The sequence below is a fragment of the Polypterus senegalus genome, chromosome 3, assembly GCF_016835505.1.
Source record: "Polypterus senegalus isolate Bchr_013 chromosome 3, ASM1683550v1, whole genome shotgun sequence".
In the NCBI taxonomy this organism is placed as follows: domain Eukaryota; kingdom Metazoa; phylum Chordata; class Cladistia; order Polypteriformes; family Polypteridae; genus Polypterus; species Polypterus senegalus.
In genome coordinates this window covers 297,435,052-297,507,140 of record NC_053156.1, presented here as the reverse complement: position 1 = coordinate 297,507,140, position 72,089 = coordinate 297,435,052, and the positions used below count along the sequence as shown (strand labels likewise).

The following is a 72,089-nucleotide window of genomic DNA, read 5'->3' as shown; positions in this document are numbered from 1 at the left end:
CGTTAGCATATCGTAATCTCTTAGAGCAACAGCGTGAGTTTTACACATTCGACTTATATGACCGACATTATAAAATACCAGAAAGTATATGGTCAAGTCAAGCCCTGACTTCTCCGTGAGTATATACGGTAATCCTGTTTCTTCTATAAATAGTGCCCAAAGCACCACAGCCACAATATTACAGGCAAGTAAATCACCAAGCACAATTCTCTTTCTTTCTCTCTCTCTTTCTCTCTCTCTATCTATTTTCTCCTGAACACCTCCCGGGAGACTCTGGTTTGCCTGATGGGTTCTCAGTAGTCCTTTAAATAGTGTCCGACCTGGCAGTACTTCCAACCTTCCGATCACATGACTTGTCTGCACTTCCGGGTCGAATAGAGAACTTAAGTTTTTCTTCAGCCCGGAAGTACTTCTGGACCAGTTCCCGTGACCTTCTAGCACTGCCAGGCTATGTAGAAAATAAGAGTCCAAAGGTCTTCCTACAGTGTCTCCTGGCAGCACCCACGGTACCCAGCAGGGCTCTGAAGCCGAGCTCCAGATCCCAGGGTGCCCTATGCTGTGGGGAAATCGCTCTCTAGCGTCCTGGGGAAGGCAGTGTCTCAAAGTAGCTGCTTTCACCCCATCCTTTCACTCTTTGGGCGTCCCACAAGGGTTGAGCTGCCGACCGTCCATCACACTGGAAACTGAAACACAGGAACGCAAGTTTCCCTGATTTGGAACTAGTAGTGTGAAAATGTCTTTACTGTGCATTAACTCTGAACACATGAGCAGCCTGACCAGAGGGGGGCGCCAAAGCCTCCTGTGTTTAAGATGACACCCTTAAACCGTGAAATTTAAGCTAACAAAAGGAAATGAATGAACGTCATTGGATTGGATAATGAACCTGGAACACAAACGTGTTCAAATCAAAGTTTATTTTTATGAAGTGTGACTCACAGCACGTGTGCTAATCAGAAATGCAAATTCTTGGACCACATGAAAACAAAGTATCCATGATTGGTGAAGGACTCACCAAAAACAAAGAAAAGTTTTTGGTTTGTGGTTCTTACGTGTCCGTTGTAAACAAGCGTACCACTTATTTAAAACATGTTACCAGCAAAAACCACAGAAAGATGGCATCGTTTCAAAGTTGTGTAAATGAAGCCAGCTCCTCAGAGCTGCTTAAAATCTACAATTTTTTCTTGTGTATTTCTGGGCATAATGCCAGCTTTGAAAGAGCATTTTCCTTGGTCAATGCAGAGTGGACAAAATAAAGAAATAGACTGTCTGGTGACTCTATTAGAGGAACACTTCTTACAAAGTACAATTTTAAAGAACTATTCCATCCCTGAATGCCGTATTAGCGAGGCTTCTCTCCCAAGACGCCAGTCCGTACAGAGTGTGCGTTGCCCCGTTGGTTGTAGCGAAGGTGGACAGATAGATTTATTCACCAAGAAAGTCAAGGCTGAGAATCCATATATTTTAATGTAGGTTTCTGGCAAGAAGTCATACAAAATATTAAAATGTGAAAACCAAAGCAGCGCCAATAGCAAAAAGGGGTGCTAAGACATACTGTGACGATGTGGGTTCTGGCTCCACACTCCCATTGCTGTTGGAAGCACTTGAACCCAACACCGTCGATAATGTTACCGAGTGAGCTAGTCAGTGGAGGCAAATAAACAGTTGAGCAAGGGGTGGTGCAAAAAGTGCAATAGTGCTTTTATTAAAAACTGTCCATCAAAACAAACAGTGTTCATAAATAAATAGTGCAGTTCTTTCTTCATCAAATAAATAATCCATTAAAAGAACGTGGAGGTTAAAACACTAGAAAAAACAATCCTTTAAAACGAGAGGTTAAAATCTTCTTTAGGAAGCAGTCTTAAAACAACAAACAAATCCGTGTAACGTTTCTGTTAGCGTCTCACCTGCTTATCCCGTTTGGGCCAAGCAGCAGGCAAGACGCTCTCTGCAGCTGCCCTCCTCTACACACACACACGAGACTGGAGACCTCCCGATCCCTGGCTCCGGTATGGCACTCATCCCAGTCCCGGAGAACTTGGTTTCCAACAACGGCCAGGTCGCCCACGTTGGGGATTCCAGCACCAAGTCTCCCGACTTCCGTTGCCTTTCCATGGCCTCTCTGCGGCCAGTCGCCTTCCCTTGGTCACTCCCGCTACCTGATCGCTCAGCGGGAGCGACATCAACACAAACACCTGGGTGTCGGCCTAACACCCAGCTTCCACGCAGCTGTCCACGGCTCATTCGCCGCCCGTCCGCTTCGCTCTCGGGCTCGCGCTCTCTCTTTCACCGACCTGCTTCCTCTCCTGCTCCCGGTAACCTCCGTCCTCTTTCCTTTCCTTTTTTCTCTCCGATCGTTTCTCTTTCACCTACCATAAAACCGACTCGCACTTCTTTTAAAACGTGAGGGGCCATCACAGCTGTAGCATTAGCCACGGGAACAATCACAGATGTGGGCAGTTCCTCACCTGTGCACTACGTGAGAAACGCCCACATCGCCGACTGCCCCGCGGCTCGCTACAACAACGCCCCCCTCACGAAGCCGCCTCGGGTGCGGTGATTATTTATTTAAAATGAATGGCCTTTTCTCAACGAGCTGTGGACCCATAACACAACACATACCAATATGTATTGATTAAACCTTGGGGTTAGGAATGGACCAAACAGTCTAGTAACAATATTAACACAGGCTGCTGTAGCAGCACAAGAACGTTTTTTGTCTGGATTTCCACACCTATGTTGCAGAGAATGATAAACTGCTGAGAAAAGTCGCCTCGTCTGAATAATATGAAACTGCATAGCTATACTATCAATTTTAATTTTGACGACTCGTTTTGCGACCTGTCAAATTAGTTGTTTTTAAAGTTTTCATTGTAACAGTTCACACCGTGTTTCGTGAATAGAATGGGACGCGTTCTCCTTTGTTCTCTTTTATCGTGGCTTTGTCCTCCTTTATGACCTTCGGTGTCCTCCTTTGGGTTGGCAGGTATCTGGTAACCCTATGAATGACTATATGCCTAAATGATAAATTCATCCAAGTAAAAATGTGTTTAATTTGCTTGTTCAGGTTAATTAAATATTGATGTTGTTTACAAAATGTAATGAACTTTTGATTCAAAAGAAGGAATACATGTCAGTTGGTTTAATGGCTAAATCTCTTGTGGACCATGGCAGCCAGTCATCCCTGCCAGCTGGAGCTCTCCCTGCAGCATGGAGGTGCCCCAAATGCCAGCAAGGGGTATCCTTCAATAAGGGCGCATAAATAAAGGTGAGCTACAAAAGGCCGACCTCAATTGGGCGCAGCGAATAAAGGCAAACGCAACAAAATTGTTACAGAAAATGTATTAGATAAAGGCAATGATTGAACGTATAAAAAGGCGAAAGCAAGAATATTAAAACATCCAATTAATTAATGCATGAACTTCTTGACGAATAATCCATTTTTGGTATGACAGCGAGACGAACATTTTCCAATCCTATATTCAGTGCATTTCCAGATGTGTTTCCCGTGGATAGTTTTCTCCTTTCTGAATGTGTAGCCTTCAACTACGAGTAGATCTGCACCTTTGTTGCTCTTCACATATTCCAGAGCCATTTGAACTAAATTATCTACGAACGCCTTTATTCGCCGCGCCCAATTGAGGTCGCCCTTTTGAAGCTCGCCATTTTGTGCGCGCCCTTATTGAGTAGAGCCCCAGCAGGGAATTATGGAGATTGTAGTTTTCATCCACAGACCTGCTGGATACCACAGGGGCCCCTAGAGGACAACAGTGCCCCCTATCTGTCACACTCTATATATATAAAATCCAACATCTGTCTGTCTGTTTGCTTTTCACGAGAGAACTACTTCACAGATTTAGATTGAGTTTTTTTCTATAATTTGCTTGAACATTCTGGTTGATTTTGCGACTTCTCTCATTGTGCTAAGAATCACTTGCGGTTCTGATTTATTTCTGCCAACCCGTGAGAGACACAGCGGGCCGAGGGGAGGAGGGCAAGGCCTGCATCGGGGTGTAACCTTACCTCCACTTAGCTAGCGAACGAGACGACTACTTAACGGATTTAGATCTGTTTTTACAAGAATTTGCTCAAACACTTAATATTGTGATTTCTCTCATCGCACTAAGTATCATAGTTCACTTGCAGGAGTGCTAATCTGAGATAGAGGCTGCGGGCCGAAGGAAGGGGGAAGCGTGTCGTTAGGAGTGGCGAGCGGGGCAGGACCCTCCTCCCTGTCCTATTTCACTGCTACGCAGGCAGAGCCATGGGGGTCAGCTAGGTAATAATAAAATGGTGCAAATTGAATATGGCGGATGTTTAAGCTTTGGAACTGAGTTAAGCAGGGATGCCATGTATTAAGTACTTTAAGTAATGCTGAAGTTTGGTTATTATGGGATGCTGATTTAGGCTAAGGAAAAATAAAGAAATAGTTTAAGAAGCCAAGTGTATGAGACTGATTCAACACAGAATACCTAATTCATGCATTACGGTCTATCCAACTCTATCCTTTCTGTCTGCTGCCTCTCGATTGCTTTGGGCTGGCGTGGATGTGGCTGTGGGTTGCTGGCTGGTGCACATTCCTGTGTCTCTAGGGGGTTTTGTTGATATTTTTTTCTTGTTGTATAAAAATTAGTAGTGCCATCTATCATTGTAATGCCAGCTCTGCCACAATGACCACACCACAGAGGACGTCACCCAGGTTACATTTTCAATCGGGGACTGGACTACCACAACTCCCCTATGTCCTCCAGCCAAGCTCAAGTGGAATAAAAGAGCCTTCAGGTCCTGTGAGGTGTACTTGAGTGAAGAGGGCATTGCAGAAGAAAACTGGGTGTAATGGGTAGAGAAAGTGCAGGCCAGACTAAAACACTGGAGCTGGCTTATATGGGACATTTCTTGTAGTGGTAGAGTTCTTATTCTTAATAATTTAATTGCCTCTATGTTATGACACAAACTAATGAGGTCTGACTCACCCATTTGTCTTATGAAGTCCATTTTAACTTTAATTTTACATTTTTTTTTTGGATGGCATGTATTTGGTACAGATGGGATGTTCTACCCTTGCCAGTGGCTGAAGGAGGCCAGGAGCTTGTAGATCTGAAAAAGTAAAATTGAGGCTTTCAGGCCCCAGACGTTACAAAGATTACTATATGGCCCACAGGTCCTACACGGAAGAGATTTAGATCTTGCTTTCTGTTCACTACCTCATTGGGTTCCATCACCTGATCCCTTGGTTTCTCTTATCAGTGTTATGTGGATGATACACAGCTGTTCTTGTCATTCTGTTCTGAATCTTACTGATATCTCCACCTTGATGAAGAACCCCCATCTACAGCTCAACCTGGAAAAAACTGAGCTTCTTGTGATCCGGGTCAGCTAGTCGGTTCAACTCCCCATCTTTGCACAGCTTGACATCCTTTAACAGAACCTCTGTGTTCTCTCTCTGCTTTTTCTTCACAGAAATTTTTTAGAAGGTTATTTTTTTCTGTGTTTCTTGATGTTCTGTAAAGTGTTTCCCCTTGGGGAAAAATAAAACTTATTTATTCATCTATTTATCTATTTACAGTCAGTGTAGATTCTGGCCATCTTGATGATAACACCTTACAGATTTTTCTCTTTGCTTTATTGTATCTATATTACTTTGTTCTAAAAAGAAAAGGAAGGACCCAAACTGAGAGAGAAAGTCCAGGATGGACAGGAGTGTGGCACTCAGACTGATTAAATCATTATAGATTTAAAAACACACCACCATTTGGCTTCTGCTATGGTGCTGTTGGAGTTAATGTATGGAAGCTACATTTAGCTAGGAAACAGCCACCTAAGGACACAATGACTTTGCTAGGAATGTGACTGGCATGTCATCGTGCCGATTGTCTGTGACTACCTATCTGGGACTCCTGCCCTGCCCACCTGGGCCTGAACGTCCACTGATTCCAGGGACACCCTGAGCACCATCTGCTCCTGAGAACAAAGATTTAAAAAATTTACATGAGCACTTGTGACCCCATCATCTAAACATTACAGTATGTGCAAAAATCCAGCTTCTCTACCTTTCTTTTTCAATGATTTTTTTCCCTGTGTAAGACAAAGGAGTGCATTTGTGGTGAACCCCCAAGCAGATAAAAAGTTTAATTAAATGAAAAATGTCTCCTTTATTAACACATAAAGCTTACAGATAGATAGATGTGAAAGGCACTATATACAGTGTCAGGGATGCCAGGGGCAACGAATCGGCCGGGACGCCATGAGGGAACGGATGTGGGTTTGCGCCCACCCTAGATTTGCTGCCGCCCTGGTTGCTATGGGGGCCACGGGTTGAGGGCATGGAAGCCCCAACCTGCAGGCACCCCAATGCCTAGGGGACCTGTTACCGGGTGTGGCGGAAGTGCTGGGGGAAAGATTGAAGAGGACACCCGGTGAGCTGCCGGGAAAACAGCCGGCACTTCCGCCACGCTGGGGCGTGACCAGGGAGGAATGCCGAGAAGCACCTGTAGCTCATCCAGGACATGTATAAAAGGGGCCGTCTCCCTTCATTCAGGGCTGGAGTCGGGTGGAAGAAGGACGAGGCAGAGAGAGTGGAGGCGGCCCGAAGAAAGGCATTGAGTGGCCAGGACTGAGTTGGGGTTTGTCTGGGTGCACTTTTGAACTTGTAAATAATATTTATAGTGTAAATAAGCGTGTGGTGGTGGAATTGCAACATGTCTGCCTGTCTGTGTCCGGACCGCGTCCACAACAGTAGCAGATAGCTAGATAGATAGATAGATAGATAGATAGATAGATAGATAGATAGATAGTGAATGGCATTATTAGATAGATAGATAGATAGATAGATAGATAGATAGATAGATAGATAGATTGGTGAAAACTCCTTTTCTTCATCCCGGAAGTACGTCATTTCCTCTGTCGCTGTGACTAAGCCGTACTTCCGGGTTATAGGGCAAATAGCAGTCCCTGGGCTTCCCTACAGCAACCCCTGGCAGCCCCCGTGGTATCCAGCAGGGCTGTGCATTAAAACTCCAATGTCCATGAAGCCCAGATGGAATTCAGGGCATCTCCATGTTGTAGGGAGGGCTCCATCTGGCGGCCTAGGGGTATCGGCAGGGATGATATATATCTATATCCCACAATAGATAGATAGATAGATTTTTATAGAAGCTCTTTAAATAAATAACTAAGAAGATAGATAAATAGATATACACACAGATACACACACATTATGGTCTGAACACACACTGGAATAACTATAAAGGAAGAAGATTCAAAAGAAATAATTCTTCTGCTTTGGCATTCAGAGTCCCATTGAGGTGCTATACAGGCGTCTTGTTGTTGATATAAAGGACCTCCTGTCATTTCTGGACCCACTTCTGCTGAAAAATTCATTGGCAGACATTCCTCCTCAGTGTTGTTGTGTCACAGAGAAAGGATGTGCAGCATTGTTCATAATGACGCTATATTTTTGTTTCATTCTTTCCTTTCTCCAACCTTTGGGGGTCCAGAGTGTGTCCTATAACTAAGCCTGTCTGTTTAATTAGCTTGTTGATTCAGTGGACCTCTCTTGAAGTGATGTTATCAGCCCAGCACACCACCATAATAGAATTGTAGAAGATGTGACGGATGTCACTTCCCACAAAAAACGATACAGTGTTAGGATCTGCCCACCAATTCATTATGGAATACATTTTATCGATTTCAGGGTTTCTGAGGGTGATTCCTGTTCTCACAATAGCAGGAACAAAGTTAGGAAAGAACACTTAACTAGGCACCCAGCTATCTGAGGGCACATTCATATACACATCAAAATGTCCCTAAATGTAGTCAAATCAGAATTATCAATTAACTTAACCCTCATAATATTATTATTTTATGTTTAAAGACCTGAAAGAAGTCTGATGATGCCCCAAAATGTCTAGATAGTAAATTAATTAGTTTATTGTTGTAAAGATGGTCAGCTTGCAAAAATTGAAAACACAAGCCTTTTTATATTTTCAAAAACTATAAAAGCCTTCAGATACTTCCTAGAAGCAAAATACATCTGGCTCCAAACTGAAGAATCAGGCTATCGACCTACATGAGCTCAACAGAAAATGGGAAACTCAGAAATAGAGAAGAGAACCTCAAAATGTCTGATACAAACAACAAATCAAATTGTATAACAGCACAATATGTAATGAAATGCTTAGTTGCTCAATATAAAAGGATAATTATCCATATGCAAAATCATTAACAGAATTTTATATATGTTATAAATAATGACTAAATAAACAACTTAATAATTTAATTATCTTAAAGTAAGAGAATAGGGCATCACGTAGTTCTTGGCACTTTCCTTATTCAAGATGCAGTATGCTCTGTGGGTCAGGAGCTCCTCCTCAGTCTCTCTGAAGTGGACTTTGTGCAGCCGTAGTGCTTACCAGACTGCAGTGCAGAGAAGAGACCGTCGTTGGGATGGCTGGTATCGCTAAGAACCGCCTTTGCCCTGCTCTGACATTGCTTGATGTAGATGTCCTGAAGTTAGTGAGTGCACACCCTGTGATATATTCAGCTGACTGCACCACTTTCTGCAGACACTTGTGGTCCTGCTGCACGTTGTTTCTAAAACAGGTGGTAATACTTCCTGTCAGAATAGCTTCAATGGAGGATGTGCAGAAGATATTTAGTAATTGGGAGAGCAGGAAGAAATCACTGGGGTGTCTGAGGTAGTAAAGATGTTGTGGTGCCTTCTTCACTAAGGTGTTGATTTGCTCAGACCTGGTTAGGTCCTCTGTGATGTGAACACTGAGATATCTGAAACTGCCCACACTTTCTGCCTGAGCTCTGTTAATGCTCAGGGGGTAGTAGTGGGCCTGCTGTTTTCTCCCGAAGTCCACAATTAGCTCCTCTTTCTGGATGACATTCAGTAGAGGACTGTTGGCCTGACACCAGTGTGACAGATGCTCCACTTCATTAAGATAAACCTGCTTATTGTTTTTGGATATCAAGCCCACCACAGCTGTGTCATCAGCAAGCTTGACATTGATGTCAGAGTCATGTGCAGTTGTGTATCCAGATGTGTACAGCAGAGGACTCAGCACACAGCCCTGTGGAGCACCTGTGTTGATTGTTAGGGATGATGAGGTGTGCCCACCCACCTGGGGTGGTCTGCCTGTCAGGAAGCTAAAAACCCAACAGACGCAGCTCCCTGAGCTTGGTAATGAGCTCACAGGGGGTTATTGTTTTTAGTTCAGAACTAAATAGCACTTACTCAATTCCCACTCTTGTTGTCCAGGCTACTGCAGTGATAAGCAAACTGTAATGGATCCATGTCCTTTGCCAAAGAAGAACATATGTGATTTTTGACTAGCCTTTTGAAGCACTTCATTGGTATAGGTGTTAGAGTGATTGGCTGATGATCATTCAGTCTTTTGTTATAATAATAATAATAATCATCATCATCATCATAACAAAAAGACCAAATTCCAGCAACCCTTGAAAAACTGAAATAACTACAAGCAAAATGAAAGGTTTGCTAAGAGACAAAAGTTCTTTCACCAGAATGAAACTTAGAGAAACTATAGACAACTAGCCAACCTGCGGCGTACCATACGCCGCATAATCAGGTCGGTTTTTTAATGATTTTTAAGCACAGGGAAAAAATTAACATTTGAAAATGTAATGTAATAAATCAGCAAGAAAAGCAACATTGTAACAATGCACGGAACGAACCAGCACACAATCGTCCGTGCGGCGCTCAGGCGCATAGGGTGGAACGGGAGGAGAGGAGAAGGACATCCACTCGGCTCCCTCCGTCATGCTAGTCTGCTGATTTCTTGTTCAGTATGCACTGCCTGCTCATGTGCCCACCTCCAACTCGTCACTCGAGACGTTGTCGTCTTTACACAGTCCAGATGCACCTGTGACTCACGTAGACTTTTCATTGCTCTGTGCGGTTTTGGCTGCCTCTCTATATATAATCAACCAAGACAGCCGACCACGGTGGTAGCGAGGTGGGAGGGCGGTGTGTACAAAGTGCAGGAGTATCTAAGAAGACGCATGTTTGTCGCGGATGCGAATTGCTGTATGTAGCGTGTAAAACAGTTTGCTATGGTAAATGCGGTCGTGCGTCGTAACCGAAAACTTGGTTTTTAAAGATTGCTTACTTCATTGTGTATATGACTGTAGGTGAATGAAAAGATGTAACTCTGGAGAGGGCAACATACAATACAGCGTTTTACATGCTGCATATTCACATCCGCGACAAATATGAATCTTCTTAGATGGTGCTGGTCTCGAATCACACACACTGCCTGGTCATGTGCCCTCTCGCAAGAGCAACCAATAGAGACCTGCCCACCAACTGTAAGACCATAGGATACCCCTCACAAACTGCTCTACACGCCACATACAGAGATTCACATCTGCGACAAACAAACTGTATTACACGCTGCATACAGCGATTCACATCCGCGACATGATTTTTTTTAGATGGTCATGTCGCGTCCACTCTCGTACTCGAAGCATACACACTGCCTGGTCATGTGCCTGGTTGCAAGAGCAACTGACAGAGACCTGGCCACTAAGTCTAAGACCATGGGAAACCCCTCAGAAACTGTTTTACATGCTGCATACAGCGATTTACATCCGTGACAAACATGCCTCTACTTAGATAGTCCTGCCACGTCGTGCGGTGCCTCTGTGTGAACTGGTCAGGCACAGAGAAGGTCAGCCGCTAAAAGAGAGCGTCTCGACTATTGCAGGGCATGCATTGGTGAAGCAGGTGAGACAGTAATGAAACAGAGGCACAGGGCTTATTGGTTTTTAAAGACTGCTTCCTTCATTGTGTTTTAACCTCAGTTTTAAAGGATTGTTTTAAGGATCCCATGGGATACCCCTCGCAAACTGTTTTACACTCTGCATATGGCGAATCACTTCATGCCTCTATGAACAGTCAACGTGGCTCAGAGCTGCATGTGGCCTCTACAACAGACGAATATAAATGACATCGTTTTTCCTGTGTCGTCACGTCCGAGTTGGTGGGAGTGGTTCTGCGAGTTGTCGTCGTAACCAATGGTCTTGGAGTTAGTGGGCGTGGCTCCTTCCTGCGTGCGCCATGGGCATCTTACTTGTCGGCGGCTTAGTGAATCCATGCCGCTTCCGGCGTGCTTTCCATGGGTGTCTTTCCTTAGTGAATTATATATATTGATTAGGGAAAAAGTCCATTGAGATCAAAGAACCCCCCCTAAAATTTATGAAGTACAGAAATTCTGGAGCAACATTTGGGAAAAAGAATAGAGATACAACAAAAATGCTGCATGGTTCAGGCAAATAGAAACAGAGAACATCCAAACCAACCAACAAGAATGACCACAAAGAAGAAGAATCAAAAACAGCAACACAAAAGTCCAGTATCTGGAGAGCCCCTGGGAATGATGGGATAGCGAACTTCTGGGTCAAGAACTTACCATCCTTACATCACTATCTGACACATGTCTACAATGGGTGCATCAGCAACCCAGAAACCTGCCCAGAATGGCTCACAGCTGGTAACACCTACCTTCTTCATCAAAACAGAAGACACCAAAGACCCTAAAAACTATCGCCCTATCACATGTCTCCCTACAACCTATAAGATCTTAACATCCATCGTCACCTGGAAGAAAATAACCTAATTCCCATAAAACAAATAAGGTGTCAAAAACGAAACAATGGCTGCAAAGACTAGTTTTTAATAAACAAGGCCCCTTACTGAGCAAGAAAGAAAATCCTGACAACAACCTGGATAGCCTACAAAAATGCGTTCGACTCTACGTCCCATGACTGGATTTTAAAATGCCGTGACATCTACAAAATATCACCAATACTCACCCAGTTTTTAACAGTAAATATGAACCAGTGGAAATCAACCCTTACTCTGAACCACACAGATGGAGCGCTACACTCGAGACAGATCAAATTTCAAGGACATTCTCTCTCTCCCCTTCTTTTCTACATAGCTCTTGCTCCACTGTCCTCTCTCTATAAATCTTGTTTCACTTCTTTCACTTTGCTTACAGTTGATCCATTTCTAAATGTTAGAAATTTCTAGATGTTATAAAATAAGACTGTTGGATTATCCCATTTTCATACTGTAAATGGGTCTTTCAGTCCCTGCTAGCACTGGGACCTGTTCTAAACAACAACTGACTCAATTAACACACTGTATCTCAGATATAGCAAGAAAGTTCTATCTCTTATTAACTTCTTCTTCTTCTTCCTTTGGCTGCTCCCGTTAGGGGTTGCCACAGCAGATCATCTTCTTCCATATCTTTCTGTCCTCTCCATCTTGTTCTGTCACCCCCATCACCTGCATGTCCTTTCTCATCACATCCATAAACCTTCTTTTAGGCCTTCCTCTGTTCCTGTTGCATGGCAATCTATCCTTAGAATCCATAGCTACCAGTATACCCAGCATCGATAGCAAGGGTCCATAAGTCCAGTCCTGGAGGTGCGCAGTGGCTGCATGTTTTCATTCTCACCCTTTTCTTTATTAGTGACCTGTTTTTGTTGCTAATTAACTTCTTTTGAGTTCATTTTAATTGACCTGATCGTGCTGACTCAGACCCCTTAATTGTTTCCCTCCATCCATCCATCCATTATGCAACCTGCTATATCCTAACACTGGGTTACAGGGTCACGAGGGACTGCTGAAGCCAATCCCATGCAACACAGGGCGCAAGGCAGGAAACAAACCCCGGGCAAGGTGCCAGCCCCTTAATTGTTTCTTTTTCCTTAATTAGCAGCCAAACCATAATGAGATACAAAATTAATCAAAATATGACCAGCAAGCTGTGTCCATCAAACAATATCTGAAAATAAAGAAAGGTAAAGGGCTCAGGAATGTCAATCTGCTCAGGTCCCCAAAACATTTGAACAGTGCAATTAGAAAAGAGAAAATCCACAACTTGTGAAAAGTATGCAATTGCACAATAAGAGCAGGAAAAAGCCATGGAATTAATGAACTGGTTTAATTAATGACAAGACTCGGCACCTAATTAAGCAACTGGTGGGAGTGAAATTGGTTGGAATTTGAGGCCCTGATTTAGTCTTCTGTTGGCTCACTCAGTTCACATTTCATTTCTGTTTTGGCGCCATTTAAGGAAACAAATGAAGCAGAGGAATGATGAAGAAATTCAGGGGAACAAATCTTAAAAAACAAGTCAATTAAAATGAATAGATCCATCCATCCATCCATCCATCCATTATCTAACCCGCTATATCCTAACTACAGAGTCACAGGGGTCTGCAGGAGCCAATCCTAGCCAACACAGGGAGGCAAGGCAGGAAACAAACCCCAGGCAGGGCGCCAGCCCACCGCAGTTGAAATTAATGCAAAAGAAGTTAATTAATGGGTAAAAAAACAGGTCACTAATTAAGAAAAGGGTTAGAATGAAAATCTGATGATTAGTGAGCAGCAGGATGGTTTCATGCCAAAAAACAGCACCACAGATGTGATGTTTGCTCTGAGGGTGTTGATGAAGAAGTTTAGAGAAGGCCAGGAGGAGTTGCATTGTGTCTTTATGGACCTGGAGAAAGAAAATGACAGGGTGACCAGAGAGGAGCTGTGGTATTGTATGAGGAAGTTGGGAATGGCAGAAAAGGCTCTGAGCTCTTTCTTATTTGTAATGGTGATGGACAGGTTGACAGATGAGATTAGACAGGAGTCCCCGTGGACTGTGATGTTTGCTGATGACATTGTGATCTGTAGCGATAGTAGGGAGCAGGCTGAGGAGACACTGGAGAGGTGGAGATCTGATCTGGAGAGGAGAGGACTGAAGGTCAGTAGGACCACCAAGAATACATGTGTGTAAATGAGAGGGAGGTCAGTGGAATGGTGAGGATGAGGGGAATAGAGTTGGTGAAGGTGGAGGAGTTTAAATACTTGGGATCAACAGTACAGAGTAATTGGGATTGAGGAAGAGAGGTGAAAAAGAGATTGCAGGCAGGGTGGGGTGGGTGGCCAAGAGTGTCAGGAGTGATTTGTGACAGACGGATATCAGCAACAGTGAAAGGGAAGGTCTACAGCATGGTAGTGAGACCAGCTATGTTATATGGGTTGGAGACGGTGGCACTGACCAGAAAGCAGGAGACAGAGCTGGAGGTGTCAGAGTTAAAGATGCTAAGATTTGCATTGAGTGTGACGAGGATGGACAGGATTAGAAATGAGGACTTTAGAGGGTCAGTTCAGGTGTGACGGTTGGAGACAAAGTCAGAGAGGTGAGATTGTGTTGGTTTGGACATGTGCAGAGGAGAGATGAGGGGTATATTGGGAGAAGGATGTTAAGGATAGAGCTACCAGCCAAGAGAAAAAGAGGAAGGCCTAAGAGGAGGTTTATGGATGTGGTGAGAGAGGACATGCAGGTGATGAGTGTAACAGAAAAAGATGTAGAAGACAGGAAGATATGGAAGAAGATGATCCACTGTGGCAACCCCTTAATGGGAGCAGCCGAAAGAAGTTAGAATGAAAATCTGCAGCCACTGCGGCACTCCGGAACCGGAGTTGGGGACCCCTGATCTATAGCACCTATCTACAGTTGTGATCAAAAGTTTTGAGAATGACTCAAGTGTTGGTTTTCACAAAGTTTGCTGCTTCAGTGTTTTTAGATCTTTTTGTCAGATGTTTCTATGGTGTACTGAAGTAGAATTACAAGCAGTAAGGCTTTTATTGACAATGACAATACGTTTATGCAAAGAGTTAATATTTGCAGTGTTGGCCCTTCTTTCTTTTTCAAGACCTCTGAAATTCGCCCTGGCTGGCTGTCAATCAACTTCTGGGCCCAATCTTGACTGATGGCAGCTGCCCAGTTTTGGGTTTTTTTTGTTTGCCCAACCGCCTCTTGAGGAATCTCAATGGGATTAAGATCTGAGGAGTTTCCTGGCCATGGACCCAAAATGTCGATGTTTTGTTCCCCAAGCCACTTAGTTGTGACTTTTGCCTTATGGCCCAGTGCTCCATCATGTTGCTCACCAATCTGTTTTTGGAGGGTTGGGAGAAGTTGCTCTCGGAGGATGTTTTGATCCCATTCTTTATTCATAGAGCTGGATTAGGAATGGCAGCAGGCAGGTGTGAGTGAGGTGAAGACTTTTGGAGGATGCCCTGGTGGGTGTCAAGAAGGGCAGCAAAGAAACCAAGAAAAACATCAGGGACAGACTGATATTCTAGGACTGGACTGCTGAGGACTGCTGGGGGAAAGTCATTTTCTCTGATGAATCCCCTTTCCCATTGTTTGGGGCATCCATAATAAAGGCTTGTATTGTGTTGGACTTCGGTCTGTGCCTGTATCATCGTCCCTTTTTACTTAAAATATATAGCAAATTTTAGACCCCTTATAACTTTGCAAGATGCTGAAAAATGAGTTTACGCTTTTATTTTTCATCAACTAGATTACTAAGACGCACTCCTCTCAGGACCACCCTAAAAAGACATCAATCAGTTACAACGAGTGCAGAATGCAGCTGCCATAGTCTTAACTAGGAAATGAAAATCTGAGCACATCACACCAGTCTGATGTCACTACACTGGTTACCTGTGCCATTTAGAACTGATCTGCGCTACCACCACCTGATCAGGGCACCGTGCAGTCCCTATGTTGATGGATTGAAGGCCAAAGGTCCACATGACCATCATCATCTAATTCTTCCTCGTGAACCCTGAATACCATGAGGACTGATTGTGATCATTGATATTAGGTAGGGGCAGGGTGGTCTCGAAGCCTTGGAGCCCCTACAGATTCAGTTTTTTTTTTCTCCAGCCTTCTGGAGTTTTTTTTTTGTTGTTGTTTTTTCTGTCTTCCCGGTGATCAGACCTTACTTTATTCTTTGTTAATTAGTATTGCCTAATTTTTAAATTTAAATTTTTTTCCTTCATCATCTTGTAAAGCACTTTGACCTACATCAATTACATGAAAACGTGCTAGAGAAATAAATGTGGTTGTTTTTGTGACATGACAGTCACCGTTCATTACTGCCCGGGTCATAATGGCTTTTCACCCCTTTTTAGCACTCTTGGCACTCTTCATATTTATGAACCAAGACCTCTCAAGCCAGGCATGAGTCTCATTATATTATTACAGGATACTGTAAGTCCACATACAGTCATATGAAAAAGTCTGGGAACCCATCTCAGCCAGCATAATAATTGACTCTCCTTTCAACAAAAAAGATACCAGTGGTATGTCTTTCATTTCCTAGGAACATCTGAGTACTGCAGTGTTTTCAGAACAAAGATTTTTAATGAAGCAGTTTTTAGTTGTATGAAATTAAATCAAATATGAAAAACTGGCTGTGCAAAAATGTGGGTCCTCCTGTCATTTTGGTTGGATTTGCTCGTTAAGCCTTGAACTTCATAGACAGGAGTGTCCAATCATTAGAAAAAGGTATTTAAGGTGGTCAATTGCAAGTTATGCTTCCTTCCCTTTGACTCTCCTCTGAAGAGTGACAGACAGCATGGGATCCTCAAAGCAACTCTCAAAAGATCTGAAAACAAAGATTGTTGAGTCTCCTGGTTTAGGGGAAGGTGACAAAAAGCCATCTCAGAGGTTTACACTGTCAGTTTCAACTGTAATTAAAGGAATCAGAAAACGGAAGCCCACAGGCACAGTTGCTGTTAAACCAACTCAGGTCTGGCAGGCCAAGAAAAATACAGGAGCGACATATGACAGGATTGTGAGAATGGTGACAGACAACCCACAGATCACCTCCACAGAACATCTCGCTGCAGATGGTGTATCTGTACATCATTCTACAATTCAGCACATCTGTATGGCAGGGTGATGAGAAAGAAGCCCTTTCTGCACTCACACCACAAACAGAGTCGCTTGTTGTATGCCAATGCTCATTTAGACGAGCCAGATTCATTTTGGAACAAAATGCTTTGGAGTGATGAGCCAAAAATTGAGTTATTTGGTCAGAACAAAAAGCGCTTTGCATGGCGGAAGAAGAACACCGCACTCCAAGAAAAACACCTGCTACCTCCTGTCACATGTGGTGGAGGTCCCATCATGCTGTGGGGCTGTGTGGCGAGTTCAGGGACTGTGGCCCTTGTTAAAGTCGAGAGTCGGATGAATTCAACCCAATATCAACAAATTCTTCAGGATAATGTTCAAGCATCAGTCACTGAGTTAAAGTTACGCAGGGGTTGGATATTCCAACAAGACAATGACCCAAAACACAGTTCAAAATTTACAAAGGCATTCATGAAGAGGGAGAAGTACAATGTTCTGGAATGGCCGTCACAGTCCCCTGACTTGAATATCCTCAAAAATCTATGGGGTGATTTGATGCAGGCTGTCTATGCTCGGCAGCCATCAAATTTAACTGGACTGGAGATATTTTGAATGAAGAATGGTCTGAAATACCTCCATCCAGAATCCAGACACTCATCACAGGCTACAGGAGGACAGCGTCTAGAGGCTCAAAGGAGCAAAAGGAGGCTCGGCTAAGTATTGATGTCATATCTCTGTTGGGTGCCCACATTTATGCACCTGACTAATTTTGTTATGATGCATATTGCATATTTTCTGTTAATCCAATAACTTTATGTCACTGCTGAAATACTCCTGTTTCCATAAGGCATCTCATATATTAAAAGGAAGTTGCTACTTTGAAAGCTCAGCCAATGATAAAAGGAAAATCCAAAGAATTAAGAGAGGTTCCCAAACATTTTCATATGACTGTATAAGACTATATGAGGAGCCCTGACCTGAAGTGAACAAGAAGGAACAATGAGCAAACAATCAAAGACACATGTAAAGGGAAACTTGCTAGCCAGAGTGTATGATGGATGGCAGGCTTGGGTAGGCGTTTCGGCTGGGACGGCACATGATTTATTAATTGGCCGGGAGGCTGCTGTTCTGAATGGCTGGAGAACCAGAGGGTAGCATTCCTGGGCTAGGATTCCTACACGCACACCCACAGGGCATGCTGGGACCTGTAGTCCTGTAGGAGAGCACTTTTGGGTTCGTTGGGGGCCACCAGAAGGAACATTTGTGGTTTTTGTTTGACCCTAGAGTGCTTATACTGGGCAATGACCTGGCACTGCAACTCTTTTTAGGTCCAAGATAAAAGAAGCCACTTCATTCAGGTGAGTTGCAGTTGGGTGTGCAGGATGGACAAAGCTCATCGGGATGAGGTGTGAAGGAGAAGAAAGAATTGTATTACGCTTGTGCCACTATCAGAAGGAAGTCTTTGTAAGGTATTTGTTTATGAACCTTGCATCTGCACCTGGGACTTGTGTCTGTGTGGTTGAGTCTGGAGTTTGGGCTGCTGCAACACCCCCTAGTGGTCACAAGTGATAACATTTTGTTTTGCTATTTTCGTTTCTTTTTCTGGTGTTTCGTGGTTGCTGTCATTTTGTTAATACAATGCTGCTTGTTGCTAGGCATGTGAATCGCACACGGTGTAAAGTCAATTTCAAATTCAAACTCCAAATCCAAATGGTGTGAAAACAAAGAAACTCTTTCACTTACAAAATACACACTGAATAGTAAAAGTAAAACAAAAATAAGGATTTATTCTGGTTACGATCAAGAATTTATTAACAAATTTGAACTTGTTTTAAACCCCAAAGATAAAGTTTAACAATCTCTGCTTTGGTGTTTGACCTCAGCTTCTGTTGAATGATTCTCTTGATTTGTCCTTTAATCGGCTGATTTCGTTTACATGGCCGTCTCGCAAAAACAAAATTTGTTGAAAAATTTGAAAAAAGTCTAAAAGGATCACAAGTGTGGACTTGAAAGTGTCAAAGACGAATGAAGGAAAACCAGATGAAGCAGGCGTAGCCACAGACACAGTGACGTGCGAGAATGTAGAAGAGGGTGCGACACGCTGTAGGTATAAACACAATTAAGAGCAGCCATAGCTCTGTGTGAAATAAGACATTGAATACTCATGACACACTGTACAGAGAGTGTGCTGAACAAATATCTGAACAAACGTGCAGACATCTTACGTCTACATCTGACTTCCTTCCATCCCATTTTACCGAAACTGACAAATTATGGTATAACTTTGACTACACAGAACGTCATTCCAAGTCCCATCAGATGTTATTATAGCGCAGTCCTCATTCCCTCTGTAATTATTGGGCTCCCCTGACTTCCAATTTGTGAATGTCACGTCATTCCCACTGACGTCTTCAAACCTGCCTTCTGTCACTCTGTCGTTCAGGCCGAGGTATACGCCCCCAGAAGATGGCATGATCCTCATTAAGGCCGCGTTCTCTCCTTCATTTGCTGGCATTGCAATTTCTCCACTGGCTTCCTTGCAGAAATTCACTCCCTCGTCAAATGTTAGCTGGTCGTTTTTGGTGCCAAATCTCTTATGACCGTAATTGCTCCAGCCGGTAAACTGCATACCTGTGAAAATATTAAATGTTACAATTACACAGCTGAATGAAAATTCATTAATTTGTAAAAGTCATGCCACACTCTGCTCAATTTAGAGGTTAATGACAAAAAAAAAGAAAATTAAACAGAAAGGCGCACGAGGAGGGCACCAACCTGAAATACTACAAAATGGACTTCTGATTGGTTTGAAATTTCTTCTTTAGCTGGTCAATCTTTCAAAATTTCCATTAGTGATGCTTGATTGTCCTTCTGATTTGTCCCCCCTAAGCAGTTTCAAGCCGCTCATTTTAATGACGAGTGATCGTCCTTCCAGGTGTGTGTAAAACAAGCGGCTCGTATCATCATATGATTCTGGGTTAATGCAGGAAGAGCTCAGCAGACCGGTGACTTTACATTTTGCGCTTTGGGGGACTTTCGCATTTATAGCACTCATATAATGTCATGACCTGCCATTTCGCGGATTGACAAAAATTTTCTACAAACTGATGCCAGCGGTGGGAAACACTGATTTAAAGGATACATTTGGTATTTTTGAAGTCAGTTATTTCTTCTGTCGTCAGCCGAGGTGAGGACAGGACTCAAAAGAAATACTGTATATACTTGCGGATAAGTTCTCCCGCGGATAAGTTGGGACTTCATTTTACAGTATAATTCCTGGTTTTTTATAATGTCCGTCATATAAGTCGAATGTGGAAAACTCACGTTATTGGTACAAGGGATTATGATATGCTAAAGCCCACCTGAGAGAGTAACCACGGTGAACACGGCCTTTTTTCTTTGTGGGTGTGGCAATGCACTGTATACAGTGCATCAGGAGAGTATTCACAGCGCATCACTTTTTATTGTGTTACAGCCTTATTCCAAAATGGCTTAAATTCATTTTTTCCTCAGAATTCTACACACAACACCCCATAATGACAACGTGAAAAAAGTTTACTCGAGGTTTTTGCAAATTTATTAAAAATAAAAAACTGAGAAATCACATGTACATAAGTATTCACAGCCTCTGTTCAATACTTTATCAATGTACCTTTGGCAGCAATTCCAGCCTCAAGTCTTTTTGAATACGATGCCACAAGCTTGGCACACCTATCCTTGGCCAGTTTCGCCCATTCCTCTTTGCAGCACCTCTCAAGCTCCATCAGGTTGGATGGGAAGCGTCGGAGCACAGCCATTTTAAGATCTCTCCAGAGATGTTCAATTGGATTCAAGTCTGGGCTCTGACTGGGCCACTCAAGGACATTCACAGAGTTGTCCTGAAGCCACTCACTTTGATATCTTGGCTGTGTGCTTAGGGTCGTTGTCCTGCTGAAAGATGAACCATCGCCCCAGTCTGAGGTCAAGAGCGCTCTGGAGCAGGTTTTCATCCAGGATGTCTCTGTACGTTGCTGCAGTCATCTTTCCCTTTATCCTGACTAGTCTCCCAGTTCCATCCCCACAGCATGATGCTGCCACCACCATGCTTCACTGTAGGGATGCTATTGGCCTGGTGATGAGCGGTGCCTGGTTTCCTCCAAACGTGACGCCTGGCATTCACACCAAAGAGTTCAGTCTTTGTCTCATCAGACCAGAGAATTTTGTTTCTCATGGTGTGAGAGTCCTTCAGGTGCCTTCTGGGAAACTCCAGGCGGGCTGCCATGTGCCTTTTACTAAGGAGTGGCTTCCGTCTGGCCACTCTACCATACAGGCCTGATTGGTGGATTGCTGCAGAGATGGTTGTCCTTCTGGAAGATTCTCCTCTCGCCACAGAGGACCTCTGGAGCTCTGACAGAGTGATCATCGGGTTCTTGGTCACCTCCCTGACTAAGGCCCTTCTCCCCCGACCGCTCAGTTTAGATGGCCGGCCAGCTCTAGGAAGAGTCCTGGTGGTTTCAAACTTCTCCCACTTACAGATGATGGAGGCCACTGTGCTCATTGGGACCTTTTAAGCAGCAGAAATTTTTCTGCAACCTTCCCCAGATTTGTGCCTCGAGACCATCCTGTCTCGGAGGTCTACAGACAATTCCTTTGACTTCATGCTTGGTTTGTGCTCTGACATGAACTGTCAACTGTGGGACCTTCTGTAGACAGGTGTGTGCCTTTTCAAATCATGTCCAGTCAACTGAATTGACCACAGGTGGACTCCAATGAAGCTGCAGAAACATCTCAAGGATGATCAGGGGAACCAGGATGCACCTGAGCTCAATTTGGAGCTTCATGGCAAAGGCTGTGAATACTTATGTACATGTGCTTTCTCAGTTTTTTTATTTTTAATTAATTTGCAAAAACCTCAAGTAAACTTTTTCACGTTGTTATTATGGGGTGTTGTGTGTAGAATTCTGAGGAAAAAAATGAATTTAATCCATTTTGGAATAAGGCTGTAACATAAGAAAATGTGGAACAAGTGATGCGCTGTGAATGGTTTCTGGATGCACTGTAAGTGTGTGCTCCTAATTTCTCTCACTCTCTATTACGTGACCAGACGGTAATACCTGAACTATTCTGAAATGATGCTTGCACTGATTTCTGTTTTTTGTATCTCACACCTTCATACACGTTTATTGTAAGAGCATCCCTTATCTACGATGGAACATTCGATCAGAAGAAAATATGAAGCTGGTTTAAATTAAATGCTGTTGAAGTAGCAAAAGAAATTGGTAACAGTGCTGCCGCAACAAAATTTGATCCGTCTGAGAAACTGATGTGAGATTGGAGGAGAGTTTTACTCTTGGAGGTGTTAGTTCCCTGGTTGGAATAAGTTCTTTTGTAATTGCGTAGTTTTAAGTAACCTGAACCTAAATAGATACTGTATATTATAAAGAGGCAAGATCCCTCCCATAGTGATACGGTGGTAAGAAATCACATAATAGAAAATAACTTAGCTTTCTTAATTGACAGTTTACACGGCAAAACAGATGAGGAAGCCATGACAAGCCCATGTGTAGAATCTCCCAGTTTCATCACTACACTGGAAGGATTTTTAGGATCGGATGACGTTACCTTCCATCCATTCATCGGCTTCAAAGGTGTGCCGGCAATGATCCAAGGCTTCATACTTTTTCTCCATGTGCAGGCCCTCACTTAGGTAAATCATGCCATTCCAAACAAGGCAAAGAGAGGATACAATTTCATGCTGACTCTGTCACACAGAAATAGTGCAATGCCCATTTTCGTAGTTGTTCTTTTCTTGTCTCCTAATGCTTGCCTAGCAGTTGTAAATGATGAGCCCCTATGTGTTAAATCTGGCCTTGTGTAAGCTGTACATATGAGAAGAAGCAGATCTATACTAATAAAAGGTAAAGCCCTCACTGACTGACTGACTCACTGACTCATCACTAATTCTCCAACTTCCCGTGTAGGTAGAAGGCTGAAATTTGGCAGACTCATTCCTTACAGCTTACTTACAAAAGTTAGCCAGGTTTCATTTCGAAATTCTACACGTAACGGTCATAACTGGAACCTTCTTTTGTACATATATACGGCCATAGCCTGCAGCTCGGTTGTCGTGTGAGGTGGAGTTGCGTCCCACATAATCACACCTCCCACGTAATTGAGTGCCTGCCCATATAAGGCCGTCCGTCGGCAGCAATCCAATAGACACGCTGCCGCAGGTGAAGGACTGTGCTTATGCAAACGAAGATGAGATAGTCATGGATGGACTAGTCATGGTTTGGCACAAACTCAGCGAAAATACGAGAGAAACTTTTAAGTGCCTGGTCTTAGCTAACATTAAATAAAGCCGTGGACATCGCACGAGATAGCACAAGCACAGCTGAGAACCTTTGATGCATGTACTCCGAGCGGCTCACGTGAACTGACTGTGAATGCAGTATGCAGAGAACAAGGAAGAGCTAAAAAGAGCGCTGAACAAAAAACACATTACACAATTGAGAAGACAGCAAATGGATATGAAGCAAGTGACACATACAAGCATATTCATAAGTGCAGCTACTGCGGAAACAAAGCACGGTGTAAACCGTAAGTTTAAATTAAGTTTATAGACATGCTGCCACTGGCATTTGCCATGCCTATGACGAATACGATATTCGCGAGATACAAGTTTAATGAGAAGATGCAGAGTATAAACAAGACTTTGGATCACTTTGTAACGGAGTTAAAATTGCTGGTGAAGGACTGTGCTTATGCAAACGAAGATGAGATGGTCAGAGATAGACTAGTGTTTGGCACAAACTCAGCAAAAGTGCGAGAGAAACTTTTAAGTGCCGGGTCTGAGCTAACATTAAATAATTGCTGGTGAAGGACTGTGCTTATGCAAATGAATAGAAAGCAAATGTTACGTTATTTTTAAAATGCTTCCTTTTCTTTTTCATAACTTCTTTAACACACTTCTTCTCTGCTGCGAAGTGCGGGTATTTTGCTCGTTTATAAAATTTGCACAGAGCACTGTGACATTAAACTTATATTCCGATTACAAGGAGGCAAGAAGATGTAAAAAAAAAAATAAAAATTAAGTGTCACATTTTTGAATGGGTGTATAAATCGGGGTCTGATTTTGTGATCGATTTTTTGGGTTTCATGACCCGACTTATACGTGAGTGTATACGGTACTTGTACTGTCTTAAGACTGCTGTAGTTAAACCCTTACTCAAGAAAAATAATCTTGACCCCTCTACTTTTGAAAATTTTAGACCCATCTCTAATCTGCCTTTCTGATGTAAAATTCTAGAGAAGGCAGTCATTATGCAGTTAATTGACCATCTCAATAAACCTGCTATTCTTGATAATTTTCAGTTGGGTTTCAGAACAAATCACAGCACAGAAACTGCACTTGTTAAAGTAGTAAATGACTTGCTAGTGAATGCAGACAGAGGCCATTCATCTGTTCTCATCCTCTTAGATCTGAGTGCTGCATTTGACACCATTGATCACAACATTCTTAAAAATTGCCTTAGTCAGTGGGTGGGCCTCTCTGGCAGGGTCTTAAATTGGTTTGAATCCTACCTGGCAGGTAGAAAATTCTTTGTTAGTTGTGGTAGTTATAACTCAAAGACACATGATCTATACTAGTAAAAGGCAAAGCCCTCACTGACTCACTCACTGACTCACTCACTCACTCACTGACTCATCACTAATTCTCCAACTTCCCGTGTAGGTAGAAGGCTGAAATTTGGCAGGCTCATTCCTTATAGCTTACTTACAAAAGTTGGGCAGGTTTCATTTTGAAATTCTACGCATAACAGTCATAACGGAAACCTATTTTTCTCCATATACTGTAATGGACTTTAGCTCGATGGCCGTGGGGGCCGGAGCTGCGTGTCACATCATCACGCCTCCCACATAATCACGTTAACTGACTGTGAACACAGAACATAGAAAAGAAGGAAGATCTCCCAAAGAGCGCTGAAGAAAAAATAAGTGCAGCTACTGCGGAAACAAAGCACGGTGTAAACCGTAAGTTTAAATGAAATTTATGGACACGCTCCCGCTGCCGTTTGTCATGACTTCATCGAATACTTTATTCACGAGATACAAGTTTAATGAGAAGACATAAGGTATGAACGAGATTTTGTATCACTTTGTAACGGAGTTAAAATTGCTGTAGTGAGAAACTTTTAAGTGCCGGGTCTTAGCTAACATTAAATAAAGCCGTGGACATGGCAACATCACACAAGAGAGCAGCTCACGTGAACTGACTGAACGCAGTACAAGTGATCACTTCCATGCATCAAACCTGTTCAAAAAATGCATTACACAATTGGCAAGGTAGGAAAAGAATATGCTCCAAGCTGAGCTCCTCAGCTAACGCGGTCTTGCGGAAGCAACTTTGTCACGCTGCCAAAAAATACTCACAGAAAAATCCACAAGTTAATACACAGAGTTTCTCCACACTCTGAATGTATTCCTCGCATCCCTGTTATACCCTCTGATCTCCCATTTCAATTCAGATGCCTCCAATTTCCAGTAAGGCTCTGCTTCGCGATGACAAGTAATAAGTCTCAGGGACAGACCGTACAAAACGTTGCCATTGATTTCAGGCAAGATTGCTTTTCTCCTGGACAAAACTATACGTTGCATTCTCAAGAGTGAGCTCGCGCAGCTTCGTCATATTACAACCAGAGTGCTGAACTGACAACGTGCTATATAAAGAGAACTATAACAACCGTAATAAACGAACAATAAAACAGTGGAGAACCCGTGGATTAAATAAAAAGGCAGCTTCCTTGGTGAAGCAAGGAAAAAGGATGGCCTTATATGTTGTTCGTTTATAAAAGAGCGGAGAAGCTGTGTAAAGGCTGCTTCAGAAAAAACCAGCGGAGCGCCTTATTTGAGCAGGCAGTCAGCTAAAGAAGGGAATCAATAAATATCTATAGCCGTAATAAACGAACAAAAAATAACGTACAAGCCGTGGATTAAATAAAGGAAATGGGTACCTGAACAGTAAAGTAAGTCTCGAATAGCTACATAATAACTATAGCAATCGTAATAAACAAACAATAAAACAGTACAGAACTGCGAAGCAAGGAGAAACGACGGGCTTATATGGCATTCATTTATAAAGCAGCAGAGAAGCTGTGTGAAGGCGGCTACACAAAAAAACAGCAGACCGCCACACGCTGAATGTATTCCTCGCATCCCCGTTATACCCTCTGATCTCCCATTTCAATTCAAATGCCTCAAATTTCCAGTAAGGCTCTGCTTCGCGATGACAATTAATAAGTCTCAGGGACACACACTACAAAAGGTTGCCAAAACTATACATTGCATTGTCAAGAGTAGGCTCAGTGCACAACTTGGTCATATTACAACCGGAGTGCTGAACTGACAACGTGCTATACAAAGAGATCCTTAACAGATAGTTATTGGTATATTTTCCCTCAGTTTAAAAAGGTTTTCTTTTCTTCTTATTAAAAATTTAAAAGCAGTACTTCGTCGCTGCAAAGCGCGGGGATTTTGCTATATACAGTATATATATGTGTAGATATGTATATATATATATATATATATATATACTGTATGTATGTATGTATGTATGTATGTGTATATATATACAGTACAGGCCAAAAGTTTGGACACACCTCCTCATTCAATGTGTTTTCTTTATTTTCATGACCATTTACATTGGTAGATTCTCACTGAAGGCGTCAAAACTATGAATGGTTTTATTTCAGGTGACTACCTGTTGAAGCTCATCGAGAGAATGCCAAGAGTGTGCAAAGCAGTAATCAGAGCAAAGGGTGGCTATTTTAAAGAAACTAGAATATAAAACAGGTTTTCAGTTATTTCACCTTTTTTTGTTAAGTACATAACTCCACATGTGTTCATTCATAGTTTTGATGCCTTCAGTGAGAATCTACCAATGTAAATGGTCATGAAAATAAAGAAAACACATTGAATGAGGAGGAGGTGTGTCCAAACTTTTGGCCTGTACTGTATGTAGATATGTATATATATATATATATATATATATATATATGTGTGTGTATATATGTAGATATGTATATATATGTAGATCTGTATATACACTGCTCACAAAAATTAAAGGAACACTTTAAAGAAACACATTAGATACATCAGATCTCAATATGAAGTTGGATATCTATACAAATAACGACAGGGCAATGTCTTAGGAACAAAAGGATGCCAAGTCTTTTAATGGAAATAAAAGTTTTCTGCCTACAGAGGGCTCAATTTTGTAGACACCCTAAAATCAGAGTGAAATGAAGATGTGGCAGGCTAGTCCATTTTTCAAAAACTTAATTTCTGCTACTCAAAATGCTTTTCAGTATCTTGTGTGGCCCCCACGAGCTTGTATGCATGCTTGACAACATCGGGGCATGCTCCTAATGAGACGACAGATGGTGTCTTGTGGCATTTCCTCCCAGATCTGTATGAGGGCATCCCTGAGCTGTTGTACAGTCTGAGGAGCAACCTGGCGGCGCCTAATGGACCGAAACATAATGTCCCACAGATGTTCTATTGGGTTTAAGTCAGGGGATCGTGAAGGCCATTCAATTGTTTCAATTCCTTCATCCTCCAGGTACTGCCTGCATACTCTTGCCACATGAGGCCGGGCATTGTCATGCATTAGGAGGAAACCAGGACCTACTGCACCAGCGTAGGGTCTGACAATGGGTCCAAGGATTTCATCCTGATACCTAATGGCAGTCAAGATGCCGTTGTCTAGCCTGTAGAGGTCTGTGAGCCGCTCCATGGATATGCCTCCAAGATCATCACTGACCCACCACCAAACCAGTCATGCTAAGCGATGTTACAGGCAGCATAATATTCTCCACGGCTTCTCCTGACCCTTTCACGTCTTTCACATATACTCAGGGTGAACCTGCTCTCATCTGTGAAAAGCACAGGACGCCAGTGGTGGACCTGCCAATTCTGGTATTCTATGGCAAATGCCAATTGAGCTCCCGGTTCTGTGCAGTGAGCACAGGGCAGTAGACATTTGGGCCCTCAGGCAACCCTCATGAAGTCTGTTTCTGATTGTTTGGTCAGAGACAGTCACACCAGTGGCCTGCTGGAGGTCATTCTGTAGGGCTCTGGCAGTGCTCATCCTGTTCCTCCTTGCCCAAAGGAGCAGATACTGGTCCTGCTGATGGGTTATGGACCTTCTATGGCCCTCTCCAGCTCTCCTAGAGTAACTGCTTGTCTCCTAGAATCTCCTCCATGCCCTTGAGACTGTGCAGGAGACACAGCAAACCTTCTGGCAATGACACGTATTGATGTGCCATCCTGGAGAAGTTGGACTACCTGTGCAACCTCTGTAGGGTCCAGGTATCGCCTCATGGTACCAGTAGTGACACTGACTGTAGCCAAATGCAAAACTAGTGAAGAAACAGTCAGAAAAGATGAGGAGGAAAAATGTCAGTGGCCTCCACCTGTTAAACCATTCCTGTTTTGGGGGTCATCTCATTGTTGCCCCTCTAGTGCATCTGTTGTTAATTTCATTAACACCACAGCAGCTGAAACTGATTAACAACCCCCTCTGCTACTTAACTGACCAGATTAATATCCCATAAGTTTCATTGACTTTATGCTATACTCTGATTAAAAAGTGTTCCTTTAATTCTTTGGAGCAGTATATATGTGTCTGTGTGTATATATATATATATATATATATATATATATATATATATATATATATATATATATATATATATATATATATATAGATCATGTCACACATGTGCGATTAGGAGGCAGTTAAAGAGCCTAAAGGTGAGTGAAACATCGCGAGATAGAGGGTTGTCACGTGGTACTTACCTGAATCTCTTTTGCCCAACAGAAAACTGGAAGAAAAATAATTCCTCCACTTCCGGATTCCAAAATGGCCGCGACGACGTCAATTCCGGTCCACCATGATGACGTCACTTCCGGCTCATTCAATTCACCTCACTTCCGTCCCATCCTGATGACGTTGTTTCCGGTTCCTGTTTTCAACGTCACTTCCTGCCAACCATTTCCTTTCCCATAATCCTTTCCTCTATAAAGTCGCCATTTTGACTCAGGAAAATTGTTCATTGTTTTATTTTGAGACTTTGAATCGTGCTTTTCTTTGATTGTCTGGACGACAATATATGGGGACGGTCCCCAAAACTTTATTTTGTTTGTGTAACATTCTTTTAAAGAAGAATCCTCATCACAATATATATATATATATATATATATATATATATATATATATATATATATATATATATATATATATATATATATGGATATGTATATATATATATACTCAGCAAAAAAAGAAACGTCCCTTTTTCAGGACTGTGTATTTCAACAATAATGTTTTAAAAATCCAAATAACTTTACAGATCTTCATTGTAAAGGGTTTTAACAATGTTTTCCATGCATGTTCAATTAACCATAATCAATTAATTAACATGCACCTGTGGAATGGTCGTTAAGACCTTAACAGCTTACAGAAAGTAGGCATTTAAGGTCACAGTTCTAAAAGCATGGGACACTAAAGAGACTTGTCTACCGACTGTGAAAAACACCCAAAGAAAGATGCCCAGGGTCCCTGCTCATCTGCGTGAACGTGCATTAGGCATGCTGCAGGGAGGCATGAGGACTGCTGATGTGGCTAGGGCAATAAATTGCCATGTCCGCACTGTGAGACGCCTAAGACAGCGCTACAGGGAGACAGGAAGGACAGCTGATCATCCTCGCAGTGGAAGAGCCCAGATCTCAATCCCATTGAGCACGTCTGGGACCTGTTGGATCGCAGGGTGAGTGCTAGGGCCATTCCCTCCAGAAATGTCCAAGAACTTGCAGGTGCCTTGGTGGAAGAGTGGGGTAACATCTCACAGCAAGAACTGACAAATCTGGTCCAGTCCATGAGGAGGAGATGCACTGCAGTACTTCAAGCAGCTGGTGGCCACACCAGATACATACTGACTGGTACTTTTGATTTTGAGCCTCCCTTCATTCAGGGACACATTGTGAAACATTTTTAGTTTATGTCTTATGGTGTTGACTCTTTTAGTGTTCATACAAATATTTACACATTAAGTTTACTGAAAGTAAAAACAGTTGAAAGTCAGAGGACGTTTCTTTTTTTTCATATATATATATGTAGATATGTATATATATGTAGATCTGTATATATATGTGTCTGTGTGTATATATATATATATGTGTGTATGTATGTATGTGTTGTGAACTCGGACCCGGACACACACAGACAGACAACATAGTTTCACCCAACACATCGTTTATTTACAATATTTACAAATTTAACATGCACAAACCCCAGTGCCTCTTGCACCGATTCCCCCAATGTCCAGGCCACACAGTCCTGTGCCTCTTTTCCTCCTGGCCGTCTCCAGTCCTCACTCCAGCTCCGTCCTCTTCCACCCGACTTCCACTCATGACTGGAGGGAGACACCCTTTTTTATAGGAACCCGGATGGGCTCCAGCTGCTTCCCGGCAATCTCCCGCGGACACACCCCCGTGTGGCGGAAGTGCCGGCTGCGCCTCGGAAGCCGTTGGGTGTCCCCTGTCGTCTTCCCCAGGAAGTGCCGGGCTTCCGGGATAATAAGGCACTGGGGCGCCGCCTGCCGGTGGCCACGGGCCCCAAAAGGGCTACCCGAGGCCTCCAGTATAACCAGGACGGACGCTCCCTTTCGGTCTGGAGGAGGCACAAGCCCTCCTCTGGTCCTCCTGGGCGTCCCGGCCGGACTGGCATCGGGGCGCCGCCTGGCGGTGGCCACGGGTCCCTACAGGGCTGGGCTTCCAAGCCCTTTACCCGAGGCCCCCAACATAACCAGGACGGATGCCCCCTCGCGGTCTGGAGGAGGCACAAGCCCTCCTCTCGTCCTCCTGGGTGTCCCGGTCGGGGACCACAGTGTATATATATATATATATATATATATGTATGTGTATATATATGTATATTTATCTGTATGTATGTATGTGTATATGTATATATGTATATTTGTGTGTGTATGTATGTGTGTATATGTATGTGTATATATATGTTGTGTCACGCACACGTGCATGGGAGGCAGCTAAAGGGCTCGAGTGAAGGCAGTTCTGAGGCATGCCGGGATGTGGCAGAGTGCACTAACTCTTTTTCTCACTTCCCTGTAGACCAAACCCGGATGGCTTCACCTGGCTCTCTTGACATCACTTCTGGGACCGAACCAATGGATACAGACCTTACCAGCTCGGCCCCGCTGATGTCACATCCGGCCTGATCCAATGAATAATGAACACGTGCCCGATCCTTATGACCTCACTTCCTGTCTTCCCCTTTAAAAACCTACCCTTTTCACTTCTCCCGCAGTCTGGTTTTGGACTCCATTGTATGCACTTCAGTGCTAGTTGCTTTAAAAAAAACGACTTTTGCAGCCAGGATACCAAATTATATGGGTGACTGCCCCAAACCTTTATCTGTCTTTGTCTCGTTTTGTGACAGTTGATATGTGTATATATATGTATATATATGTAGATGTGTATATGTATATATATAGATATGTGTATGTGTAGATATGTGTATATGTAGATATGTATATATGTATATGTGTATATGTTTATATGTGTGTGTGTCTGTGTGTGTGTGTGTGTTCTGATAAAGGCGCTATATAGCGCCCGACCCGGCACAGACTACGCAGAGGCACGTGTTCACACTCAAAGGGCTTTTTATTTTTTTCTTCAGCTGTGTGACACGCCTTCCCCGTGCCACACAACCCAAACACAGTCCAAAGCACCAAATACACAAAAACCAAACACTTTCCTGCTCCACCACTCCTCCCAGGCAACCTCGTCCTCTTCCTCCCGATTCTGGCCTTGATTGCTGGGAGGCAGGCCCTTTTATACCCCACCCGCAAGTGTTCCAGGTGCCTGACCAGCTGGTCTTAATTGCACCTCCGGGTGGGGCTGATAAACCGTCCAGCGTGGTGGCTGGTTGTCCGCAGCACCCCCTAGCGGCCACCCCATCTCCTAACTGGGCTGCTGTGGTGGACTCCATGTCCCATGGAGCCACGGGGGAGATTGAGGAGGGATCCACGGCCAGGGAGACTGCCCCCAAGCGCCCCGGGGAAGGTACTGCAATGTCCATGATGGCTCCCCCAGGACGTATGCAGCAGAGGCGTCCCGGCCGGACATGGGACATGGCTGTCCGTCACATTGTATATATATGACAGCAACACTCATAACAGTGACAAAACAACTACATTGACAATCATGTTACGTTATTTTTAAAATGTTTCCTTTTCCTTTTCATAACTTCTTTAACACACTACTTCTCCGCTGTGAAGCGCGGGTATTTTGCTAGTATCCTATATGGTGTTCCACAAGGCTCTATCCTTGGTCCGCTGCTCTTCTCAATTTACATTCTTCCGTTAGGTCAGATTATCTTGGGGCACAATGTGACCTACCACAGCTATGCTGATGACACGCAGCTGTATTTATCAATAGCACCTGATTGTTGTTTCAATAGCACAATGTCTTACTTGTGTTTCTAAATGGATGAATAGTAATTTTCTCAAGCTAAATAAAGAGAAAACAGAATTTTTAGTGATTGGTAATAATGGATCTAATGAGGTTATTACAAAAAAACTTGATGCTTTAGGATTAAAAGTCAAGGGAATTTAAGGTAACTGTTGACTGTGACCTGAATTTTAAATCGCATATTAATCAGATCACTAGGACAACATTTTTCACATAAGAAACAACAGCAAAAGTTAGACCTCTTATATCATTGAAAGATGCTAAGAAATGAGTTCACGCTTTTTTTTACAGTCGACTAGATTACTGTAACGCACTCCTCTCAGGACTACCCAAAAAAGATATAAATCAGTTACAACGAGTGCAGAATGCAGCTGCTAGAATCCTAACTAAGAAAAGAAAATCTGAGCACATTTCTCCAGTTTTGATGTCACTACACTGGTTACCTGTGTCATTTAAAATTGACTTTAAAATACTGCTTATGGTTTATAAAGCCTTAAATAATCTGCTCCATCTTATATATTGGAATGTCTGACACCTTATATTCCAAATCGTAACCTCAGATCCTCAAATGAGTGTCTCCTTAGAATTCCAAGAACAAAACTTAAAAGAAGTGGTGAGGTGGACGGCCTTCTGCTGCTATGCACCTAAAATCTGGAATAGCCTGCCAATAGGAATTCACCAGGCTGATACAGTGGAGCAATTTAAAAAAACTGCTGAAAACACATTACTTTAACATGGCCTTTTCATAACTTCATTTTAGTTTAATCCTGATGCTCTGTATATTCAATTAATTATCATTATTATTCATGGTGGCTCCAAAATCCGCACTAACTCCTACTCTCTCTTCGGTTTCTTTTCCCGGTTTTCTGTGGTGGCGACCTGCACCACCACCACCTGATCAAAGCACCATGATGTTCCTACATTGATGGATTAAAGGCCAGAAGTCCACGTGACCATCATCATTAAGTCCTTTCATGAGAACCCTAAATACAAAGAGGACTGTTCATTGATGTTAGGTAGAATGCCCAGAGGGGTCTGGGTGGTCTCGTGGTCTGTAACCCCTTCAGATTTTATTTTTTCTCTCCAGCTGTCTGGAGTTTTTTTTGTTTTTTCTGTCCTCTCTGCCCATCGGACCTTACTTTTATTCTATGTTCTGCAAGAAGAAGGATGTCGGCTTCATCAACAATTGGAATCTCTTTTTGGAAAGGCCGCGTCTCTTCAAGCGTGATGGCCTGCATCCGAACAGTTTCGGTGCCCGGGTCCTCTCCGAAAACATATCGAAGGTAATTCGTTTTTCTTGACTATCTATCTCTGCTCTTAACCCCGTCCGAAATAATACTGTTGTGCCAGGACATGATGAATGTTTAATAGAGTCTTCCGTTAAAGTTCACACCATTAATACTGTAATAAGCAATCTCAATGCACGTAGAAAACCTAGGAAATACGGCATAAACTCCAATAATCTAATTAAAATCACTATTTTAGAGGAACAATGTATTAAAACTATAAAACAGATCACAGATTAAACAAAAATATACACAGAGCGGCGCTAATAATAATAATTTAGTTCCTATTCCAAATAACAATAACGCACATAGTACTCATCTCTGCACCTCCGAAACATTAAATATGGCACTATTAAATGTCAGAGCTTTAACTAACAAAACGTTTTTTATCAACGATCTTATTAGTGATAAAAATAGATCTTATTGCACTAAATGAAACATGGCTGAATTCAGATGCGCGTCAGTTTTAATCGAATCTGCCTCCGGATTACAGTTTTACTCATTCAAACCGCCAGGGAAAAAGGGGGGCGGATTGGCTAACATTTACTCGAGCCGATTAAAATGTAAAGATGTCAGTTTTGGTAAGTTCAAGTCCTTTGAGTATCTCGCCGTTGTTATTCATGGAGATTCTCAAGTTCTAATACTATCCGTGTATAGACCTCCTAAATATAACGTGTCGTTTTTTGAGGAATTCTCTGACTTAATGTCAATTTTAATTACTAATTATGACACACTCCTAATAGTTGGCGACTTTAATTTTCATATAGATAATCAGTGTGATCTAAAAGTAAAAGAATTTATGAACCTCCTGGATTCTTTTGATTTGAGACAACTCATAAATCAGCCTACACATAAAGCAGGTCATACATTAGACTTAGTGATTACTAAAGGACTGAAAGTTGATATAAAACAGATCATTGATATTGGTCTATCAGACCATTTTCTTCTACTTTTAATATAGAAATAATGATAAAAAACACTCATGAGAAGCATATTGTTAAAAAACGCTTCTTTGATTCGGCAGCAGCTTTAAAACTTACAAACATTTTAAGCAATCAGTCCGTTTATAGTGCCAGCTATAATAGCGAGGACAATGTAAATAGTAAGGTGGAAAGATTTAATTCTAAAGTGAGAGCTGCTGTTGACATAGTTGCACCTGAAAAGACAGTGAAAAAATCTTCTAGCATTGGTATACCATGGAAGACCCAAAGAGTGTCTGATTTAAAGAGAACATGCCGTAGAGCTGAGCGTCAATGGAGGAAGAGTAAACTTACTATCCACCACGAAATATTAAAAGTCAAAATAACAGAATACAATAACACTGTCCGTCTTGAGAGACGCTGCTATTTCTCTAATATTATAAATAACAATGCTAGTAATCCTAGAGTCTTATTTTCAACAATTGATCGCCTACTAAACCCAGGTAGCTCAAAGGAATGCCTCCTAAGTGCTTCCAGTGAAACCTGTGAGGCTGTCGCTGTATTCTTCAATCAAAAATTAATGATATTAGAAATAACATAGTATATCTCCCCAACACTAAGGATCCCCTAAACCCCAACATCCTGTTATAAACAAATTAAACTCTTTCACTAGGATAGATTTACCTGATTTACAAAAATAATATCTCAATTAAAACCCTCCACCTGCCCTTGACCCGATACCAACAAGGTTTTTCAAAGAAGTATCAGGCGTGCTAATTGATAATGTTCTTGACATAGTAAATTCGTCACTAGATACTGGGGTCTTCCCAGACTGTCTTAAGACTGCTGTAGTTAAACCCCTACTTAAGAAACATAATCTTGACCCTCGCTCTTGAAAATTTTAGACCCATCTCTAACTGCCCTTCTTAAGTAAAGTTCTAGAGAAGGCAGTCATTATGCAGTTAAATGACCACCTAAATAAACATGCTATTCTTGATAAATTTCAGTCAGGTTTTAGAACAAATCACAGCACAGAAACTGCACTCGTTAAAGTAGTAAATGACTTGGGTAAATGCAGACAGAGGCCATTTATCTGTTCTCATCCTCTTAGATCTGAGTGCTGCATTTGACACCATTGATCACAACATTCTTAGAAATCGCCTTAGTCAATGGGTGGGCCTCTCTGGCAGTGTCTTAAATTGGTTTGAATCCTACCTGACAGGGAGAAAATATTTTGTTAGTTGTGGGAATTACAACTCAAGACACATGATATCCAATATGGTGTTCCACAAGGCTCTATCCTGGGTCCGCTGTTATTCTCAATCTACATGCTTCCGTTAGGTCAGATTATCTCAGGGCACAACGTGAGCTACCACAGCTATGCTGATGACACACAGCTGTACTTATCAATAGCACCTGATGACCCGATTCTATTGATTCACTAACACAATGTCTGACTAGTATCTCAGAATGGATGAATAGTAATTTTCTCAAGTTAAATAAAGAGAAAACTGAAATTTTAGTGATCAGCAATAATGGATACAATGAGGCTATTAGAAATAAACTGGATACATTAGGATTAAAAGTCAAGACGGAGGTAAAAAGCTTAGGGGTGATTGTTGACTGTAATCTGAATTTTAAATCACATATTAATCAGATCATTAGGACAGCATTTTTCACTTAAGAAACATAAGTAAAGTTAGACCTCTTATATCACTGAAAGATGCTGAGAAATTAGTTCACGCGTTTGTTTTCAGTCGACTAGATTACTGTAACGCACTCCTCTCAGGACTACCCAAAAAAGATATAAATCGTTTGCAACTAGTGCAGAATGCAGCTGCTAGAATCCTAACTAGGAAAAGAAAATCAGAACACATTACTCCAGTTTTGATGTCACTACACTGGTTACCTGTGTCATTCAGAATTGACTTTAAAATTCTGCTTATGGTTTATAAAGCCTTAAATAATCTCGCCCCATCTTATATATCGGAATGTCTGACACCTTATATTCCAAATCGTAACCTCAGATCCTCAAATGAGTGTCTCCTTAGAATTCCAAGAACAAAACTTAAAAGAAGTGGTGAGGCGGCCTTCTGCTGTTATGCACCTAAAATCTGGAATAGCCTGCCAATAGGAATTCGCCAGGCTGATACAGTAGAGCACTTTAAAACACTGCTGAAAACACATTACTTTAACATGGCCTTTTTATAACTTCATTTTAATCGTAATTTAACTTAATCCTGATACTCTGTATGTTCAATTCATCATAACAACTATTCATGGTGGCTCTAAAATCGCTACTGACCCCTACTCTCTTTTCTGTTTCTTTTTCCGGTTTCTTTGTGGTGGTGGCCTGCGCCACCTCCACCTACTCAAAGCTTCATGATGCTCCAACAATGATGGACGGATTAAAAGGAAGAAGTCTACGTGACCATCATCATCATCAAGCCCTTCCGTGAGAACCCTAAATCCAAAGAGGACTGTTTCATTTATGTTAGGTAGAATGCCCAGAGGGGACTGGGCGGTCTCATGGTCTGGAATCCCTACAGATTTTATTTTTCTCCAGCCGTCTGGAGTTTTTTTGTTTTTCTGTCCCCCCTGGCCATTGAACCTTACTCTTATTCGATGTTAATGTTGATTTATTTTTTATAATTATGTCTTTCATTTTTCTATTCTTTAATATGTAAAGCACTTTGAGCTACTGTTTGTATGAAAATGTGCTATATAAATAAATGTTGTTGTTGTTGTTGTATGTTAATGAGTTTTGTCTTATTTTTCTTATTTATTTTGTCTTTTTTCTCTTTCCTCATCATGTAAAGCACTTTGAGCTCCATTATTTGTATGAAAATATGCTATAGAAATAAATGTTGTTGTTGTTGAAAAGAAAAAGAACTAATAATAACAAATGCCTGATAGCACAAAGGGTCAAGAGAAGAATCTGTTAGCCATTGGCTTTGAATCCATAGGCTCTGAAGAGTGGTCTTGGCACAGGGTGGGACCTTCAGAATTCGGGTACGTCACCTCCTGAATGAGACGCCACCTTTCGAGAGCGCCTTGTTATTTTAGCCTGACTCAAAGGGTGGTGGTCAATTGCCACTGAGCTGAGGGTAAGAGTGATAAGAGAGTTAGTGATTGCGCCCTCTTGTGTCCTGGAGTGGTACGAGTCTGGAAAGTGACCCTCGGACATGCATGCGTGACATTCACAAAATTGTGTTCTAAAGTCAAGTGTTTTCTATATATTTTTTTAAATACAGTATCTTGCCCGCAGTGGTGCTTTATAATGGAGGCTATTGGGCATAGGCCAACACCGTGAAATAAAAGCTTAAAAACCTACCAAGTATGTCCATTTTTCAACCCAAGAACAACAACAACAACATTTATTTACATAGCACATTTTCATACAAAAAAAATGTAGCTCAAAGTGCTTTACAAAATGAAGAATATAAAAATAGAAGACACAATAAAAAATAAAAATAAGTCAACATTAATTAACATAGAATAAGTAAGGTCCGATGGTCAGGGTGGCAAAAAAAACTCCAGAGGCTGGAGAAAAAATAAAATCTGTTGGGGTTCCAGACCACGAGACCACCCAGTCCCCTCTGGGCAAGAAAGTTATCAAGCATATAGTAAAATAGCGTATACAAGTCTTTTTCAAACAAAAACACACCAATATTATGAGATTCAGCCATTGTAAAAGAAGACCATTTGTGAGCGCTACCTCAGCAGTTGATTTCGTCTGGATTGAAATTTAACCGCCTGGGCCTCAGTTTCCTTTTGAAAGACCAAATCACAGCAAACATTTCCTACCACACGTGATTTACTTCAGTATTTGTGTGAGATCTCCTCCCACGAATTCACTGTTATCACACAAGCAAATAGAAAACACATTTTTACCTTGAGAAAAAGATAATACCAGGAATAGGAGCTACAATGATTATTTCCAGTTCCCTTTTGTTCTCACAAACGTGTGTCAGAAAAACAGAAGGCATGTTTTGCCACTTTAAATTAAACATACTTTGTAAGTTTTTAGGCTATTAGCTTCCAGTGGTGGTCCTTGCCTCATTGCCTCCATTTTAAAATTCCAGAACTGTATTCTTCTAGGATCTCCCTGTCCCTTTTACTTGAGCTCTTTTTATACTGAAATGGTCATAGTCATCTTAATTACAATCACAGGAGTGCCACAGATTACCGAATCTGCATGTGAGTAAGCACTCAGCCAGTTTTCTCATCAGCACCCCAGGGTCTGCTTGGCCAGAACATTATAACAATCTGGACGAGAACAGGCCATTCAGCCCAACAAAGCCTGCCAAGTCAAATCCATTTAATTTTTATGAAATAACATCAAGTTGAGTTTGAACTCCCTTAGTCCTACTGTCTACCACACTACTTGGTAGCTTATTCCAAGTGTCTATCGTTCTTTGTGTAAAGAAAGACTTCTTAATGTTTGTGTGAAATTTCCCCTTAACAAGTTTCCAACTGTGTCCCCATGTTCTTGATGAACTCATTTTAAAATCTCCGTCTGATCCGCTGGACTAATACCCTTCATAATGTTAAACACTTCAGTCAGGTCACCTCTTAATCTTCTTTTCCTTAAACTGTAAAGGCTCAGCTCTTTTAATCTTTCCTCATAACTCATCTCCTGTAGCCCCTGAATCAGCCCAGTTGCTCTTCTCAGGACCTTCTCTAGTGCTGTTATGTCCATTTTGTAGCCTGGAGACCAAAATTGCACCCAGGACTCCAGATGAGGCCTCACCAGTGTGTTATAAAGACTGAGCAGAACCTCCTGTGACTTGTACTCCACACGTCAAGGCACTATATAACCTGACATACTGTTTGCCTTCTTAATGTCTTCTAAACACTGTCTCGAGTCCACTATGACACCTAAATCTTTCTAATCAGGTGGACTTTTGATATTCCGACCACCCATTTGTACTTCCTACATATGATTCTTTACATTTACTGACATAAAATTTCATAGTCTAGAAATCTGCCCAGGCCTGTGTGCTGTCCAAGTGATAATTTAATGGATATGAGAACTTCATGCACCTACACCACCCACCTCCACAGCCTGAGCACACATTTTTTATTAAAAAACATGCATGCTGCCACGGACCCCTAAGTACACTTCACCACAGGTGCCACTGAAATTTCCTTTTGAATAATGACACATGTCTACACCATCAAAAGTGAGTGGATGGTGGTGACACTTACGTTTTTCAAGACTGGAAATCGTGGTCTTCATATCTTGAATTTCTGCTTCCAGTTGTGCAATGCGGTGCATGTCAGCAGACTGTCCTGAAATGAAAAAAGTGACATGGTGACCCGGGGGGCAAAGCAGACAAGGAGGCAGGTGTGTAACCTTGACTGGGGTCACGAAGGAGGAATGTGAGCACAAGAAGAAAGTGCTCGAAACACGGCCATTAATTGTGAAAAGAAACATCTGTAGCATCCCGAGTCTAAGAAGGTGCCTTTTTATATTGTAGGTGAGCGTCCATTGCTGTTGGAGATGAACACGTTATTAAACATCCTCCCACCCCACCCTCAGAAAGCACCTCTGAGGTATGTTACATTGTACTGTTGTTCTCATGGTGATTTATCTCCCCAGCATTTACTTCTGAGCCACAGACATGCAGACAAGTTCAGGGGATTTTCCAAAAGACTAGTCAGACAAGTGAGGGTCAGTGTTATGAGCCAGGTGGGAAAACATGGCCATTCCTATGGTGAAACAAGAGATAAACCTGAAAGCGTGTTAATTAACACATTGTTTGGAGGCAGGAGAAGAGACAAACCTAGAGGAATACACGAAAAAACAATTGTGAAGGTCATGTAAGCGAAATGGCCACAAAATGAAGTGATATCCCAGACACCCAAAAACAGCTGAACAGCAATGCTTGATGAAAGAAATTCAAAACTTTAGCCATATTGACTCAAGGAGAAGGAAGAGTTGCCTTTGTGATGCAGGGTGTTGAAGAAATCAGAGTAGTGTACGGACAGGCAATGTTTTTCCGCCTCTCCTCTTCATTCATTTGTCAAGAGCCCTGTCTTCCACAAGCGCAACCCTGTTTGAACATCACCTGTCATCAACCAGTGTGGCAAAATGTTGGGGTGCAAACTGGGCCTTCCCATTTACTCAAAAAAGTGTTTTTAAACAAAAATGACAAGCACTCTATGGCCGGCCACCCCCACTCCCCGACTGGTCACAGCATTATTTTTTGCTTTTGGTTTTACCTCTGGACCTTTGTTATGTGCCTTGTCTGTTGTGGGTTGTTCTACGAGAGGCGGGACCACCTGCCCATCACTGCCAGGGACTGCCCTCACCTCTGTATGATGAGGATTTCCCACAGTTCCTGGCAGTTCGTTTTGAATGCGCTACAGAGTTGGTGAGTGTTTAACATCTCTTTTGCTTGTTCTCATTGCAATTTTGACTTTATGTTCCGTTGTTGACGTTCTTTATGGATTCTGTACTGGGACTTTCTTTGTTTTCTTCCCAGAGATCAAGTGAAAATGAAAATGAGTTTAAATAAAAATATAAATGAAATAAGGGTCTGAACTAGGAAAGTAAAAACTGCAAGACAAGAACAAGGACAAAAAGGATTGCAGAGTTCAAAATCAGTAAGAAATCAAACATTGATTAATGAAATCAGAGAACAAGAAGAGTTACTCGAATTAGGAAGTGAACCTAGAATGTCCTTTTTATCCTAATGAGAAATAAACTGACAGGATCACAACCTTTGAAGCCACACCCCTTTTATTGGGAAAAACATGGCATTTTTGCACAGCTGAACAAAAAAACAAAATGGCGGTGAGAAACCGCCCACATCAAAAAAAAAAAAAGCCAAGCGATTTCATGAGATTCCTCAGTGCCGGAAACCCTTGTAACGACATGCAACTCAATACTAGATCCAGAAAATAACCCCCCGTCAATAGTTTGAAAAATGACCCCAGGATCCTAACACTTTGCTTGAATTGCCTTGAATTTCTGGCAACTCCGTTTACCTTTTTGTGCTCCATGGAGCTTACTTTTTGTTAGACATATTCTATTGAGAAATACATCTTTTTATTTATAAAGATTTCATGTGGCCCTCCATGTTAGTAGCCTGGGTTTTCTTGAGGATATTTCCCCTTCTAGTGGCCATTTTTGGAACTCTTTGAGAATTCTGTTGCACTTAACATTAATGATAAATCAGAATGCTGTTGACTTCAAACAAGGAAAACTTCATCAATCAACACGTTCCATTCTTGGACAGAACATGGAGGACCTTCTCTATCTAACAATGAATGACTTTAAATATGAAGCTGTGGTACAATCTGAGCAGGTCAGTCTCATCTTACAGCCATCTATGAGCCTCTTATTGACAGCAGCAGCTCTCTATTATGCTATATGATAAGGAAGATATTTATTATAATGTGTACTATGTAGTTTTTATGACCTTGTGTATAATTTTAATTTCCCCTTGGGAAATTATCAACCTAGAATGTAAGACTATAAAAAATCTGATAAATCATCATCATCATCATCAAGCCCTTCCGTGAGAATCCTAAATCCAAAGAGGACTGTTTCATTTATGTTAGGTAGAATGCCCAGAGGGGACTGGGCGGTCTCATGGTCTGGAATCCCTACAGATTTTATTTTTTCTCCAGCCGTCTGGAGTTTTTTTGTTTTTTCTGTCCCCCCTGGCCATTGAACCTTACTCTTATTCGATGTTAATGTTGATTTATTTTGTTTTATAATTGTGTCTTTCATTTTTCTATTCTTTAATATGTAAAGCACTTTGAGCTACTGTTTGTATGAAAATGTGCTATAGAAATAAATGTTGTTGTTGTTGTTGTTGAAATGAGAGGAGAGCATGCAGTCCATCAAGCTTGATTGTTTAGCAAACAGCTCAGCTGGCCCAACATCTCCTCCAGATTCCTCTTAAAGGTTGTCAAGGTTTCTGCTTCAACTCCATGTCTTAGTAGTTTTTTTTTTCTGACTGACTTCTTACTGACTTGTTTTAAATGCACTTGTCCTTCATTTCCACTGATGTCCTTGAGTACCTGATTCACCCCTTAACTGGGAGAATGTGGCCGGATCTGCTTTATCAATGCCTTTGAGGATTTTGAAGAACCTGGATGAGGTCTCCATGCAGTTTCCTCTACTCGAGACTAAACTGGTTTAATTCTCAGAGTCTGTCACAGTAGGACGTGTGATGATGAATGTTGTTAGTGCATATGCACTGCAAGTTGAGTGTGCAGTGGGTGAGAAAGAAGATTTTTGGAGTGAGTTGGATGAAGTGATGAACAGTGTACCCAAGGGACAGAAAGTGGTGATTGGAGCGGATTTCAATGGGCATGTTGATGAAGGGAACAGTGGAGTCGAGGAGGTGATGGGTAGGTATGGTGTCAAGTAGAGGAATGAAGAAGGTCAGAGGATAGTGGATTTTGCCAAAAGGATGGACATGGCTGTGGTGAATACATATTTTAAGAAGAGGGAGGAACATAGGGTGGCATACAAGAGTGGAGGAAGATGCATACAAGTAGATTATATCTTATGTAGAAGAGTCAATCTGGAAGAAATTGAAGACTGCAAAGTGGTGGCAGGGGAAAGTGTAGTTAAGCAGCATAGGATGGTGGTCTGTAGGATGATGTTGGAGATCAAAAAGAGGAAGAGAGTGAGGGCAGAGTCAAGGATGAAATGGTGGAAGTTGAAAAAGGAAGACTGCGAGGTTGAGTTTAGGGAGGAGGTGAGACAGGCACTGGGTGGCAGTGAAACGTTTAGATTAGATTAGATTAGATTAGATTAGATAGATACTTTATTAATCCCAAGGGGAAATTCACATTACCAGACAGCTCGGAAACTACAGCAGATGCAGTAAGGCTGACAGCATGAAAGGTACTTGGCATGACATCTGGAAAAATGGAAAGGCCGTTGGTCCAGATGGCATACCTATGGAAACATTGAGGTGTTTAGGAGAGATGGCAGTGGAGTTTTTCACCAGATTGTTTAATGGAATCTTGGAAGTGAGAGGATGCCTGAGGAGTGGAGAAGAAGTGTAGTGGTACCGATATTTAAGAATAAGGGGGATGTGCAGGACTGTAGTAACTACAGGGGGATAAAACTGATGAGCCACAGCATGAAGCTATGGGAAAGAGTAGTGGAAGCTCAGTTAAGAAGGGAGGTGATGATTAGTGAGCAGCAGGATGTTTTCATGCCAAGAAAGAGCACCACAGATACAATGTCTGCTCTTAGGATGTTGGTGGAGAAATTTAGAGAAGGCCAGAAGGAGTTGCATTTCATCTTTGTGGACCTGGAGAAAGCATATGACAAGGTGCCTCGAGAAGAGCTGTGGTATTGTATTGTAAGAGTTGTACAGGATATGTACGAGGGAAGTGTGACCGTGGTGAGGTCTGCGGGTGGAGTGACGGAGGTGGGATTACATCAGGGATCGGCTCTGAGCCCCTTTCTTATTTGCAATGGTGATGGACAGGTTGACAGATGAGATTAGACAGGAGCCCCCGTGGACTGTGATGTTTGCTGATGACATTGTGATCTGTAGCGATAGTAGGGAGCAGATTGAGAAGACCCTGGAGAGGTGGAGATATGATCTAGAGAGGAGAGGAATGAAGGTCAGTAGGAACAAGACAGCAAGAGTGAAAGGGAAGAGCTACAGGACGATAGTGAGACCAGCTATGTTATATGGGTTAGAGACGGTGGCACAGGAGACACAGCTGGAGGTGGCAGAGTTAAAGATGCTAAGATTTGCATTGGGTGTGACGAGGATGAACAGGATTAGAAATGAGGATATTAGAGGGTCAGCTCAAGTTGGATGGTTGGGAGACAAAGTCAGAGATGCAAGATTGTGTTGGTTTGGATATGTGCAGAGGAGAGACGCTGAGTATATTGGGAGAAGGATGTTAAGGATAGAGCTTCCAGGTAAGAGTTAAAGAGGAAGGCCTAAGCAAAGGTTTATGGATGTGGTGGGAGAGGACATGCAGGTGATGGGTGTAACAGAATAAGATGCAGAGGACAGGAAGATATGGAAGAAGATGATCCACTATGGCAACCCCTAATGGGAGCAGCTGAAAGAAGAAGAAGAGGTTTTATGATATAACCTAATAAGTTTTTTTTGCCTTTTCAATTGCTTGTAGATTATCTCACAGCTTGTATTTATAATTGACGTTCCTGTTGCCCATGTGTTGCTCTTTGTACTTTTCTAAAATCTGTCCGCTTATGTTTGCAGTTGCAAGTCTCTGACAAAACATTGTGTCACCAGGATCAGACCAACAATTGTGTATCAAGTTCTGCAATTTAAGGAAGATGGCTTTAATTGCATGGAAGCTTTAAATGTCTCCTGTTCTTTCTTCCATGTATGGCACCCTGTGTCTTATCCAAGACATTTCCTGGGTTACATGACTGCCTACCTTTGAGTCCAGGATATCCCGTGTCCCCTTTCGTCCCCTTTGGTCCATTGATCCCAGGCGGGCCTTGGCCTCCAATTCTCCCTGGAAAACAAAGATGCCAGAGGGTTAGTTTCCTTTCCAAGTACTTTTTCCCTTTGTCCTGCTGTGGCACTTCTAAGCTGTTGGCTTGCTCATGGGAAAGACATCTAAAATACTGAAAGTGTTGGAATCAAAGGATGGAAAGATTCTGTCATCATATGGTATTAGATAGCTGAGCACAGGCTTATACTGTAAGTCAAGTCAAGTGGCTTTATTGTCATACCATCCATACATCATATTGTGGCATACAGTGACATTAAATAATCGTCCTCAGGTCCAAAGCGCAGCACATACATAATCAAATGTAAGGGGCGGCCGACAGCCCAACCTGGCCGGGGCGCCAGAGAGATGAAAAGATGGGGAAAGGCAGCTTTTTTAAGGCACTGCCTCCCCATAATACTAGATAGCAGTTCCCCTGGGCTGCAGCAGTACCCTGGATTCCCACAGGGCATCATAGGACTTGGAATGCTTTATCTCAGCCCTGTTGGGAACCATGGGTGCCGCCAGGGGGACGCTGCAAAGATCGAGGAGACTTATGGAATGGGAATGCCGCATTACCCAGAAGTGCTTACAGATCATGTGGTCGGAAGAACAGAAGCACTTCCAGGTTGGCGAATATATTAGGACTTGCTGGCCTCACAGAGGTAAGCTAGAGTTGGGTGGAAGATGGATGAAGCTTGCTGGGAGGAGAGGAGGAGGTAAAGAAAGAAAGAAAGAAAGAAAGAAGAGTCACTGTGTGCTGTAACATTCATATTTTGGTGGCTGTGGTGGTGGAAAACACTTGTGAAGAGTTTTCCAGAGAATTTAAAGACTCTTCGTGCTTTTAACTTTTGCCCTGTGTCTGTTGTGTTGGGTTTGGGGAGCTGGAATGCCCTCTACTGTCCACACACAGGACAAGTACAAGACAAGTAAAGAACAATAGTATACTATACAATAAATAAATAAATAAAAACAACAATTGTAATAAATGAATTGATTTGAATTCATTATGCATCTAAAATCTGGAATAGCCTGCCAATAGAAATTCACCAGGCTAATACAGTGGAGCACTTTTAAAAAAACTGCTAAAACATATTACTTTAAAATGGCTTTCTCATAAGTTCATTTCAGTTTAATTCTGATGCTCTGTATATTCAATTAATTATCATTACTATTCATGGTCGCTCCAAAATCCGTACTGTGAACGGAACCTGGGCACAGACAGGCAGACATGTTGTATTTCCACCACCACACGTTTATTTACAATTATTTACAAGTTCCAGTGCACACACAACCCCCAAAGTCCTGGCCACACAACGCCTTACTTTCTTCGGGCCGCCTCCTCTCTCGCTTCTCCTGCTTTGTCCTCTCCTCACCCGACTCCTGCCTCGAATCAAGGGAGGCGGCCCATTTTATTCACACCCGGATGGGCTCCAGGTGCTTCCAGGCAATCTCTCACCGACACGCCCCCGTGTGGCGGAAGTGCCGGCTGTATCCTGGAAGCACTCCGGGTGTCCCTGCTTCTCTTCCCCCCAGCACTTCCTGGTGTGGCGGAAGTGCTGAGGTCCAGGTTTCCCAAGGCATCGGGGCGCCCCCTGGCGGTGACCACGGGCCCCTACAGGGTTGGGCTTCAAAGCCCTCTACCCATGGCCCTCACGTGGTCCAAGGTGGGCGCACGCCCTCTTCCGGTCCTCCAAGGCATCCCGGCTGGGTTGTCGCCCCTGGCATCCCTGACAGTACTAACCCCTACTCTCTCTTCTCTTTTTTTTCCAGTTATCTGTGGTGTTGACCTGCACCACCACCACCTAATCAAAGCACCGTGATGTCCCTACTGGATTAAAGGCCAGAAGTCCACGTGACCGTCATCATCAAGTCCTTCCATGAGAACCCTGAATACAATGAGGACTGATCATTTATGTTAGGTAGAATGCCCAGATTTTATTTTTTCTCCAGCCATCTGGAGTTTTTGTTTTGTTTCTTCTGTCCTCCCTGGCCATCGGATCTTACTTTTATTCTATGTTAATGAGTTTTGTCTTCTTTTTCTTATTTATTTATTTTGTCTTTTTTCTCTTTCTTCATCCTGTAAAGCACTTTGAGCTACATTATTTGTATGAAAATGTGCTATAGAAATAAATGTTGTTGTTGTAGGGATTTGCAGTAACCGCACAGAGTGAGACAGCACCAACCACATCACCTAAAACAGCTTCCTACAGAAGCAAATGGTTGAAAAAACACAGAAGGTGCCACATATATCAGGGTATCATTAGACAAGCTACAAAGTTGATCACTGTAGTGTAACTGTGGTCTGCGATTATTGTGCCGAGTAGCAAAATATGACTATGTAATCTGTCAATTTTTAGATTTTGGTGGGAATACATTAAACTATTAAAAATCAGTTTAAATAGATGTTTAGTGTTGAAGAAAGAGGTATTCAGGTATACATGTATGTGTGGTTATGGCTATCTGTGGCTTGATTTTTATGTAACTAAACTGGGTCACTAAAGACCCAAGGTATGCAATAGTGCTTCCTGAAAATCCCATGCATAGCAACACTTTAAATTGGATATCGATTTGGGCAATTAAATCCTAATTTGAACAATGTTTAGGAATACCACCACAACACCATTATTGTTTATTTTGGGCACTGGCAAGTTTGTTTTTGGTTGCCATGGTTTTGCTACCCAGGGATGACTGAGAATGCACGGCATGTGGTGTCATGAACACGACATTTTAAAGGCCATGCACTTCCTGATTATCCGAGATTGCAGATAGTAACAAACAATGTCCCTTTGTTGGTGTGTGATTTGTTTAAAAGAATCTCTGTTATCTTTTCTTCTTCTTTGATTTTTGCTTTGATGATAGCAAGGACAGTTTTGTGGCTGAGATCTTTTTCCCACCTTTTCTTTGTGTGGTCACTACAGTTTCAGTTAGCTCCTCCCTAATGATGGACGAACCTGGACACCACACTAAAACTCCTTCTGTTTAATCCTTATTGTGTACAATGTCTTTTATCTTCTATAAAGTGTAGTTTTCAATTGGACATTTTTTATATTCACCAAAGACTAAAATTCCTGTTAAACATTTGCAAGTTCTTCTTGATATTATGTGTCTCCTTACATTATGCGGCTCTTAATACCATGGCTCACTACATTCAACATCTCCATGACCACACATTTTAAGATTCAATTTCATTACCTGCCAGAACGTTAAGATTCTTCTTACCTGGCATGCCAACAGCTCCAGGGTCACCCTTTTGTCCTACTTGACCCTTTTCTCCTTTAGGCCCTTGTTCACCTTTCGCCCCGTTTTGACCTGCAGGGCCAGCTTTCCCGGGTGGACCTAACACTCTTTCACCTGTAGAGAAACACAGGGACTTTGGTGAGACAAGGGGATGTGCCCAGCTGCATCTTGTTGTGATTCCAGTACATAAATGGCCAAAGCAGCATCTTAGCAAAAAAACAGGCCAGACTCCCTTCTAGTCTTCCCAGATAAGTTTCACTCCAAAGCAGCCTGGCTGCCTACTCCAACAATTGGGAAAAATGGGGCTGTGGCTTCGAAAGTGGTAACATAATGGAAAAAGTTTAGAGGTTACCACAAAACCCTGGCTTGTGTAAGAAAGGGCAACTAAAAAAATCTTTATTAGAAAGGATTTATTGGCAAAAATGGAAAAATATTACAATAATCTAAAATAGAACAAAGGCAAAACTCCCACTACAAAAGCTGATAATTGAAATCCAAAGAGGGTAAAAATTTCCAGTAAACCAAAAAAGCTGAAAAACTCCACCAAAGTGTATTCAAATGAACCACAAGGAACTCGCTTTCCCAGCCTGCCTTTATAGACTGTGGAAGTGGGTCCTTAGCAGTGAGTTCATGGTGGCCCTGCCTTCTATGGACCCGACCACAAAACACAAGGAACATCAGAGAAGAGGATTATCCACGTTGAGATTAAATAATCGGCAAATAAATTAAAACTGACCCAGTATACATAACTAAATAAATCATATAAACAAATAACAATATCTAGATAAACAATATTATTGGAAAGGAAGGTGCGACGGCAGACTTACAGTTCTCTGTAGTCACTGTGGTGTGTCGGTTAGAACACGGGAACTAATCCAACCATTACAGGAACATTGCTTTTATGTTGAAATGACACAAATATACAGTGCATGAGGTAGGACAACTGTACTGCTAGGTTTAGGTAGGTGTGTGTGTGGTTCTAACAAGGCAAACAAGACTTGGGTTTGCTTCCCGAGTCCTCCCTGCATGGAGTTTGCATGTTCTCCCCGTGTCTGCGTGGGTTTCCTCCGGGTACTCCGGTTCCTCCCACAGTCCAAAGACATGCAGGTTAGGTGGAATGGCGATTCTAAATTGTCTCTAGTGTGTGCTGTGCGTGTGGGTATGTGTGTCCCGCGGTGGGTTGGCACCCTGCCCGGGATTGGTTTCTGCCTTGCGCCCTGTGTTGGCTGGGATTCGCTCCAGCAGACTCCCGGGACCCTGTGTTCGGATTCAACGGGTTGGAAAATGGATGGATAAATATTGTTTCACTATGCAATACAGAAAACATCCAATAGATGGCACTATAGCTATACACTATCACTGTAAAGTATTTGAAATTACAACCTCAATGCAGCAGCGTAACACGTTTATGTCCTTATTACTGTAATACACAACATCTCTTAAAGGTTGAATGCAATATCCTAATAATTTACAGGCTGAGTCTGTAGAAGGAAAATTTTTTATTAGCATAAGAGAATAGCAAAATTAACATATAGAGTCATAAAAAGTAATTAAAAGCTTTTAAAACATTAGATTAAGCATAAATTAGAATATTGAAGCAAATATGATAGGTCTAGCAAATATTTAACTAAAAACCAGTTATATTGCATTATTTTATAGGCTTACATTAAAATTTCCAAAGTAAAGAATAGAACAGCTAATTGATACACCGAGACCAGTTTTGGACAGGATAAGAGTTTGAGAACACCTGTGATTCAAGGCTAGGAGGAGATAACATAGAGAAGAGGCCTCTGGAACCAGCTGGGTTGCTGAATCAGCAGAAAAGCTTTTACTATAGGCATGAAGAGAAAATCTTAGTAAATGCAGGCATTAGCAAAATATTATAAGAATATATTAGCAATTAACTTTAGTGTAGAAATTAAGACAAATCAAGCATGCCAAGCAATGATCAAATGAAAGCACATACTATACTTCTTTTAATTAAAGCTTAAAAGCTTCAGGTCACTATTGTAAAAAGTTTGGAAGGCTTAAGAGAGGAAACCCATATATGGAATTGAAGCCTTGGCCAGTTAGAGAAAATGGAACAGCATAGAAAGATTATAAATTCCATAAGGGGGCCAGTAATAGGAAAAGTAAGGAGATAATAAGGGTTCCCATGGAAACTCAAGGTCTGGTCAGACAGGAGTAAAAAAGGGAGTCAGGAGAGGTTGGGAGGAAACCATCCACCCAGTCATAGACCAATCAAAAAAAACCAAACAGACACCAAGAGGAACAATGGATAGTAAAACCAGGTGCAGAATGAGCTAATCGAACGCAGCCAAAAAGATGAGAAATTGTTATAAATACTTCAATTGTTGTAATGATCAGTGCTCAATCTAATTCAGCCGAATTGGGTTGAGTCCATGTTGTTGATTTATTGCAATAAAGCCTTAAAACTCTGTCTGTCTATCTCGAGTCCTAATAGCCTTTATTTTTAGGTAAAAAGCCTTCTGATGATGAATTTTTTGCCACGACAAGTCTATATTAAACAGTACAAACATCCTCTGTTTTACTGAATGCAATTGATGGTTTTTATGGTAAAAACAATAAACATTAAGTAACGTAAAATATTAACATGACTATTAATTCAGAACAGTTTCCTCTCTAACTTTTAACACTTTACTTCTAACATGTACATAAGAACTTACATTTGGTCAATAAACGCACAAACTTAAACTTTCTCTAGCGTCTCCAGTAGTTTTGGCTTTCACGTGATACGTCTCTCAAACTCACATGCTGACTGCACACTCCATGGCTTTCATGTGACTGTACCTCAGCGCCTTAAAGACACACAAGCCTTTTTTATAAATAGTAATTGATCAATCAAAAATGAACAAACAAATAAGCTGGGGAGGAACCCTGACTTAAAAAAGAAATCCCTTCAGAGGGGGTGGGTGGTCTCATGGCCTGGAACCGCTGCAGATTTTATTTTTTCTCTCCAGCCGTCTGGAGCTTTTTTGTTTTTTCTGTCCTCCCTGGCCATCGGACTTTACTTTTATTCTATGATAATTAGTGTTGTCTTATTTTAATTCTTACTTTGTCTTTTATTTCTCTTTCTTCATCATGTAAAGCACTTTGAGCCACATAATTTGTATGAAAATGTGCTATAGAAATAAATGTTGTCGTTGTTGTTAATACAAGGGATCAGGCAGGTTGGGTTTTGTAAAGGGATGTCAGGGTGGTCCTGGAATTGTGACCAACAAGGGTCTCTTGTGCACTATTCCTGGTCCCGCTGCCATTTATTAAGGTGACCAGGACTATCTGGGGATATTGCCTGGCCTTTAAGTGTCTGCTGTTGCTCAGGACTGCAAAGACACCTGGGGCTGGTAGGAGAAATTCTCGGGGTACTCCTCACTTCAACAGTGTCCATTGTGATGTCGACAGATGTTTACAGCAAACGCAGATGAAGAGGTGGCATGAGTGAAGTGTTTAAAATTAAGAAGGGAATTAGTACAGTGGGTCGAGACTGTGACTGTAAAATGACATTAACGAGAACACAGGGACGTGGTGGGGCAAAATATTACCAACTTTTTCTTTACAAGAGGAACAATAGACACATAGAATAAATGACCAAGGAGAGTGACAGAGAGTAGAATTTTATAGACCTTCAAAACGCAAATTGTTATTATGAAGAATCTGGATGAATAGGATGACCTTGGGCTGAATGGCCTGTTCTCGTCACAAACGTTCTAATGTTCTAAAAAACATAAAAAATACAGATTCATTGCTGGTGAAGCTCCTTCTGCACACATAGAAAAAATAAAAGTCAGGATGTGAGCAGAACAAGGAGTCACCTGGTGAATAGAAGGGTTCAGAGTCAGCAAGCCAGCATTCCATATTTGCCACTTTCAGAACATACTGTAACACAGACCTGGACTTCAGTAGCACAAAGAAATATTCTGGTCTGGGGTCAGGAATATCCATGTGGACCACGGCTCAGAGATCCAGTGCGACCCTGCTCTGTGCTCGTGTCACAAAACTTTCTCTCCCTTGTCTCCTTTGGTGCCTGGTGGTCCATCTCTTCCTTCTCTTCCTTCTTTTCCATCTCTTCCTGGTAAACCTGGAATCCCAACACAGACGTTTCTGTCTGTGGGCTCCTCGGTTAGACAAGACCAGATGGCCATGCTGAGAATGGTGGAGGTCAAGACAAGGCTTTGAGGTTGCATTTTTAGGGATTAGTCCTCTGTCCTGGAATCAATGTTTTAAAAAAAGAGCATTACTTTTGCAGAAGACAAAGGCTAAACTTGACAGAATGTGGCAGTACTGGCACTCATATGATAATGTACACCACTAAAAAAAGGGGCAAGACAACAGCAAGGACTATCCAAAGATATCATCCACCATTTTATCTATGAACATCTCAAGCAAATCTATATTAAGTGTAGCAGATTTAAAAAAAAAATCATTCTGTTTTAACATTTAATTTTGTTTTTCTTTTTGTCATTGTGCACGCTGCCTGATGCACAAGACTGAACTGCTGTCTTGACATTTCAGCTTGGGATTTGCCTGTGCAAAGGGCATGCTAAAATAAATAAGCACATTTATCGTGTTTTATTTGTTTTGTCTTTATTCTTGTCTGATCAATTGATTCACATGTAAAAATTAGAATGACCAGGGGCCTCATGCATAACGGCGTGCGTAGAATTCACACTAAAACATGGCGTACATACAGAACCAGAAATGTGTGTACGTACAAAATAATCCAGATGCATAAATCTGTGCGAATGCCAATTTCCACATTCTTCCGCTCCATAAATCCTGGTCAGCGTGAAAAGCAACGCATGTGCACGTGCCTGGTGCCACTCTTCAAACTCTTCCCAGAATTACACCTCTTTGAATATGCAAATCAATATAAATAACCCTTAAACTCAGCGTTCTGTGAAAAGGCAATGGCAAAAGCACGAGGGAAATAGAAGAATTTCCGCAAATACCAAGTGGTGGCAAGAAAAACGTACTATTTGTTGGTTTAAACAGTGATATGAACAACAAAAGGAAGTTGATTGTGTGACATTGAGTGCCGGAGAAACTCGAAGCTCAAATTATCAAAGTCGCACAGTGCCAGAAATATAAAAAGATGTTGTCAGATATCAAAGTCACCGTAAAAAGGTGAGTCATAGCCCACCGTCTGAGTGTCATATGAAACCTTATTAGGGTACAGAGAAAAGAAAAAAAAATAGGGACGCGGTGGGAAAAAAGCATTAAATGTCAACTTTAATCTTGAAATTTCCACTTTAATCACGTAGTTTATTTTGTCATTAGAGTAGAACATCATAAACTTCATCTTAAAATCATTTAATTTACTAGTTTCTCAAATCCCATTGTAACTAAAGTAGCATGTTAAATGCTTTGTTTTGTAGTTAATCTTCTATGTGTTCTATGTGTGTGAATCACTACGTGCTTCTTAAACAGGCTTTCTCTTCATCCAACAAGACACAGAATGCATTACATTCGTGGTATTACAGCTCTCTCAACAATTTAAATACTGAGATGTATACTTGTCGTTATATCATATCAATTAAGGAATGTTATTAAACATGGGAACACATGGCGCAGTGATAATGACGAGCTGGCGCCTCATCCAGACATTGTTCCCGCCTTCCTCAAGATGCTTGCTGCGCCGTGTGCTACCTTCGATAAAATACTTTATTGTAGCAGCACTGTCTCTTTCAAACATACTAACCTCCAATTCCTGTCCTTCCTTATCTTTCTCCAAGTACCCAATTGACACACAATCAGCTCTGTAACAGACGTTAACCCATCTGTAAGCTCAGGGCGCCGATTTTTCAAAACTTTTAAGGAATATTGGAATATCTTCATAGTACATGTTTAATTATTCTATTCATCTATCCTTCCAGTGTTGCGCCAGCTGCAGCAAGCATACAGTGTGAGGCAGAAACAATCCATGAATGGATTGCCACCGTGTCCTCACATGATTAATTATTAACAATATACATTATTTAAATGAGGTTAACATTTTATCTGTATAATGTAATAAACATATTTTGCTGCATTTCATTTTAAAAATGATATTGTCATCATATATAAATATGCGCTTTATAAAGTGTCTCAGGTTGTGGAATATAATAATTGTATCACAAGTTTACAGTGAGGTGATTGTACTAATAAGTACAAACAGTTCTACAAGGAGCACTTGATGGACTGAACATTGTACATTTATAGTTCTTGGGATGAAACTGTTTCTGAACCGTGAGGTCCCTACAGGAAAGGCTCTGAAGCGTTTGCTGTATAATTGCAGTTCAAATAGACTGTGCGCATGGCTGAGGCAGCGTGTGCTTGATTCTGTATCCTGATAAATCTCTTTCCAGTCAGCTGCTGTACAGCTGGGATTCACACTCAGATACAGTGATATAAATACTTTGAGTGGTGCAGCGAGAGTAATATGGATAAAGATGATCTGTTGTGGCAACCCCTAATTGGAGGAGCTGAAAAAAGAAATAAAAGTTGCAGTGTGAGTAACAATGCTAAACGCAATATTTTAGTGCATACGCACTGTTTATACATGAGGCGGATATTTTAGGCACCTGACAGCTCAGACAGACAGTACGAATCGTTCAGGTAATTACAACGCTGTTTCCCCTATAATGGGAAGGATGGCCTGCATTTCAGCTATCAGCTTCTGAATCCAAAGAACTGTCTGCTAAGTGTATTGCATCTTCAAGCTGAAAACAAAAGCAGTAGTGCATGTATCAGGTCTACTGGATATTCCAATAATTTGATGTATTGGCGACTACAATACTCTTAATGGGTAACTGAGGCAAACCAAATAGCAAGCAATAAGAACAGTAAGGTGAACTTCACTGCGTTCTTTTCATGAAAGAAAGGTGACGGCCTGAAATGAAGATTAAAAATTAGGGTTAGGGTTGAGTGAAATGAAGATAAGAAAGTGAGAAGGTAAAATGAAGAGAAAGTGAAGGCATTAAATGAACACTAAAAGATGAGAGCATGGAATGAGAAAAGTGTGATGGCCTAGACATTAAAAATGCAAAATGTGTACTGAAGAATTCACATTAAAAATCCAGAATATGAAATGAAAACTGAAAAGTGATGGACCAGGAGGCGAACCCAAATGCTCTTGAATGGCAGGTGCCAGTCCGCCACTGTTGGGGGTTTTGAAAGCCTGAATTTAAGAATAAAATCTGAGCATGTGAGATTGACACTAGAGCGTGCACTTGAAATCATCATTAGATAGATATTTAGATTTAGATAGATACTTTATTAATCCCAAGGAGAAATTCATATAATCCAGCAGCATCATATTGATACAAAAAACAAAACAAAAAACAATATTAAATTAAAGAGTAATAAAAATGCATGTAAAAACAGACAATAACTTATAATAATAAAAAAATAATGTTAGCATTTACTCCCCCAGGTGTAATTGAAGAGTCGCATAGTGTGGGGGAGGAGTGATTTCCTCAGTTTGTCAGTGGAGCAGGACAGTGACAAAAGTCTGTCACTAAAACTGCTCCTCTTTCTGGAGATGATCCTGTTCAGTGGATGCAGTGGATTCTCCATAAATGACAGGAGCCTGTACAGTGCCCGTCGCTCTGACACAGATGTTAAATTATCCAACCTTTTTATCTACAATAGAGCCTGCTTTCTTAACAAGTTTGTCCAGGTGTGAGACGTCCTTCTTCTTTATGCTGCCTCCCCAGCACACCACCTTGTAGAAGAGGGCACTCGCCACAACTGTCTGGTAGAACATCTGCAGCATCTTATTGCAGATGTTGAAGGACGCCAACCTTCTATGAAAGTATAGTCGGCTCTGACCTTTCTTACACAGAGCATCAGTATTGGCTGTTCAGTCCAATATGTCATCCACCTGCACTCCCAAGTATTTATAGGTCTGTACCCTCTGCACAGTCACCTCTGATGATCACGGGGTCCATGAGGAGCCTGGGCCTCCTAAAATCCATCACCTGCTCCTGGGTTTTTCTGGTGTTCAGGTGTAGGTGGTTTGAGTCGCACCATTTAACTTAGTCTTTGATTAACTTCCTGTACTCCTCCTCCTGCCCACTCCTGATGCAGCCCATGATAGCAGTGTCATCAGTGAACTTTTGCACGTGGCAGGACTGCGAGTTGTATTGGAAGTCCGATGTATGTTGGCTGAAAAGGACCGGAGAAAGTACAGTCCCGTGCAGCGCACCTGTGTTGCTGACTACAATGTCAGACCTGCAGTTCCCAAGATGCATATATTGAGGTCTGTCTGTAAGATAGTCCACGATCCATGGGACCAGGTGTGAGTCTACTCCCATCTCTGTCAGCTTGTCCCTAAGGAGCAGAGGTTGGATGGTGTTGAAGGCGCTGGAGAAGTCCAGAAACATAATTCTTACAGCACCACTGCTTCTGTCCAAGTGGGAGAGGGATCAGTGTAGCATATCGATGATGGCTTCCTCAGCTCCCACCTTCTCTTGGTATGCGAACTGCAGAGGGTCGAGAGCATGGCGGACCTGTGGCCTCAGGTGATGAAGCAGCAACCGCTCCATGGTCTTCATCACATGTGACGTCAGAGTGACAGGCCAGAAGTCATTCGGCTCACTAGGATGTGATACCTTTGGGACTGGGGTGAGGCAAGATGTTTTCCAAAGCCTTGGGACTGTCCCCTATTCCAGGCTCAGGTTGAAGATGCACTGTAGAGGACTCCTCGGTTCCAACGCACAGGCCTTCAGCAGTCATGGCGATACACCATCTGGACCAGCTGCTTTGCTGGCACGAAGTCTCCTCACCTCTCTGCTCACCTGCGCTGCTGTAATTGTGAGTGGGGATGTCTCTCCTATGCTGGTATCAGCAAAAGGATAGGTGGAGGGTGCAGCACTCCGAGGTGAGAGTGGGTTAGGGTGGTCAAACCTGTTGAAGAAGTTGTTCATCTGGTTTGCTCTCTCCACTTCTCTCGACGGTGGCACCCCGCTTCGAGCTGCAGCCAGTGATGATCTTCATCCCATCCCACACTTCCTTCATGCTGTTATTCTGCAACTTCTGCTCCAGCTTTCTCCTGTACTGCTCTTTCGCCGCCCTGAGCTGGACTCGGAGTTCCTTCTGCACGTGCTTGAGCTCATGCTGATCACCGCCTTTAAAAGCCTCTTTTCTTCTGGTTCAAAAGGCCATTGATGTCACTTGTAATCCATGGCTGGTTGTTAGCATAGCAGTGTACTGTTCTTTCTGGAACTACAATGTCCATACAGAAGTTGATGTGGTCAGTAGTGCAGTCAACAGCCTCCTCAATGTTCGCACTATATGATCCCTGCAGGATATCCCAGTCTGTAGTTCCAAAGCATTTTCTCAGAGCCTGCTCTACCTCAGGGGACCACTTCCTGAATGAGCGTGTGGTTGTAGGTAGCTCCTTCACTCTTGGTTTGTAGTGAGGCTGAAGCCGAACCAGGTTATGATCTGCTTTCCCAAGTGCAGGCAGTGGGGTGGCACTGTATGTATCTTTAACGTTTGCATTAACAGTTGACTGTAGCATGCAATGGAGATTAAAAAACTCTCAGCGTAAAATGAAATTTAAAAAATGACAGCTTGGAATAAACATGCCCATGATCTTGGTGTAGGTCTGTGTTTTGGGAACATGGCTTAACTCTTCTTTAGAGCATTAGAACAATCTGGACAAGAACAGCCCATTTAGCCCAACAAAGCTCGCCAGTCCTGTCCACTTATTTTTTCCAAAAAAAACATCAAGTCGAGTTTTGAAAGTCCCTAAAGTCCTACTGTCCATCACACTACCTGGTCACTTATTCCAGGTGTCTATGGTTCTCTGTGTGAAGAAACACTTCCTAATGTTGTGTGAAATTTAACCTTCACAAGTTTCCAGCTGTATCCCCGTGTTCTTGATGAACTCATTTTAAAGTCAACGTCTCGATCCACAGGACTAATTCACGTCATAATTTTAAACACTTCAGTCAGGTCTCCTCTTAATCTTCTTTTTCTTAAACTGTAAAGGCTCAGCTCTTTTAATCTTTCCTCATAACTCATCCCCTGTAGTCCTCTAATCAGTCTGGTCGCTCTTCTCTGGACTTTTTCTTGTGCTACGATGTCCTTTTTGTTGCCTTGAGACCAAAACAGCACTCAGTACTGCAGATGAGGCCTCACCAGTGTGTTATAAAGCTTGAGCAGAACCTCCTGTGACTTGTACTGCACACATCAAGGCGCTATATAACCTGACATTCTGTTAGCCTTCTTAATGGCTTCTGAACACTGTCTGGGAAGTCGATAGCTTAGAGTCTCCTAAATCCTTCTCATAAGGTGGACTCTTGATTTTCCCAACCGCCCATTGTGTATTCAAACCTAACATTTTTACTTCCTATGTGTAATTCTTTACATTTAGTGACATTAAATTTCATCTGCCACAAATCTGCCCAAGACTTTATGCTGTCCAAGTCCCTCTGTGATGACTCCACAAATTCTACATTTTCTGTCAATCATGGTATGATCTGCAAACTTAACGAGAAGGGTCAAGCTGCACCTTGCAATTCCTATGATGTAGATCAGGTAATGCCCACAACGTCAAACACAAAACGCCCTTTGACTCAGGTAACCCTCCTACCACCCTAATCTTAACCACAGTGTAATGAGGCCCTAATGTTAATCATAGTCTAATGTGATAGGCATTACGTTACTGTCGTTGAGGGCATTTCATGATGTTGGGGCATTAAATGACTGACCTCATAGGTACTGCGGTCTGCAATTACACTCTATTGAACTTAACCAGCTTGTTCTTTATATTCCTATCCAAATAGGACTCCAGATGAGGCCTCACCAGTGTGTTATAAAGACTGAGCAGAACCTCCTGTGACTTGTACCCCACACACTATTGACCTTCTTAATGGCTTCTGAACACCGTCAGGAAGTCGATTGCTTAAAGTCCAGTATGATTCCTAAATCCTTCTGGAGTGTAACCTGTCAGTTCTGTTTAAACTGTATATTTAAATTGTATATTTTTCTATTATAAGTAAAATAAGCTGTGAAAACTTCAGAATATTCATGACAAACCTTTATTTTGACATCTTCATGCATGACATACTTTTATTTTGAAAACCTCATCCTACCCATCAAATATGTCCCCTCCCACATGACACTGCCACTCCAACTCGACATTCGACTCCTGGCTACAAAGATACGTACTTGAAAGACAGGGCCCAATTCTGTTTAAATCCCCAAAAGCAAATCCCAGTACCCCCAAGTACCAGGGTTTGGGTCTTCAAAGAGAGAGGCAGTGCCCCTCAATAGAGTCAAAACCCCAAAAGGCATTGCCAGTACCCCTCAATACCAGAGTCCGAGCCTCCAAAAGTGGAAGATCTGCATTTAGTGTCACAGGCGGTGTCAGTAAAGACTAAGCAATGACCTGGCCATAAAGGCTAAACCCTCAATGTCACATTCTGGACCCCAAAGACAGAGCCAGTGCCCCTTCAATACCAGAGTAAATTCTCAAAAGAAAACAACAGTGCCCCTCAATACCACAGTCTGAGCTACCAAAAACAGAGATTTTGCTTTCAGCGTCACAATTCCTCCAATGGTAGAGTGTTGCCCACCCAAATAGACTGTATACAAATTGTCACAATACCCTCAAATTCAGTTCACGATTCTGGACCCTCAAATACAAAGCCAGTGCTCTTCATTAGCAGAATCTGGGCACTTAGAGACAGAACAAGTGCCCTTCTTTGTTAGAATAGACACCTTCCAGTGCCCCTCAGCACCAGCATTGGATGTCTGGGCTGTAGGTTTAGGCCCTCAATACTCAACTCTTCCTTTGGGGTTAGAGTCTGTGCCCCCTGTAGTATGGTCTGTGACCCCCCAGCCAAGGGCCGAGCTCACATCTGAATGCCAATGATAAAGCTAAGTAGCTGATAGGAAAGGAAAGACACAAATTAGGCCTACCTCATGTGCTGCACTTCCCGCTTTCGCCAAAGTGTCAACAGGACAGACTCCGTGCAGGCCCCTATATGTGGAGGGAGGGGTGTACTTGTTATGTAATTATCTGACTGGTATGAAATCTCTCAAAATGTTAAGCCCCCTCATACTAAAGTCCACATACACGTTTGTGTTGATACAGAGAATTTAAAGATAAACTCTTTCGCCTGTTATTTTCCCTTTGTTTACCGTGTTGGCAAACATTTACTGATGGAATCTCCCCCAGTCTGCCCACCTTGACCTGAACTGACCCATGGCTTACATGTAATCTGGGTAGCTGTGCATGAAACAAACAGAAATGGGCCTGGGGAAATTTTTAAAGTACTTAGCAGTGCCCTCCATAATGTTTGGGACAAAGACATGTTTTTCTTCAATGTGCTCCACAGTTTAAAACTACAAATCCAACAATTCAGACATCGTGATTCAAGTGCACATTGCAGACTTTCATTTGTGGGGATTTGCAGACATTTCGGTCACACAACACACAACACTACGTAGTCCCCCCATTTCAGGGCACCATAATGTTTGGGACTATTGGCTTCCCAGGTGTTTGTGATTCCTCATGTGGGTTTCATGGCTTGCTTCTAACCTTTGGAGTTTGTTTTGCCATTGTTCAAGATGAGGGCAAGAGCTGGAATGAAACCACTGGAGACATCTGTAGGATGACCAAAATCAACTGTCTGCAATATGATGAAGAAGAAAGAACACACTGGTGAGATCTGTAATCACAAAGGGACTGGTAGGCCAAGGAAGACCTGCACTGCTGATGAGAGAAGAATCCTCACTATGGTCAAGAAAAAGCAACAAACGCCTGTCTGACAGATCAGAAACAGACTTCATGGAGATGATGTGTGTGTGTCAGAGATGACTATCATCAGAAGACTTCATGAACAAAAACAAAGAGGACACACTGCAAGATGGAAACCACAAATACAGGATGGAAAAATGAAGACTAGAGATGAAGGTCAAAGAAGCCATTATGAGACTGAAGAACGAGAATGAAACCATTGAAGACATCTGTAGGATGACCAAAATCAACTATCTGGAATATCACTGATGTAGGTATTTATAGGCATTCTAAAGGCCTGACATGATATTTTTTTCTGTTTCTGCCCACTGAATGAAGTCCACGACATGGCCACAGGATGTCTATTGATGTGTTCATTTTACTTGAACTCGAATGCATAAAACACAACCACACTAACTGTAAATGAATGAACGCTAGGGGTCGCTGTTGCCCGTTCAAACCAAAAAGGCAGACACTCAGGACACAAAGTAAAAGCACTGAGAATTATTTTTACCGTATATACTCTTGTATAAGTCGGGCCTTGAAACCTGAAAAATGTATCATAAAATCAGACCCTGATTTATACACCTGTTCAAAAATGTGACACTTAATTTTTTTTTACATCTTCTTGCCTCCTCCAATCTCACACTAGTTTCTCAGACACAGAGAATTTTGTTGCAGCAGCGCAGTTCCCAATTTCTTTCTCCACTTCAATAACTTAATTTTAAACCAGCTTCATATTTTCTTCTGATTGAACGCTCCATCGTAGTTAAGGGAAGCTCTTATTATAAATGTGTATGAGGGTATGATATACAAAAAACACAAATCAGTGCAAATGTCGCTTCAGAATAGCTTGGGTATTACCGTGTGGTCACATAGGCACAATACATAGAAAAAAAGGATGTGTGCTATGTGGTTACTCTTAGGTGGGCGTTAGCATATCGTAATCTCTTAGAGCAACAGCGTGAGTTTTACACATTCGACTTATATGACCGACATTATAAAATACCAGAAAGTATATGGTTAAGTCAAGCCCTGACTTCTCCGTGAGTATATATGGTAATCCTGTTTCTTCTATAAATAGTGCCCAAAGCACCACAGCCACAATATTACAGGCAAGTAAATCACCAAGCACAATTCTCTTTCTTTCTCTCTCTCTCTCTATCTATTTTCTCCTGCACACCTCCCGGGAGACTCTGGTTTGCCTGATGGGTTCTCACTAGTCCTTTAAATAGTGTCCGACCTGGTAGTACTTCCAACCTTCTGATCACATGACTTGTCTGCACTTCCGGGTCGAATAGAGAACTTAAGTTTTTCTTCAGCCGTGAGGTACTTCTGGACTTCAGTTCCCGTGACCTTCTAGCACTGCCAGGCTATGTAGAAAATAAGAGTCCAAAGGTCTTCCTACAGCGTCTCCTGGCAGCACCCACGGTACCCAGCAGGGTTCTGAAGCCGAGCTCCAGATCCCAGGGTGCCCTGTGCTCCAGGGAAATCAGTCTCAGTTGTCCTGGGGGAGGCAGTGTCCCAAAGTAGCTGCTTTCACTCTTTGGGCGTCCCACAAGGGTTGAGCTGCCGACCGTTTCCCTGATTTGGAACTAGTAGTGTGAAAATGTCTTTACTGTGCATTAACTCTGAACACATGAGCAGCCTAACCAGAGGGGGGCGCCAAAGCCTCCTTTGTTTAAGATGACGCCCTTAAACTGTGAAATTTAAGCTAACAAAAGGAAATGAATGAACGTCATTGGATTGGATAATGAACCTGGAACACAAACATGTTCAAATCAAAGTTTATTTTTATGAAGTGTGACTCACAGCACGTGTGCTAATCAGAAATGCAAAATCTTGGACCACATAAAAACAAAGTATCCATGATTGGTGAAGGACTCACCAAAAACAAAGAAAAGTTTTTGGTTTGTGGTTGTTACGTGTCCGTTGTAAACAAGCGTACCACTTATTTAGAACACGTTACCAGCAAAAAACACAGAAAGATGGCATCGTTTCAAAGTTGTGTAAATGAAGCCAGCTCCGCAGAGCTGCTTAAAATCTACAATTTTTTCTTGTGTGTTCCTGGGCATAATGCCAGCGTTGAAAGAGCATTTTCCTTGGTCAATGCACAGTGGACAAAAGAAAGAAATAGACTGTCTGGTGACTCTATTAGAGGAACACTTACAAAGTACAATTTTAAAGAACTATTCCATCCCTGAATGCCGTATTAGCGAGGCTTCTCTCCCAAGACGCCAGTCCGTACAGAGTGTGCGTTGCCCCGTTGGTTGTAGCGAAGGTGGACAGATAGATTTATTCACCAAGAAAGTCAAGGCTGAGAATCCATATATTTTAATGTAGGTTTCTGGCAAGAAGTCATACAAAGTATTTAGATGTGAAAACCAAAGCAGCGCCAATAGCAAAAAGTGAGCTAAGACTTACCAATATGTATTGACTAAACCTTGGGTTAGGAATGGACCAAACAGTCTAGTAACAATATTAACACAGGCTGCTGTAGCAGCACAAGAACATTTTTTTTGTCTGGATTTCCACACCTATGTTACAGGGAATGATAAACTGCTGAGAAAAGTCGCCTCGTCTGAATAATATGAAACTGCATAGCTTACTATCAATTTTAATTTTGACGACTCGTTTTGCGACCTGTCAAATTAGTTGTTTTTAAAGTTTTCATTGTAACAGTTCACACCGTGTTTCATGAATAGATCGGTACGCGTTCTCTTTTGTCCTCCTTTATGACCTTCGGTGTCCTCCTTTCGGTTTGCAGGTATCTGGTAACCCTATGAATGACTATATGCCTAAATGATAAATTCATCCAAGTAAAAATGTGTTTAATTTGCTTGTTCAGGTTAATTAAATATTGATGTTGTTTACAAAATGTAATGATCTTTTGATTCAAAAGAAGGAATACATGTGAGTTGGTTTAATGGCTAAATCTCTTGTGGACTATGGCAGTTGGAGCTCTCCCTGCAGCATGGAGGTGCCCCGAATGCCAGCAGGGGGTATCCTTCAATAAGGGCGCGTAAATAAAGGTGAGCTGCAAAAGGCCGACCTCAATTGGGCGAGCGAATAAAGGCAAACGCAACAAAATTGTTACAGAAAATTTATTAGATAAAGACAATGATTGAACGTATAAAAAGGCGAAAGCAAGAATATTAAAACATCCAATTAATTAATGCATGAACTTCTTGACGAATAATCCATTTTTGGTACGACAGCGAGACGATCATTTTCCAATCCTATATTCAGTGCATTTCCAGATGTGTTTCCCGTTGATAGTTTTCTCCTTTCTGAATGTGTAGCCTTCGACTACGAGTAGATCTGCACCTTTGTTGCTCTTCACATATTCCAGAGCCATTTGAACTAAATTATCTATGAACGCTTTATTCGCCAATTGAGGTCGCCCTTTGAAGCTCTCCTTTTGCTGGCCCTTATTGAGTAGAGCCCCAGCAGGGAATTATGGAGATTGGAGTTTTCATCCACAGACCTGCTGGATACCACAGGGGCCCCTAGAGGACGCTGCAGGGAGGCCCAGAGAATCATATGTGCCCTATAACCCGGAAGTACGTCTTAGTCGCAGCGATAGGAGGAATGACGTACTTCCGGGAAGTAATAGGAGGTCACGTGGACTGAAGGATCGAAACACTTCCGGGTCAGAGAATATAAAAGGACGATGGGAAATCCCAGACGACGAGCTGAGCAGGGTGGCAATGCGTTTGGGAGAGTGGAGGATTGATTATTGATTGTATTGTAGTGTATTATATGAGTATTGTGGAGAGGAGTGTGCTTTGTGCACTGTATTGTTATAATAAAGTCGATTATTGGACTTTTACCTGGTGTCTGATGTATTGTCTGAGGGTTCAAGGGCACGACAGTGCCCCCTATCTGTCACACTCTACATATATATAATCTAACATCTGTCTGTCTGTTTGCTTTTCACGAGAGAACTACTTCCCAGATTTAGATTGGGTTTTTTTCTATAATTTGCTTGAACATTCTGGTTGATTTTGCGACTTCTCTCATTGTGCTAAGAATCACTTGCAGTTCTGATTTATTTCTGCCAATCCGTGAGAGACGCAGCGGGCCGAGGGGTGGAGGGCAAGGCCTGCCTTGTGGTGTAACCTTACCTCCACTTAGCTAGCGAACAAGAGGACTACTTAACAGATTTAGATCTGTTTTTTACTAGAATTTGCTCGAACAGTTAATATTGCGATTTCTCTCATCGCACTAAGTATCATAGTTCACTTGCAGGAGTGCTAATCTGAGATAGAGGCTGCGGGCCGAAGGAAGGGGGAAGCGTGTCGTTAGGAGTGGCGAGCGGGGCAGGACCCTCCTCCCTGTCCTATTTCACTGCTACGCAGGCGGAGCCATGGGGGTCAGCTAGGTAATAATAAAATGGTGCAAATTGAATATGGCGGATGTTTAAGCTTTGGAACTGAGTTAAGCAGGGATGCCATTTATTAAATACTTTAAGTAATGCTGAAGTTTGGTTATTAGGGGCTGCTGATTTAGGCTAAAGAAAAATAAAGAAATAGTTTAAGAAGTCATGTGTATGAGACTGATTCAACACAGAATACCTAATTCATGCATTACAGTCTATCAAACTCTATCCTTTCTGTCTGCTGCCTCTCGATTGCTTTGGGCTGGCGTGGATGTGGCTGTGGGTTGCTGGCTGGTGCACATTCCTGTGTCTCTAGGGGGCTTTGTTGATATTTTTTCTTGTTGTATAAAAATTAGTAGTGCCATCTATCATTGTAGTGCCGGCTCTGCCACAATGACCACACCACAGAGGACGTCACCCAGGTTACATTTTTAATCGGGACTGGACTACCACAACTCCCCTATGTCCTCCAGACAAACTCGAGTGGAATAAAAGAGCCTTCAGGTCCTGTGAGGTGTACTTGAGTGAAGAGGGCATTGCAGAAGAAAATTGGGTGCAATGGGTAGAGAAAGTGCAGGCCAGACTAAAACACTGGAGCTGGCTTATATGGGACATTTCTTGTAGTGGTAGAGTTCTTATTCTTAATAATTTAATTGTCTCTATGTTGTGACACAAACTAATGAGGTCTGACCCACCCATTGTCTTATGAAGTCCATTTTAACTTTAATTTTACTTTATTTTTTTGGATGGCATGTATCTGGTACAGATGGGATCTTCTGCTCTTGCCAGTGGCTGAAGTAGGCCAGGAGCTTGTAGATCTGCAAAAGGCTTTCAGGCCCCAGACGTTACAAAGATTACTATATGGCTCACAGGTCCTACACGGGAGAGATTTAGATCTTGCTCTCTTTTCATTACCTCATTGGGTTCCATCACCTGATCCCTTGGTTTCTCTTATCAGTGTTATGTGGATGATACACAGCTGTTCTTGTCATTCCGTCCTGAGACTTACTGATATCTGCACCTTGATGAAGAACCCCTATCTGCAGCTCAACCTGGCAAAAACTGAGCTTCTTGTGATCCCGGACAGCCAGTCGGTTCAACTCCCAATCTTTGCACAGCTTGGCAGCCTTTAACAGAACCTCTGTATTCTCTCTCTGCTTTTTCTTCACACACATTTTTTGGAAGGTTATTTTTTTCTATGTTTCTTGAGGTTCTGTAAAGTGTTTCCCCTTGGTGAAAAATAAAACTTATTTATTCATCTATTTATCTATTTACAGTCAGTGTAGATTCTGGCCATCTTGATGATAACACCTTACAGATTTTTCTCTTTGCTTTATTGTATCTATATTACTTTGTTCTAAAAAGAAAAGGAAGGACCCAAACTGAGAGAGAAAGTCCAGGATGGACAGGAGTGTGGCACTCAGACTGATTAAATCATTATAGATTTAAAAACACACCACCATTTGGCTTCTGCTATGGTGCTGTTGGAGTTAATGTATGGAAGCTACATTTAGCTAGGAAACAGCCACCTAAGGACACAATGACTTTGCTCAGAATGTGACTGGCATGTCATCGTGCTGATTGTCTGTGACTACCTACCTGGGACTCCTGCCCTGCCCACCTGGGCCTGAAGGTCCACTGATTCCAGGGACACCCTGAGTACCATCTGCTCCTGAGAACAAAGATTTAACAAATTTACATGAGCACTTGTGACCCCATCATCTAAACATTACAGTACAGAGGTGTGAAAAACTATTTGCCCCCTTCCTGATTTCTTATTCTTTTGCATGTTTGTCACACAAAATGTTTCTGATCATCAAACACATTTAACCATTAGTCAAATATAACACCAGTAAACACAAAATGCAGTTTTAAATGATGGTTTTATTATTTAGGGAGAAAAAATCCAAACCTACATGGCCCTGTGTGAAAAGTAATTGCCCCTGAACCTAATAACTGGTTGGGCCACCCTTAGCAGCAATAACTGCAATCAAGCGTTATGATAACTTGCAATGAGTCTTTTACAGCGCTCTGGAAGAATTTTGGCTCACTCATCTTTGCAGAATTGTTGTAATTTAGCTTTATTTGAGGGTTTTCTAGCATGAACCACCTTTTTAAGGTCATGCCATAGCATCTCAATTGGATTCAGGTCAGGACTTTGACTAGGCCACTCCAAAGTCTTCATTTTGTTTTTCTTCAGCCATTCAGAGGTGGATTTGCTGGTGGTGTTTTGGGTCATTGTCCTGTTGCAGCACCCAAGATCGCTTCAGCTTGAGTTGAAGAACAGATGGCCGGACATTCTCCTTCAGGATTTTTGGTAGACAGTAGAATTCATGGTTCCATCTATCACAGCAAGCCTTCCAGGTCCTGAAGCAGCAAAACAACCCCAGACCATCACACTACCACCACCATATTTTACTGTTGGTATGATGTTCTTTTTCTGAAATGCTGTGTTCCTTTTCCAGATGTAACGGACATTTGCCTTCCAAAAAGTTCAACTTTTTTCTCATCAGTCCACAAGGTATTTTCCCAAAAGTCTTCGCAATCATTGAGATGTTTCTTAGCAAAATTGAGACAAGCCCTAATGTTCTTTTTGCTTAACAGTGGTTTGCATCTTTGAAATCTGCCATGCAGGCCGTTTTTGCCCAGTCTCTTTCTTATGGTGGAGTCGTGAACACTGACCTTAATTGAGGCAAGTGAGGCCTGCAGTTCTTTAGACGTTGTCCTGGGGTCTTTGTGACCTCTCGGATGAGTCGTCTCTGCTCTTGGGGTAATTTTGGTCGGCCGACCACTCCTGGGAAGGTTCACCACTGTTCCATGTTTTTGCCATTTCTGGATAATGGCTCTCACTGTGGTTCGCTGGAGTCCCAAAGCTTTAGAAATGGGTTTATAACCTTTACCAGACTGATAGATCTCAATTACTTCTGTTCTCATTTGTTCCTGAATTTCTTTGGATCTTGGCATGATGTCTAGCTTTTGAGGTGCTTTTGGTCTACTTCTCTGTGTCAGGCAGCTCCTATTTAAGTGATTTCTTGATTGAAACAGGTGTGGCAGTAATCAGGCCTGGGGTGGCTACGAAATTGAACTCAGGTGTGATACACCACAGTTAGGTGATTTTTAACAAGGGGCAATTACTTTTTCACACAGGGCCATGTAGGTTTGGATTTTTTCTCCCTAAATAATAAAAACCATCATTTAAAAACTGCATTTTGTGTTTACTTGTGTTATATTTGACTAATGGTTAAATGTGTTTGATGATCAGAAACATTTTGTGTGAGAAACATGCAAAAGAATAAGAAATCAGGAAGGGGGCAAATAGTTTTTCACACCACTGTATGTGTAAAAATCCAGTTTCTCTACCTTTTTTTTTCAATGATTTTTTTCCCCGTGTAAGACAAAGGAGTGCATTTGTGGTGAGCGCCCAAGTAGATAAAAAGTTCAATGAAATGAAAAATGTCTCCTTTATTAACACATAACGCTTACAGATAGATGTGAAAGACGCCAGATGCCAGACACCAGATAAAAGTCCAATAATTATTTTATTTGGACAATAATGTGCACAAAGCACCCTCCTCTCCACAATACTCATATAACAATAAACAATACACTAATCAATACTACAAATCCTCCACTCCCAGACATGTTGTCACCCCTGCCACCTAACTCAGCTCAACCCTGGGATCTCCCACAATCCTTTTTATAGTCCTTGACCCGGAAGTGTTTCTGATCCCTCAGTCCATGTTATTGTTAACACTTTCGGGTCAGGTGAAAACTCCTTTTCTTCATCCTGGAAGTACGTCATTTCCTCTGTCGCTGGTCCAAAATAAAAGAAGCCATGCGATTTCATTCAGGTGAGTTGCAGTTGGGTGTGGAGGATGGACAAAGCTCACCTGAATGAGGTGTGAAGGAGAAGAAAGAAAGAAAGAAAGAAAGAAAGAAAGAAAGAAAGAAAGAAAGAAAGAATTGTATTACACTTGTGCCACTATCAGAAGGAAGTCTTTGTAAGGTATTTGTTTATGAACCTTGCATTTGTACCTGGGACTTGTGTCTGTGTGGTCGGATCTGGGGCCTCATGTATAAAAGGTGTGTATACAAAAATGTTATGCACTCCAGTTTCCATGCTCACATTGTGATGCATAAAACCTAAACTTGGTGTAAAGCCACAAACATTGTCACTCCAGCTAAATACCTGGTGAATGCAAGTTCTCCTTTGGTTTTGGAAACTGGTGACACCCAGCGCCAAAGTAGTGCTTTTGTTCCAGTGTGGTTTCCGTTTCTTTTTTAGATCCACATCCCTGACACGGCTTTATAAAATACATTAAAATTAATCGCATATTGTTTATTAGTTAAGGCATCTGATTGTAATTAACCTGTAACAACATAATGGTCCACGGAAAGGCCAAACTATTCCAAATACCTTAAGTGCTTTAGCGTTGTTACTCTCACTGCACCTTCTTCTGCTTCTTTCAGCTGCTCACGTTAGGGGTTGCCACAGCAGATCATCTTTTTCCATATCACTCTCACTGCACCACTCAGAGTATTTATATCACTGTATCTGAGTGTGAATCACAGCTCTACAGCAGCTGATCGAAAGAGAATTATCGGTATACAGCATCAAGCACATGCTGCCTCAGCCATGCTGTCTATTTGAACTTGTCCCATACGCCAAACGCTTCAGAGCCTTTCCTGTATAGACCTCGCGGTTCAGAAACAGTTTCATCCCAAGAACTATAAATGCACTCAATCAGTCCATCAAGTACTCCTGGTAGAAATGTCTGTACTTATTAGTACAATCACCTCACTGTAAATTTGAGATACAGTTATAATATTACACAACCCGAGCCACTTTATAAAGCACGATTTTAATATGATGATGATATAATTTTAAGATGAAATGTAGCAAAGTATGTTTATTACATTATACACTACACCACAAAACAACTCAGGATCCCAGTTTGCAACCCCCAGGCACACACGTGGTCCAGTCCGACCATCCGAAATGACCCTCTGTCTGCCAAAGCCAAGTGTTACATGGGCGACCCCTTGGCCTGGTCCAGCCACTCGGGTCCTCAACAATGAGCTGGATCAACCTCGGGAAACGTGCCACATGGCTGTAGTGTCAGAACTGATGCTCCCTCACAATGCAGATCATGTGCCTCATTCGGGACTCCTTGAGCAACCGATCATTTGAAACAAAGTTAAACCAACGGTACCCAAGGATTCTCTAAAGAATCATCTCAGGTCACTGGATATAAGATATTTCAATGTTCCTTAAAAGTTTTGAAGAATCAGAGTTCTAAGTTTACAGATGGCTTAACGTCTATTACAGAGCTGATTGTGTGGCAATTAGTTACTTGGAGAAAGAAAAGGAAGGACAGGAATTGGGGGTTTGTACGTTTGAAAGAGACAGTACTGCTGCAATAAATTGTTTCACTGAAGGTCGTGCATGGTGCAGCAAGCATCTTGTGGGAGGTAGGAACAATCTGTGGACAGGGCATCAGCTCTCATCACTATCACTGTGCAACCGTGACCTCGTGTTTAATAGCATAAATTAACTCCTATTATCATGAAAATGATATCAAGTATACATCTCAGTATTTAAATTATTCAGAGAGCTGCAATATCATGAATGTAATCGATTCTGTGTCCTGTCGGAGGAAGTGAAAACCTGTTTAAGAAGCACATAGTGATTCACAAACATAGAAGAACACATACAATTTAATGTGTTACTTCAGTTATGATGGAATTAAATGATTTTAAGATGCAGTTTATGATGTTCTACTTTACTGACAAAATAAACTACATGATTAAAGTGGAAATTTTGAGATTAAAGTTGACATTTCTAGCTTTTTTCCCACTGTGTCCCTATTTTTTTTTCTTTCTCTGTACCCTAATAAGCTTTCATATGACACTCAGATGGTGGGCTACAACTCCCCTTTTCACAGCAACTTTGATATCTGACAACTTCTTTTTTATTTCGGGCACGGTGCGACTTTTGTGAACTTGAGATTTCGAAGTTTCTCCAACACTCTGTCACTCAAACAACTTCCTTTTGTTGTTTTTACCACTGTTTAAACCAACAAATAGTATGTTTTTTCTTGCCTCCACTTGGTATTCGCTGAAATTCTTCTGTTTTCATCTGTGCTTTTGCCATTGCCTTTTCACAGAATGCTGAGCTTAAGGGCTATATATATTGATTTGCATATTCAAAGAGGCGTAATTCTGGGAGGAATTTGGGGAAAGGCAGCAGGCGCATGCATGTGCGCTACTTTTCATGTTGACCGGGATTTATGTAGCGGAAGAATGTGGAAGTTGCTGTACGCACAGATTTATGCGTCTGATTTTTTGTGCATATGCACATTTCCACTTTTGTCTGTACGCCATATTTTAATTGTGAATTCTACGCACGGCGTAATGCATGAGGCCTCTGGAGTTTGGGGTGCTCTGACGCCCCTAGGGCTCACAAGTGATAAAACTTTGTTTTGCTATTCTTGTTTGTTTTTCTGTTTTTTTGTGGTTGCCGTCATTTTGTTAATGCAATGCTACTCACAATACAATACAATACAGTTTATTTTTGTATAGCCCAAAATCACACAGGAAGTGCTGCAATGGGCTTTAACAGGCCCTGCCTTTTGACAGCCCCCCAGCCTTGACTCTCTGAGAAGACAAGGAAAAACTCCCAATAAAACCTTGTAGGGAAAATGGAAGAAACCTCGGAAAGGCGTTCAAAGAGAGACCCCTTTCCAGGTAGGTTGGGCGTGCAGTGGGTGTCAAAAGTAGGGGGTC

The 72,089-nt window shown here is 42.0% G+C and overlaps 1 protein-coding gene across 1 annotated transcript; it reads right to left on the bottom strand.

Moving 5' to 3' along the window:
* Positions 1-18,496: 18,496 nt before the first annotated feature.
* Positions 18,497-60,182, bottom strand: LOC120526332 (pulmonary surfactant-associated protein D-like). Its single transcript, XM_039749480.1, has 6 exons — positions 60,103-60,182; positions 52,190-52,398; positions 48,154-48,285; positions 44,875-44,955; positions 39,685-39,768; positions 18,497-19,364 (listed from the first exon to the last, which is right to left on the bottom strand). The coding sequence occupies exons 2-6, from the start codon at positions 52,374-52,376 to the stop codon at positions 18,988-18,990; spliced, it is 861 nt and encodes a 286-aa protein (XP_039605414.1). The 5' UTR covers positions 52,377-52,398; positions 60,103-60,182; the 3' UTR covers positions 18,497-18,987.
* Between the last annotated feature and the right edge of the window lie 11,907 nt (positions 60,183-72,089).

Coding starts and splice junctions, on each gene's coding strand:
- LOC120526332 (XM_039749480.1), bottom strand. CDS start 52,376: ATGCAACCTCAAAGCCTTGTCTTGACCTCCACCATTCTCAGCATGGCC. Junction 48,286..52,189: donor AGGAGACAAGGGAGAGAAAG/TTTTGTGACACG, acceptor GTTTCTCTACAG/GTGAAAGAGTGTTAGGTCCA. Junction 44,956..48,153: donor TGGAGCTGTTGGCATGCCAG/GTAAGAAGAATC, acceptor TTTGTTTTCCAG/GGAGAATTGGAGGCCAAGGC.